This window comes from Nuphar pumila, chromosome 3 (genome assembly GCF_984573655.1).
Source record: "Nuphar pumila chromosome 3, dmNupPumi1.hap1.1, whole genome shotgun sequence".
Taxonomy (NCBI): domain Eukaryota; kingdom Viridiplantae; phylum Streptophyta; class Magnoliopsida; order Nymphaeales; family Nymphaeaceae; genus Nuphar; species Nuphar pumila.
Window position 1 is genome coordinate 145,770,319 of NC_143251.1, and position 71,358 is coordinate 145,841,676.

General features: G+C 38.5%; 5 protein-coding genes, 1 non-coding gene and 1 pseudogene across 12 annotated transcripts in view; 3 read left to right on the forward strand and 4 right to left on the reverse strand.

The window, feature by feature from the left end:
- Positions 1-3,716: 3,716 nt before the first annotated feature.
- LOC149844294 (uncharacterized) lies at positions 3,717-4,996 on the forward strand. The gene is made up of 3 exons (XM_090001070.1): positions 3,717-3,837; positions 3,931-4,006; positions 4,116-4,996. Exons 1-3 carry the CDS (start codon positions 3,799-3,801, stop codon positions 4,994-4,996), a joined length of 996 nt encoding a protein of 331 aa, XP_089857196.1. The 5' UTR covers positions 3,717-3,798.
- Positions 4,997-29,277: 24,281 nt separating this feature from the next.
- Positions 29,278-32,953, reverse strand: LOC149844295 (ferritin-like catalase Nec2 pseudogene; annotated as a pseudogene).
- A 15,943-nt stretch (positions 32,954-48,896) lies between these two features.
- On the reverse strand, positions 48,897-48,971 carry TRNAN-GUU (transfer RNA asparagine (anticodon GUU)). The gene has a single exon. It is a non-coding gene; the product is annotated as a tRNA-Asn (tRNA).
- A 570-nt stretch (positions 48,972-49,541) lies between these two features.
- LOC149844297 (prohibitin-1, mitochondrial) lies at positions 49,542-55,900 on the forward strand. 5 transcript variants are annotated; one of them, XM_090002130.1, is made up of 7 exons: positions 49,554-49,689; positions 51,138-51,319; positions 53,108-53,224; positions 54,529-54,699; positions 54,915-55,127; positions 55,311-55,510; positions 55,596-55,900. In XM_090002130.1, exons 2-6 carry the CDS (start codon positions 51,143-51,145, stop codon positions 55,503-55,505), a joined length of 873 nt encoding a protein of 290 aa, XP_089858256.1. In that variant the 5' UTR covers positions 49,554-49,689; positions 51,138-51,142; the 3' UTR covers positions 55,506-55,510; positions 55,596-55,900. The 5 variants fall into 5 exon arrangements, with proteins under 5 accessions (XP_089858255.1, XP_089858256.1, XP_089858257.1 ...); XM_090002131.1 differs by having other exon boundaries at positions 55,601-55,900; XM_090002129.1 differs by having other exon boundaries at positions 49,542-49,659; positions 55,311-55,900.
- Positions 55,901-58,807: 2,907 nt separating this feature from the next.
- Positions 58,808-64,412, reverse strand: LPA1 (tetratricopeptide repeat (TPR)-containing protein). Its single transcript, XM_090002132.1, has 9 exons — positions 64,138-64,412; positions 63,967-64,070; positions 62,842-62,977; positions 62,351-62,582; positions 61,737-61,894; positions 61,454-61,642; positions 60,613-60,713; positions 60,286-60,382; positions 58,808-59,504 (listed from the first exon to the last, which is right to left on the reverse strand). The coding sequence occupies exons 1-9, from the start codon at positions 64,315-64,317 to the stop codon at positions 59,430-59,432; spliced, it is 1,272 nt and encodes a 423-aa protein (XP_089858258.1). The 5' UTR covers positions 64,318-64,412; the 3' UTR covers positions 58,808-59,429.
- A 939-nt stretch (positions 64,413-65,351) lies between these two features.
- LOC149844299 (small ribosomal subunit protein eS21y-like) lies at positions 65,352-69,511 on the forward strand. 3 transcript variants are annotated; one of them, XM_090000475.1, is made up of 5 exons: positions 66,011-66,112; positions 66,343-66,415; positions 67,632-67,721; positions 67,924-68,056; positions 69,268-69,511. In XM_090000475.1, exons 3-5 carry the CDS (start codon positions 67,672-67,674, stop codon positions 69,325-69,327), a joined length of 243 nt encoding a protein of 80 aa, XP_089856601.1. In that variant the 5' UTR covers positions 66,011-66,112; positions 66,343-66,415; positions 67,632-67,671; the 3' UTR covers positions 69,328-69,511. The 3 variants fall into 3 exon arrangements, with proteins under 3 accessions (XP_089856600.1, XP_089856601.1, XP_089856602.1); XM_090000476.1 differs by having other exon boundaries at positions 66,071-66,086; XM_090000474.1 differs by lacking the exons at positions 66,011-66,112; positions 66,343-66,415 and adding an exon at positions 65,352-65,414.
- A 1,038-nt stretch (positions 69,512-70,549) lies between these two features.
- Positions 70,550-71,358, reverse strand: part of LOC149844300 (ATP-citrate synthase beta chain protein 1) — an 8,219-nt gene continuing 7,410 nt past the window's right edge. The window contains exon 17 of the mRNA XM_090000478.1: positions 70,550-70,840. Coding sequence (XP_089856604.1) covers positions 70,765-70,840 — 76 coding nt within the window. The 3' untranslated portion in view covers positions 70,550-70,764. The remainder of the gene's footprint in view (positions 70,841-71,358) is intronic.

Consider the following 71,358-nt stretch of genomic DNA (forward strand, 5'->3'; position numbering starts at 1 on the left):
TTTGGTACATTCTTGTTGGAGATAAGATGACGTGAATTTTGCATGTCTGAGCCTGTCATGCAAAGGTCAGGCAGTCTAACCCCAGCTTGTGTGGCAGGAGCAGTTAGTGCACGTCACCTTGTGTTGGGACGTTGCAAGTTCCAGTCTGCCTAACCCCAACTTTCTCTGATGAAAAAAGCCCTCTTATTTTATTTTATTTTTCCATAACATAACTAGGGGTGGCAATAGTGTCGGGTTGGCGGGTCGACCCGATGGGTTGGTGGATCAGCATACCTCAACCCGACCCGACCCGTTTATTAAACGGGTCGGCTGTGGCAAACACGAACCCGGCCCATTTAATAAACGGGTAACCCGACACGACCCACCAACCCATTTAATAAATGGGTTGGGTCGGGTAAATGGGTTCTCAGGTTCGCGGGTCAGGTTGGAGGGTTGACCCACCTTCCTAACCCGTTTATTAAACGGGTCAGCCGGGTTGGCGGGTTGGCATACCCCTAACACGAACCCGACCCGTTTAATAAACGGGTTAGGCGGGTCGACCCATTTATTAAACGGGTTTGTTTTTTCCAAACCCGAACCTGCCTAAGAGGCGGGTTGGCGGGTCAGGTTGGCGGGTGGTGTCAGGTTTTGCCACCCCTAAACATAACTGGGGGAATTAGGGCTCTCTCTTTTTACAAACAGTCTATAGCCAACCCAGTCAGACCAGAGGCTTGTTCATAATAGCAGACAGTTATTCAACTACTCATACCAGTAGGATTCGAACTTGCATTGTCCCATCACATGGTGACTTGCACAAACTGCTCCTACCAGATGGCCGGAGCCCGTGTTGGTAGGTAAACCTCTTATTATTAGTCGACAGTTGAGTGATATACACATTTAGGATCTTCTGAGATGTGATCAATTTCATGAATCCCCAGTGTAGAGAAGATTGATGTTCATGAATTCGGTCAAGTTTCAGGTGACACAAAAAATGCTTCAATCTTTTCTTCTTTTTTCATTTAACTTCCAGAGCTGTCAATGTGATGCCCTCTCAAATGGATGGATCAAGCACTAGAGATGTTGAGGAATGCCTTTAACCAAAATGGGCTTTGTTTCATGCATCTCAATCAAGATACGAGCTCTTCTTTTCCTCCATGGTGTTCCTTTTCACATTTTATCTTTTGTTTGATATGAGTTTTTTTGAACACTATTAAAGTACCTGGTGCAAGTTTTGAATAAGTATCATGATTAGAATCCATGAAAGGGATTAAGTTTCATCATATGGTAATCAAATGATTTAATTCTGTCCTTTGGAGTCTCTGGGTCATTACTTCGTAGCAGAATAAGCAGCAGAAGACACTAAATGATTAACTAGAAGCTAGCTTTAAAATGGTAGAAAAAGACTACCAATTTGTGCATGACAGGAGACAGTAAGACTAAGAGGACAGTAAGCGGTTCTTTGCAAATAGCAAGCTGCATATACATGGGAAGGGGATGTTAAAAGGAAATTGGAGGGAATTTGCTGCTCCTAGGAATTTAGCAATGGACGAAAAAAAGGGATATCATGTTAAAAAATGAAGATGCACAAAGAAAATGGTCGCTTAATAATTAATTAAGTAGTCGATGCTTATAGAATCTAAATCATCATGCACTAGGAAAAAAATTGTGGCAACACTATGTACACTGTACACACCTTTGGCATGGCCTACCATTCGAAAAATGTGCCCCTCCATGATCAAAGATTTCCCTTGGTTCCCCACAATCAATGGTAATATGAACGCACATGAACAAAGGCTAGGAAGTCAGTACATCAAAGGTCCATTATGAAACAGTCTCACACATGAAGACACACTGAAAATGAGTCTCAATCGCAAAAGTTGGATCCTGCCAGATGTTCAATAAATCTCTCTCTCTGACACTGGGTTTAAGAATGCGAAGCCCCCAAAGATGTTTTGTTTAGTTAAATTGTACAATACACTTTAGTGAACAATTAATCAATTATATAACCAACAAGCAAAGATATTGTGTAGATTATCAAAGAGCACATCATTGTCATCACCTAGTAAAATAAAAGGCTACTCTTATACGGACCTAAATTATATGCCCCGCCTAGAAACCCAAGAAAATATGGAAGATTACAAACAAGGAATGTCAAGTATGTAAGAAAAAAAAAGGTGGTGTGTGTAAGGGAGGGGGGAGGAATTAACTAGGGGTGGCAATCGGGTCGGGTCGACGGGTCAGAATACCTTAACCCGAACACGACCCGTTTATTCAGATGTGGCAAACACGAACACGACCGTTTATTAAACCGGTAACCCGACCTGACACAGTTAACCCATTTAATAAACGGGTCGGGTCGACACGACCCGATTACGACACGACAACCCGTTTATTAAACGGGTCGACCCGATAACATAGACCCTAAACACCGCGATCCGTTTATCTCAATGGATTCCAACCTTTAAAACCCTAAAGCCATTTTTTCTCCTTTTTTTTTTTTTGCTTTTGCTTTTCTTTCTTTTTACTTTTCCTTTCTTTCTCACCCTCTTTCGTAAATCTCTTTTACGAATGGGTAAAAAAACCAGAAGATGAAGTGGGGTGGTTGCCGTCACCTTCATCACGGGTTCTGACAGACCCCGCCCGTCCGATGAAAGGGATTCCACCACCGGCTGCCTCTGCCGCTCCCACCTTCGAAAATCACCACCATCGCCCCTGAAGTCGCCTCCATTGACGCCACCAACAACTATCCCATAGAGACCTTGACTCCGACACTTATGATTGCGCACTCCAGCAAAAACCTTTGTAGAAGCAGAATGTTGGGTTTTGTAACTGTCTGGCGTCCACCACCACCTCCTTCTCAGTGGTGATGCAATAGCAAGCCAATGATCTTCTGGCTGAAGAGGCGCCTCAACTCCTTTTCAAATGAGATGGTCCCAGGTACGATGTCGAGGCAGAGCAACAACCACATCAGCTCCTCGTTCAGGCAGAGCTGCTCTCTCAGCTGGCTTCGAACCTTGTCCATTGTCTCCTGCGTTTGGAGCTCGCTCTCGAGCCGGTTCGCCTCCCTCTTCATCTTGCCCACAGCCCATACCAGGGTTCATGTAAACGGGTTGACCCATCCCCCTAACCTGTTTATTACCCGGGTCAACGGGTTGGCATACTCCTAACACGAACCTGTCCCGTTTAATAAACGGGTTAGGCGGGTCGACCCGTTTACGACACGACGTTTAAGCCAAACCCTAACCCGGCTAAGAAGGGGGTTGGCGGGTCGGGTCAGATTTTGCCAGCCCTATAATTAACCCAATATCTTCCGTCTCAATTAATTTTTGGCTGGGTCAATTCTATATTCTTTGTTTATTGTAATTTTTAGTGATATCAAGTATGTATTTTGCATTTTGTCTATCTTTTCAAGTCCCTGTCTGACTATCTCAATCTTCTCTAATTCTTTCTCAATCGCTTCCCAGTAACTCACGTGCGAACAACATGAAAAATCACAAGCTCTCCTCTACCACCATGCTATGTTTATAATATAATAAAAATTAACATAAATATCAGTAATACTGATAGAATAATAAAAATCGATAATTTCTTAATGAAAAATAAAAATCGATAATTTTCCCTCTTTTTCGTTTTTTTGCTCCTCTGGAGAATCTCCGTGGTACTTAAAGGAGTTTGGTATTTATGACTCCCACATCCTCTCTCTTTCCCTCCCAACTACATCCCTCCGCATTCCCTCTCCAAAACCCTGCCCAAAACCCCTCTCTCTCTCTCTCTCTCTGAAAGACCCCCTCTTCTTCTTCTTCGTCGCCTTTCTTTACCATGGAAGCTGGTGAATCCTCTAAACCCCTCAAATACAAGGTACCCATTTCATCTCTCTCTCTCTCTCTCTCTCGATTTCTGTAATTGCTCACACCCTTTTTAACTCTGTATCTTTTTTGTCTTTGTTTGCAGACGTGGGTATTGAAGGTGTACATCCACTGCGAGGGCTGCAAGAAGAAAGTGAAGAAAGTGTTGCAGAGCATAGATGGTCGGAAATCTCCCTTTCTGAAACCGCAGTTGGTTTCCGAGTGGTGTTTTTTTGCATGGTGGTTTCTGACGTCATTTCTTTTTTCTGTCTTGGTGGTTTTCCGGTGCAGGGGTCTTCACGACGACCGTGGACTCTGTACAGCAGAAGGTCACGGTCACCGGAGACATCGACGCCGTTACGCTCATCAAGAAGCTCCAGAAGAGCGGAAAGCACGCCGAATTATGCCCGGAGAAGGAGGACAAATCAGGGAAGAAGGCCGGCGGAAAGGCCGGCGATGCGGGCGGAAAGGCCGGCGATGCGGGCGGCAAGAACGAGAAGGATCCCGCCGAAAAAACCAACGAGAATGCCGGAAAGAAGCCCGGCGGATGCGAAGAAATAAAGGATGGAGCAGCCAAGGATGCTGCCGGTGCGAAATCCGGAGATGGGGATGTGAAGAAAGATGGCACGGACGGAAAACCTGCCGGGGAGGTTCCGTTGCAGAATGGTGGTAAGGCCAGCGAAGGTGGCAATGGAGGCGGCGGCGGCGGCGGCGGTGATGGTAAGAAGAAAGGTAAGAAGGGTAAGGGAAACGGTGGTGGTGGTGGTGGGGGTGGGAATTCTCTCGATGGTGCTGCTGGAAATGCCAGCTGTGGCGGTGGTGGTGGTCAGACTCCAGCATCGGTGGGGGCTCCGGAGGCGGCCACGCAGGCTGGTGGCGCGATCATTGTTCCGGCGCCCCACCCGCAGCTTCTCCAACAATACCCACCACTTGTTCCACCGGTTTCCGCCGGATGGGACCAGTGGACGCCGGCTGTGAATTACAGCACGGCCACCCCCGTTCTGAGCTACGGCGGGTCGTACGCACCTCCTCCCTACGTCGACGCCTCCTTCATGGTGCCGTACAGCTCCGGCGGGGTCGTCCGGTACGTCCCGCTGGGATCTTACCCCCAGAGGTATGAGGACTACGATACGTTCGACGACGAGAACGCCAGCGGGTGTTCGGTGATGTGATGAAATCGCCTGAAAATTCGCTGGAAAATCTCCTCCGGCGAAGGTTAGCAGCGCTACGTAACCTTTTTGTACATTTTTTTTTGGGCATGCGCCCTTTTGTCCCTCTTTTTTTTTTTTGTTTTTAACTTTTCTTTAATAATAATTTTGCTAGTGTGTAGTAAAGGAAAAAAACTGAGAAACTTAGCTTAATTGGATGTTGTGGAAGTAGTTTTGTTTTTTGTATGTGCATATAATATTTACAGGTGAATTTTCGCTTGTTTCAGGTTTCAGGTGCTTTAGAAAGCAAATTTTTCTCTGAAAAAATGGGTTAATCCAAAATTACATTTTTAATTGATGTGTATAAGATGGTGCGGAATTAGTTTTGTTTTTTGTATGTGCATATAATATTTGCAGGCGAAAATTTTTGCTTGTTTCAGGTGCTTTATGAAAGCAAATTTTTCTCTGAAAAAATGGGTAAATCCAAAATTACCATTTTAAATTGATGTGTATAAGATGGTGCGGAATTAGTTTTGTTTTTTGTATGTGCATATAATATTTGCAGGCGAATTTTTTCGCTTGTTTCAGGTTTCAGGTGCTTTATGAAAGCAATTTTTTCTCTGAAAAAATGGGTAAATCCAAAATTACCATTTTTAATGGATGTGTATAAGATGGTGCTGAATTAGGTTTCAGGCGCTTTATGAAAGCAAAACCTTCATGGGGTGGAAAACCATTGGCATCAGTTAATCACTTTAACTGGGCCATGGTGGCCTTGTGGGTAATGGCACTGAAACGCTTATTATTTTAATTGCATAATTTTGTTGTAGGATTGGTTGGTTTGTGTCTCGGGAATTTGTCATTTCTAGTTGGTGGCTTATCTTTTGGAGTGTGGAGGGCTAGTAGATTCCCACTTGATCACTAGTAAATTAATCTGTGGATTTGGGGTCATCTCCCTTATCCTTTTGTCTCAAAAATCAAGGGTGTCTCGGGGAAAGCTGATACACACCCAAGTAGTTGCCCTTAGCTGGCCATGATAAGCTTTTGTCTCGTTTTATTTTTATCTTTTAACTGGATGTAGAACTTTGGACTAACAGGCTGTTTTCTTTTCTTATCGTTGTTTTTGGTGCTAACAAATGATTGTGATGACCAAAGTCTGTCCATAAAAATTACTTTTTACTTTTCCTATTCCGAACATGGTATATATAGAGAGAGAGAGAGATCCCAGTACGTTAGCATTTAGCATGGGATAATCATTATTCAAGATTGGCTTTGATGGCCATGGGTTCTCTTCTTTTCTTGCTTAGATCTTATAATAACTTGCTATGGAAAGATAAGTCAGCTGGATTGGTTACTCTCTAAGGTGATCTTTTTATCATTTTTATTTTTAATATAAAATCGAGGTAACTCACAGTTTTCTTGTTTAAGAAAAAGAAGAAAGTAATCAGGATATTTGGTGGAGCCCCCAAGGTATTCCAATACTTCACGAAGATCAAATGAAACAGTGGAGGTGTTAAAGGATATTGTAAGGACCAAGGAAGCCACAGTGAGAGTGTTCCAATTCCAAAGGCTTGGCCATCTGATCCCTTTTTGTAATCGATTGTAGCATGATGCCGTATTCCTTCGCTTTCATTTTATTACTTCAACGTTGGTCTTCAAGCATTACTCCTAAGATCCAGGGGTCTAGTGCATCTTTTAAAACGCCTTCATACTGAGACTTGGTCTTCAAGCATTACTCCTAAGATCCAAGGGAGTCTCTTTAGGCCTTCACCTAAGCACGTAGCTGAATGATTTTTTTTTTTGGATAATCCAAGTGAGTTTTTTGCGTTTTGGTCATTTTTATCAATTGAACCTGTGAAAAGTTAATATAAAATGTTTATATATATATGGGTGCTTCTATAGTCGTACACACTTTATTTACATAAATCTGAGCCCCAAATGCAAAATCTAATCTTTGAATCATGTTTAACATGTTTTATTTATTATTTTCATGTGTTAAAGTTGTCTGAAATATGATTTGTACCATTTTTAGACCACCCTTGTTTTCATGAATTGTGAGTCATTGATTTTCACTATCTCAAAAATATGATCTTAACATAGTAAATAAATCATGTTGAAGACATCTATACAGTTAGATCTGCCATTTGGTGGCTAGATCTATAAAAACAAAAGTGTGTATCACTGCATGGTATCATGATAAATAACCAACTTATATATATATATATATATATATATATATATATATATATATAGTGCTAAATGAGTTTTTCAAGTTTTTTATTTATTTATTTTCAAATTCTGAATGTATAGATGTGATCTATGTACTTGGTTTTATAAGGATCAGCACTTAAAGTGTTCAGTTCTTATACATGGGTAACGTTCAAAAAATCAATGGTCCAAAATTTTGTAAATTTTTGAGACTCTAAATATCATTTTTTTATCAAAAACACATAATCCATGTGTGAATTCCTCGTAAATAGACCATGCCAACACATTTATGGGGTAGGAACTGAGAAAAAAACACTGGAAGAGCAGAAAACCCCATTTACCACATTTCATTTAGTACTGACCCATTTTATATATATATATATATATATATATAGAGAGAGAGAGAGAGAGAGAGAGAGAGAGAGAGAGAGAGAATCAACATTACGACTCATGAATATCAACAAAATGTTGAACCCATGAACCGAACAGTATAGAAAACAAAACAAAAAATAACTAAAGAAAAAGAAACCACAGACAGATAACAACCGACAACAAAGCCAAGCTCAACCAGGATCCATTGGATTAGAAGAAACCACCGATGAGTGAACGTTGTTAAGAGGGAATGAGAGGTCTCTAAGATGCATACGTAGAATTGCATATACATCAACCAAGATTTTATGGACAAGATTATTAATGACGACCGGAATTTGAGAGAGAGAGAGAGAGAGAGAGAGAGAGAGAGAGAGAGAGAGAGAGCCGAATGAAGATCAACATTAATACTCATGAAGATCAACAAAAATGTTGAACCCATGAACCGAACAAGTAGAAAACAAAACTAAAATATAGAAAAAACAAAGCTAAAGAAAAAGAAACTACAGACAACAAGCAACAAAGCCAACTCAACCAAAATTCGTAGGATTAGAAGAAACCACTGCTGAGTGAACGTCGTTCATATGAGAGGAGAGGTCTCTAAGATGCATACGTAATATTGCATACACATCAACCAGGATTTTATGGACAAGATGATTAAAGATGACTGGAATTTGACGGAAAGTAGCATCATTGCGTGCCATCCAAACAAACCACCAAGTAGTAAGCAACCATGTCTTCCAGATCAGTCTCCACCGCTTGCATCGTCTAATTTCAATAGGGCCCAGGAGAAGATCAAGCGCAAAAGACTCCTCTTTGACAATTACGTTCGGAGATTTCCACGTCCTATTAAATAGGGCCACAAAGATTGGGTAGGACCAAAATAAATGAAAAGTAGTTTCTTCAGCAGCTTGACACAACACGCACCAACTTGGAAATTGAAAGCCCAACTTCTTTAAATAACTGAGTCTGAACCCTATCATGCAAAATTAACCAAGCCAAGAACCGAGATCTTGGAGAAGGGCCCTTACCCCATAACGCACACTCAGGGAACCAATCTGCCCCTGGAGGAGCAACGATCTATACACTTTGTGGGTGTGGAACGCTCCATTTGGCGTAATCGCCCATTGCAACCACTGATAATAATTTTCGGCATCCCTAGTTTGATATCTGAAGGACGATAAGGCTCTCAGCCACATGCTTCGCAAGTGCGAGATCGCCAGACCCCGGGTTCCATGGTGAAAATGAGATAAATCAGGAGCACCATATTTAACATAAAGCAAGCGAGCACATGGAGAGCCTGGTTGATGAGCCATCCAACATTGCTTGGCTACGAGAGCAATACTCCTCTGTCTTGGAGCAAAAACACTTAAGCCAGCCATACACCTAGGTAACACCACCGTTCGCCAACCAACCAAATGACGCTTACTCTTAAGTTGACACTCAGACCAAAGAAAATCCAACATTAAACGACAAATTTGCTTCTTCACGCCCACAGGCATCACGAACATTGACATGAAGAATTCAGGGATAGAAGAAAGAACATGTCGGATTAAAGTCAGAGGGCCAGCAATGGAGAGAGAGAGAGAGAGAGAGAGAGAGTATTGACATCCCGAATCCCATTAAGTGAAACTGACTCATGAGTTGTCAAGCAGGGATTATACTCTTTTGATCTCTCTAGAATTTCTTGATCTACAAGGAGGGGAATGTCAAGGGGATTCAGAAGTAAATGGGAGAGGGGAGAGTCCAGATCGGGTGCAATATGATTGCTGCATTAAGCACCTGATTGCCCCACCTGATCTTTTCACGGGGCGAGGAGCCTTGCTCCGGCCTGAGATTGATGGTGGTATGTATTTTTTTTTTTAATGATGAGGAACCCTCACCAAGAACCGAGTCACTTAATGTGCCCACCCTTGCAAGGTAAATCCCAGGTGGGGTCACCGACACCCAAGCCCTTACGGAGCCCACCTGTTAAGGCATCCTCACAGATTGATGTTGTTTCTTGGCGATCCTTAATTTATGGAGGTTTCGGGCCAAATAAGTATGAGATTAGAGTTGAAAGATCTGCTCTCAAGCAAGAAACTCAAAAATGGATAATTGGTGGGGAATTTGGAATCTGAATGGGGTATTGTATGCTGCCAATGCACAATTTTCTGCAGGCAAGCACCCCTGAACCAAGACGCACCCCTGTGCAGTGTACAGTTGCAAGTAAACCAATGCCCTACAATGAAATGAACGTCCACATTATGTGATCTATCACTTTACCGAATCTCACAACATCCTCTGTCTCTGTCTTCAAGATAACTCCTCTCAAGACAATATCCTACAAATTCTGTTTCTGCAAATGATAATCGGTTCCATAAAGGAAAATATCTTCTTGGCAAAATAATGGCTTTCGTTATAAAGGTTATTGAGCTTTGTGTAAATGATAAAGAATTTTAAAGATTGGGAATCTAAGACCATATCCCAAATTCCAAGTATAGTCAAGTACCGCATGGCCCTTTTGAATATGTTCCTTGAGGGTTTGGCTTAATTCTCAACATAGTCTAATATTAAGGAATGGAACAGAAGTTTGCTTTGGCCATCATTGCGTAATGGAGGAAGGTGGTGTGGAGAGAATAAAGTTATGCCCTACCCTAGTGAGGTTGTTCATGTTGCTTTTTTGATAGGAGAGCAGAAACCCACTTGTTTTTATACAGATTCCTCAACATGTGGTGGTGGAGGGCTCCCTTTATTAATGGTGTCATTGGAGTTTATACAAAAGAAACGGTTTAGAAGAAACACGCTTAGAGAGCTAAATTGGAATTTAGAAACTCCAAAAACGCTAAGGTTCAGTTTGTTTATCTCGGAAAGTGGGGCTTTTCCGTAGAAATGCATCGACGGGCATGCATTTCTGCTGGCCCCACCATGACCAAACAAACTGCGGACTCCTTTTCTTCAAGGAAGAGGAGCCCAAAATACATGGGACCCCGCCCAAAATACATGGGACTCCAAAAACTTCAAGGAAGTTAAAGAGAATCAATTTGGAAAATGGAGAAGTGGACTTCCTATTAAAATGAATCGAGTTCCCCATATTTTAGAAGCGGATTTCCCAAAGCTTTCTCTTCCTTCTCAGAAAGAGAGCTTCTGAGAAAAAGAGTTTTTCCATGTAACAAGAAAATTTGGCCAAGTATGGTTTTTGGCAATTTAACATTGTTTGTGGCAGTTGGTGTGATAGAATTATACTTTACATTATTCCTATGAGGAATAGTAGCTTGAAAATGAAATCGAATTTTGTGCCTTTGGATGGGAACGAAGCACTTAGCATTCATTGCCTGCCTCTAAGTGAGTTTCAACGCCTAATCAACCCGACAACCACTAGGAACAAAACCAACAAAAAAACCACATACTCTCTCTCTCTCTCTCTCTCTCTCTCTCTCTATATATATATATATATATATATATATATATATATATATATATATATATATATATATATATATATAGTCACTGGAACATGAGAACTGAAAATATAAAACTACCATGTGAACTGTGATTTTCATTAATTTTTTGTTCTTTTCTCTTAAATCTAACCATACGGATGTAATCTACATGCTTAGTTTTATAGGGACCAGCTCTTAAATTATCATATTATGATTAATAAACAAGTTTTTTTTTAAGGCTCTAAAATAAATGGCTTATAATCTTCATAAATATTTAAGCATTCAAAAATCACATTTTTCATCGAAAATACACATCCAACAATTGATTCCTGGCAAATTTACCATGCCGAACACATCTACCTGGTTGGATTTGAAAAAAAAACATTGAAAATGCCTATAGTTTTAGTTCTCATATTCTAGTGACTAAATATATAATGATGCAAACATACTAAATGAGATTTTTTAGTTTATTTTATTTTATTTTTAAAATTTCAACTGTACAAAACACATCTTTGGGGTCAGAATCACGAAAAAGACAACAGAAAAACTGAAAAGCATATTTAGCATGTTTGCATTGCTTCTTAGCCGGGTTCGGGTTTGGCTTAAACGGGTTTGTGTCGTAAACGGGTTGACCCGCCTAACCTGTTTATTAAATGGGTCAGGTCCGTGTTAGGGGTATGCCAACCCGCCAACCCGTTTGACCCGTTTAATAAATGGGTTAGGCGAGCGAGTCAACCCGTTTACACGAACCCTGGTGTGGGCTGTGGGCAAGGTGAAGAGGGAGGCGGACCGGCTCGAGAGCGAGCTCCAAACGCAGGAGACAGTGGTCAGGGTTCAGAGCCAACCGAGAGAGCATCTTCGCCTAAAAAGAGGAGCTGATGTGGCTGCTGCTCTGCCTCAACATCGTATCGGGGACCGTCCCATTTGAAAAGGAACTGAGGCGCCTCCTCAGCCAGAAGATCGTTGGCTTGCTATTGCATCACCACTGAGAAGGAGGTGGCAGTGGACGTCGGATGGTCACGAAACCCAACATTCTGCTTCTATAGAGGTTTTCGCTGGAGTGTGCAAGCATCAGTGCTGGAGTCAAGGTCTCTATGGGATAGTTGTTGTCGACGTCAATGGAAGCGGCTTCAGGGGCGATGGTGGTGGTTTTCGAATGTGGGAGTGGCAGAGGCAGTCGGTGGTGGAATACCCTCCACCAGACGGGCGAGCCTGTCAGAACCCGTGACGAAGGTGACAGCAGTCACCCCACTTCTTCTTCTTCTAGTTTTTTACCCATTCGTAAAAGGGATTTACAGAAGAGGGTGAGAAAGAAAGGAAAAGAAAAAAGAAAGAAAAGGAAAAGCAAAAAAAAAAAAGGAGAAAAAGGGGCTTTAAGGTTCTAAAGGTTGGAATCCATTGAGATAAACGGGTCGCCGTATTTAGGGTCTATGTTATCGGGTCGACCCATTTAATAAATGGGTCATCGTGTCGTATAATCGGGTCGTGCCGACCCATTTATTAAATATGTTAACCGTTTAATAAATGGGTCGTGTTTGTGTTTGCCACATTTGACCTGTTTAATAAACGGGTCGTGTTCGGGTTGAGGTATTCTGACCCGCCGACCCGACCTGATTGCCACCCCTATATATATATATATATATATATATATATATATATATATATATATATATATAGAGAGAGAGAGAGAGAGAGAGAGAGAGAGAGAGAGAGAGTTGGGCAAGCATTATGTGATGGAATGGTTTAGCAGGGACCGCAAATCTTGCTTACATAGATCAAGACCGATGGGTGTAATGGTCAGGTTCCATGCACTAACCCAAGTTGTTTTTTCGATTGCGCACTATCTCAAGTCAAACGCCAAAAAACCAACAATATGGCAGAATTTATCATAAACATCCATAGTGCTTGACCTAAATTATGCTAGTGTTAAAGATGGATCATGACTGATCATGTAGACCTGCCAAACTTTTTACATGGTAGTTGTTTCATTTACTAGAGACCGGAGCATGCCACACGATGGCATACCTACGGGTGGCCATCGGGCCGGGCTGCCTGTCGGGCTTCGGGTACCTGGCCCAAATTGGCTTCGGCTCAGGCTGCACTTTGCAGCCCAGGCCTGAATAAAATCAGGACAGGGCCCGACAAGCTCAACCCATTAACTGGTTCGGGCATAAAGGGCCCGGGCCTGAGCCCAATTATAACTGAGTCAGGCCGGTCTCGAGCCTCAATATAGTTGGGGCTGGCCTAGCCCGGCCTGATGTCCACCCCTAGGCATACCCAAGAATGCCAAAGTGTTACATGGGTTATGAACCGCATACTCGATTGTATGAACATATTATATATTCTCTAGTAAATGCTACCAATTCTGCAGCACACATGTAAATCCTATTTCCAGAATAATGCTCTGGATAATAGAACAAAACATCAATCACATTTACCATCACAAACTATGAGGATCAATGCTTCTAGGCATCTTTATTTGCAAGCTCTCTCTCTCTCTCTCTAAACCTGCCCACACGGCCACCACGCACACAGATACACAGCCATGCACGTACACACACACGTGCCTGCTTCTAGACCCACAGGAAAGCAAAATCTGTACCTTTTTGGCAGAAAGGTCGCCAGACAATGCCTATGCTATAACCCAATACCCCTTTAGTAGAACAGCTCTGACAAGATTTTCTTTTGCTTCTCACTCGCTGAATTGTATGAGATTCGAGTGCTACTTGAGCAAACTTTTAGTTGGGATGCAGCTTTGGTTCAGATGAACATTTTGCAAAAGCCACTTCGAACGCCTTCAAAGATTCAGTTAGAGAGAGAGAGAGAGAGTAGCATACAACTAGAGTGCAATTATGCAACAAAGAACACTTTTGACCTATGGGCTCCTTACCATACCTTTTATTAGAAATAAACATTTGCAATCACTTATATTATATCAGGAAACTTCCACGATGGTTCCCTCCATCATCTGCCCACTTTCGACTTTCCAAAAATCAACCAAATTGAAGAATTAGAAAAGAAATTCATGAACAAGGTTAACATGGTTGAAAATGTTTGTAGATATCATATCTACATCTAACTGAAAATGTCAGCCTCCTGCTCGTTCAGATATCGGCTAACCCAGCAGGTAGAAGAAAAGAATATGTAAAAATTCAACCAAATGATGGTTTTAATCTTAATAGTAAGCTTCTCAATATTCAGTGGAAAAGGAAATCACAGGAAAGAAACAGGAAATGTGACATGACAAGAAGAAATTAATAGGCCACACTGTAAAGCTTCCAATGATTTCAAGTTCGGGCCCCCACCTTAAAGCTACTATTAGATAGAAAAGATATAACAGAGCCATATTTGCATGTGAAATGGAGAACCGCTTTATTGGTCGATGTGATGGAAGTAGATCTGTAGGTCAATGCAGATATGCCTTAGCATATTATGCTAAGAAACATATGTAATGCCAACATAAAATGGAGACACAATTGCTTAAAAGTAATGACAGTTTTACCAAATTGCACGTTCTTAAGGAAATGATGCACTATTACTATCCCCACCATAGTACATGAATTCATCTGGTGGCCACATCAGATTACATGAAATAAGCTGCTAGGTTATCAAACATTATCATCTCCACAATTAGGTAATTAAGGTCTGCCACTCTGTAACTTCACCAAATGCCATCTTTATTAGGGTACATTCAGTGATGCAGTAAATATATGAATCTAGACTGAAACCATAGTGCCTCAGTTTGAGTTTGTTTAGTTGCATAAAAGCTTATCACAGGTTTTCATGTGAGACAAAATGCGACCAAGTTCATGACCACCTGCATTTCCAACACTAGAAGAAAAGCTGGATTTGTAAGTTGGACACGTTCCACGTGACCGTAAAAATGCCACTGCTGTATACATGCAGAGCTACTCTAATCCTGAAATGCAGGGTTCAAGATCCACCCAAACAGAACACTCAGCTGCTCTTTTTAATTTGCATCCAGTCTTAAACCATGCAAAAGCACTACAGTGTCTTTAGTGGGATCTTTCCATTTTCATAATCCCTGAATGATCTCAAGGCAAGTGCTAAGAAACTTGAGAGCTTTGAGCTTCAGTTATTGGCCAAAACAAATCCTAATGATGTATAAATGGCATGTACCATGACTAACCTCTCAGATAACTTATGGCTGATGGAACCATGGTGCAAAAAGCTTTAGCAGCGCTGTTGGATATTCCTTAAAGCTTGGTGAAGTCTGTTACATGGCTAAGACTCAGAAGATTTTACTGGTAAGATCCAACGCTTGTCAATTGCTAGTCTTCACTCATCACCAATAAATCATGAGGCGTGCCAATTTCTTGGTCATGGCTCACAGTTTGTAGCGATTTATGAGTTGACCCATGTAGCGATTTACATGGTGTGGCTATTGAGATTATTGCGATTTGTAGACAAGGCAGGATCACAATTTACAAGTAACATCGTGTAACGATTTACACGGTGTGGCCGCTGGGATGATCACAATTTGTCACAATAGAGAATTAACATGGTTCGGCTATACAACCTACATCCACAGTGAAAGGCAACTCAGAGGCTCACTTTTCTATATATTTTTTCACTGTTTACATGAGATATTTATACAGGAGAAGAGGATAATACGATAAGGAAAGCGAAAAAAAATAGTAATTGCCTTAACAAGAATTGCTAAGAATCAGCTCTAACAAGTCCGCAAGATTCTCTCCTAATTTTCAGAAGTCAAGCTTATCGTGAAACACGGGTTGCCTTATAGAGATATTTTCATCACTCCCCCTCAAGTGGGGCATATATGTTAAATCATCCCCACTTGCTTACGAGATCATAGAAAAGTTTATGTGAGACTTCTTTTATGAAGCCATCGGCCAATTGATCTGTGCTTTGAATGTATGGTGTACAAAGTACCCCATACCCCATTATGAACCTTTTTTCTGACATAGTGGCAATCAATTTTGATATGCTTGGTTCTCTCATGAAAGACTGAGTTAGCTGCAATATGAATAACTGCTTGATTGTCACAATACATTGATATGGGTTTCTCAACCTTGAGACCAATGTCTTCTAGAAGAGATTTCACCCATGTTAATTCGCTAGCCGTTGTTGCCATAGCCCAATATTATGCTTCTACACTAGATCTAGCGACAAGACTTTGCTTTTTACTTCTCCACGAAACTAGGTTTCCTCCGACGAATGCACAATATCCAGTGGTGAATTTTTGGCCCAAACTTCCTGCCCAGTTTGCATCTGAGTAGCCTTTGATGTCGGTATTTTCATTTCGTTTATACCACATGCCTTGTCCAGGAGATCTTTTTAGATATCTAAGGATCTTATCAACAACTCTCATATGGACTGGTTTAGGTGCATGCATGTGTTGACTAACCAAACTCGCATCATAAGTAAGATCAGGTCGGGTAATAGTCAAATAAATGAGCCTTCCCATAAGTCTTTGATATCCTTAACATCAACAATCACTTCTTTCGTAGAACCATCAAGTTTCTCATGAATTTCAATAGGAGTAGCTGCAGGCTTGGATCCTATCTTCCCAGTTTCAGTAAGGAGGTCAATGGCATACTTTCTATAGCAAAAAAATAGGCCATTTTTTAAATGAGTTATTTTTATGCCTAAGAAATATCGTAATCGCCCAAGATCTTCGACATCAAATCAATTCTGTACAAAACTTTTTTGAGTGTCAATGCTTCTCTGATCATTTTCAGTAATAATTATGTTGTCGACATAAATGAGTATAATAACAAATTTTTCACCATTTGTTTTTATAAACAAGGAGCTATTGGCATAGCTTCTTGCAAAACCTTCTTTCTCAAGTACTTGATTGAGCTTGTAATGCCAAGCTCAAGGAGACTGTTTTAACCCATAAATTGATTTTCTAAGCTTGCAAACGATATTTGAATCTCCTTCTCGAAGATGTCCAGGCAGTAATTTCATATAGACCTCCTCATTAAGATCACCTTGCAGAAAGGCATTTTTGACGTCTAACTGAAATAGGGGCCATTCAAAATTGCAAGCAATACTAAGAAGAATCCTGACAGTATTCATCTTCGCCACTGGGGCAAAGGTTTTTTCATAGTCAAGCCCTTGAGTTTGAGTATAACCCTTAGCCACTAATCGGACCTTATGTCTCTCTATAGTTTCGTCACTTCTGTATTTGATTTTGTATACCCATCGACAACCCACCACTTGCTTTCCCTTAGGGAAAGGGACAATTTCCCAGATTTTGTTTTTATGTAAAGCATCAAGTTCCTTTTGCATAGCTCTAGTTTACTGTGGTTGAGTTTTAGCCTCTTGAAATGAGGTAGACTCTTTTTGGGCTTCAATGTGACTAAGAAAAACAACTAATTTTTTAGAAACATGATTATACGACAAACATTTTTCAATAGGGTGAGCAATGACAACATAGGTAACAAAATCGTTACCTTCAAAATATAAACTAGGCAGAAGAGTTCTTAACGTGTGACTGGAGGGGTAACCTAGTCTCATATGCCAAAGCTGACTTTTATTTTTGTGTTGAGCCATCAAAGTCGTCTCCTTCTTATCTAGGATGTAAAGTCCTTTAGACATCCTTCCTTCACCAATCATCTTCTGAGTCACCAGGTCCTGAAACATTACATTAGTTGAAGTAAAAATGGCTTTGCAATTTAGTTCTTGAGTAATCCTGGATATTGACAAAAGGTTAGTGGCAAGCTACGGCACATACAAAACTTTTTTATTTTTTGGATTTTCTGTGAAACAGGTTTCACCAATTCTGTTTACCCTTATGGATGATCCATTAGTGGTGATGACTTCCTTTTTATAATCCAAGTCCTTGTAATTAATCATATCATCTTGTGTATTGGTCATATGCTCACTTGCCCCAGAATCGATAACCCAAAAATCGGATTTTGAGTAAGGCAGAGTCTTACCTGGAATACATAAAGTGTTGGCTGATGCAGCAACAACGTTATCCTTGCAATTGTAGCTTTAGATTAACTTAAGTTTGTCAATAAGAGAGTGTGTTTCAGACGAACTGGCCTGAGCGATTTTGGCAGAGACTTCTTCCTTTGATTTTTCATACCTTGGTATACTCGGTTTGCTGTGCAGAAACGAGCATTGTTCTTTGGTGTGTCCCTCCTTTTTGTAGTGTGAGCAAAATCTTTTGATCCTGCTTTTCACAAGATTTTGCTCATTACCTTTTGACATAAAGTTTGAGGCAGCAAAAAAAGCAACTTTGTCATTTTGTTCACCGTCTTTCATAAGGTTCATCACCCTTTTTCGAGTTTCTTCTCTCATGATAATGGAGCAAATTTTATTCAGAGGAGGGAGTTCGACAGACTACACAAATTCTTATATTCATAATCGAGACCAGCAAGGAGTTGAAATATTTTTTCTTACTCTTTTACCTTTTGAAAGAATATAGAGTCTATGACAGTATGGGTGTAAGAGTCCAATTCATCCCACATCCCTCACATTTTACCAAGATACTCATAGAAGGGTTGATTCTTCATTTTTTTATTTCCTTAAATGCTTTGAGAGAGTTGATACATATGGGCTATATCATAGTGCTCGCTATATAACTCTTGCGCACTTTTCCATATTTGCTAGGCGGTTTCAAGAAAAAGAAACTCCTCAACAATTTTTGGCTCCATCGAATTGTGCAGCCAAGACATGACTAAGTCATTGTTAGATTTCCACTCTTTGTACTTAGGATCACCAGGATTCAGTTTAGATTGGTCACCTGTAACGTATTCGAGTTTTAATTTCCCGCTTACACTACAAGAAAACCATGGATTAGCGACAAACGCTATCCATCACTATATTATCGCTAATCTATCGCTAAACTATTTAGCGATGGATAGTGTCCATCACAAATTTATGGTCGCTAATTAGCGACAAAACTGTTATGTTGCTACTTTCATCCCTAATTTGTGATAGATTAGCGACATACATAATCCATCATGAACCCGTTGCTAAATAAGCACAGACTTGGTTTTGTGACGGACATGATTCGTCGCTATTTTAGTGACGAGTTAGCAATGAATAATATTTGTCGCTCATTTAGTGATGGATTAGCGACGAATAATATCCATCGCTAATCCGTCGCTAAATAAAAAAAAAAAAAAAAATTTGCCCCTGTCGGAAGGTATTCTGGCAGCAACATGCCGAACTTGTACCGCACCCCATAGGCGTTGCACAGGGTCTTAGACCAGAGCGGCCTGACCCGCCATTGCGGGGTCTTCTATACAAGGCAGTGGTTGCACCTTCGAACCAATGCGCTCTTCGGTGCACTCTCTGGTGCCCTCCCGACCTGGTTCCCTCGCTTGTCTGGTTCCCTCTCTTGTTTGTCGACCTGAAACCAAAACCCCCAACAGAATCGTTAGGCTGAAAAAATAGAGGTCGGGAATGGAAAGCCACGCTTAGAAAAGAAAACCACTTACCAGGTCAGAAAGCTCGCTGACGTTAAGAACATTGACGAAACTAGCAAAAGAAGAGCCGTTCAAAATCGGAGAGGTCAGGCCAGCCTGGTCCTCCAGCGCCGACGACTCTGACTCCTCTTCTTCCTCGCGTTCCTCTGCCATAAAGTCATCCTTGTTCGAATGTCCTGCTAAAAATCGGTTTAAATCAAACGACTTTTGGGTCGGTTTAAATTTCGCATGGGGAGAGAGGGAAAATTTCGTGCCCTAGATGGGTCAGTTTAAATCGAAAAGTAGCGACAAAATTTTTCCGTCGCTAATTAGCGATGAAATATTTTCGTGGCTATGATCACGATTTGTCATAATAGAGAATTAACGTGGTTCGGCTATACAACCTACATCCTTGGTGGAAGGCAGCTCAGAGGCTCACTTTTCTATATATCTCTTCACTGTTTACATGAGATATTTATACAGGAGAAGAGGATAATACGATAAGGAAAGAAAAAAAATATAATAACTGCCTTAACAAGAATTGCTAAGAATCAACTCTAACAAATCTGTAGGATTCTCTCCTAATTTCCAGAAGTCAAGCTTATCGTGAAACACTGGCTGCCTTATGAAGATATTTCCATCACAGTTCCATTGATTAAAGGCAAAACCATCTCACAGTAATATTAGAAAATCTTTAGCTTGTCTGTGAATCAGAAACCTTTCCATAAGGTCTTTCTGATTGGGAATCGAGCAAATGAAAGGTTACCAGGTCATTGTATCGAGAACATGCAATCACCCAATGGTCAGAGCCAATGTTGTATATTTCTTGCCATGATTCCCTTCTTGGTCCTTATTTGAAAAGCCTACGCATAAGAAATAAAGATAAAATTAAACCAGAACCAAATAAAACATCAAGAATGCTAAAGCAACTGAAAACCACGTCATGAATAACCAACCAACCCATAAGGAATCCTCTAAGTGGGAGTGTCACATACCACAATGTATGCTTCGGGAACCAAAGGTTCTAGAAAACTATACATCGATGATTTAGAAAAGAGCTCGTCACTACTAAGCATCCACCATGCCGTTGGGATAAGTAATAGCGAGCCCAACAACACATTCATGAGTGCAGTCCATTGAAGTCACTAAAAGAATATGGGTCAATAGCAGCGAGTCGTTAACGGCGACACAAAAAGTCACCACTATTGATGGAGTTGAATTGTCGCAATAATGACAACTTTATATATCATCATTATAAATATATCTATAATGATGACTTTATATATCGTCATGAACGATGTCTCTAACGATGATTAATAAATGTCATCGTTATAGATTGTCTTTAACGACGGCAAATGTGGTTAAATATTGCTCGATCATTAAATGTTGTCATTATTGATCAATAACAACGACATTACGACATGGTTTTACTCTATAACGTCGACCTTGTATGTTGTCGTTAATGATGTGTTATTAACGATGACATGCGTGGTCATTAAATATATATACAAGGATTAAGGTCAATAGCAAAGGCATACATTATTCTATAACAGTGACATAAATGGCCGTTAAATATTCTTGTCAACTATCCATTAACGACAACATAAATGGCTACAAAGAACTGTGTTTTTAAACTATGACTCTTTAACGACACAAAACAAGTCACCGTTAAAAAAAAGCAATAACAGCGTTACAAACATCACCATTATAGACTCAGAGTCTATAACAACGATCTTAAATATCGTCGACCATTGAGTGTGGCCATCATAAATCAATAACGGTGACACCAGAATGTTGTCATTAATAAGATCAAATATTTTGCACTAAATCATATGTTGTAGCATAGTACCTTTTTCATTCTTACGTCATCACAAATACATGAATTAAACAAAAAATAAGTTAAAGCTAAAACAAATGTGAAAGCATAGCGTGTCGATCCGCATCACGAAAGAGTGGACCAATCGTAAAGAAGCATAAAGAGGACGGATTATATGCTTCTTTGGCAGTCTCAAAACCGCCTTCCTTCCTCCACCACAACACGTGGGTATAAATAGCGTCTGGCTCCGGTTTTTTTGGTTTTTCTTCAGTCCTTGTTATTCATGGCTACGGTCTCCCTCTCTCCGCCTAGTTCATCTCCTGGTTAGTTTCTTTTCAGGTTGGGAGGAACCAATGGCGTAGCTAGGATTGATGTGAGGGGTGGGCAAACAGGGCTGTAGCAAAAAAAAAATGGTGTGATATTGGGGGGTTCGGGGGCAGTGCCACCGAAAAAAAAAATTGAGATAAAATAAAAAATGGCTACAATTATTAATAAAAAACTATTTTATATGGACAAATCAAACTATTTTCGGCAGTCAGGGCTGAGATGGGCTAGGACTGGGCTTTAAAAAAAAAAAAATAACTGTTTTGCCCCCGCCCCCCAGCTCCGCCTCTGACCACCAAGATTGGTCTTAGAACCCAGAAAAAGCTTTAAGCTAAAAAATGAATACATTTTTTATGACACCGATGATGACCAACATGCACCATATGCAGAATTCAAGCAAAAAGAGTATAAAAATGCCTGTTAGACAAAAAATACAGACGCCCAATTATTAAAATCTGTCAATGGGCCACAGTTACTCACTACAAGAATCCTAGACAATCGAGAACAAAAAATTCACTCACACCAACTATCTGGTAGATAAAGATACACTATCTGTTGCCTTCGTTACATTGATAGACATCCATACCTTGTTTTAGCAGCAGGCACAAAAAGAGAGTCCTATGCACGCACGATGACCAAGAAAGGATCGCAAGATTGACTCTTCCAATGAGGTTGCGCCCAAAAAGGAGGAAAGAAACTAGACCCACGTTCAGTTGTGCCCCAAAAAGAAAAGACCAAGAACCAAATTGAAGGGTTGGCCTGTATTGCTCCTGTAGAATGGATAACTGGATACTGTATCACCAAATCCACTGAACATGAACAAAACCCACCCTCAAATTTAGGAGACAAGAGGGTCTTCTTCAAACTGCTAGCGGTGGTCGTCGGAGATTGGCGAAGGTCCGACTGACTGCAACACCGATGCCTCGCGTTGCCGGAGATTGCAATAGAGAGAGAGAAGCTCGGAGGGGGGCACCGCCACCGCGGGTTCACCGAAGGGAGGCCGGCGGCACTGCAGAGCACAGGGGTTGCCGACGAATGGGGTTGCCGCCTTGCCTGTGACAGAAGGAGAACGCCGGAACGGAGGGGCAGAGCTTTAGAAAACTGGCAAGGGTTTTACCCCTCGCCCCTTTTGGCAGGCTCTAGACTCATCGAGAGCCCGGGTCTCGGTCGACTCGGTTTCACGAGTCTCGATTCGACTCGGTTTCCCGAGTCATAAGTCAACTCGGTTTTAAATTTTAGGGTGGGCGGCCGCCCACCCCTGGCTCCGCAACTGGGAGGAACCCTAACCCTACCCGTAATCTCTCTCTCTCTCTCTCAGTGTTTGTGTGTGAGGTTTATGATAAGAGCTATCCTTGTTGTCTTTATTTTTTCTGTGGAATTGATGTTGAATGCTTTCATTTTTTTTCCTTTTTACAACCGTTGGTAATCTTTTTCTTCTTTTTTTATCGAGTAGATTGGTTTTTTCTGTATTCTTTTGGCTTGATACCATTTTTAAATACATAGTTTTTGTGAGTTTTTGGTATGTCAAATGCTATTATATTGTTGAAGCAATTGACAGGCAGCGAGGAAGTCTGCCCCAACAACTGGTGGAATCAAGAAGCCCCATCGTTATCATCCAGGAGCTATTCTCTCTTCGGTATGTACTCGTGCAAAACTCTCTCTCTCTCTCTCTCTGTGTATGTTTGTCTCTTGACCTTATTATGTTTTGTATTCTCAAATAAACTCGTAAGTATCAGAAGAGTACTGAGTTGCTGATCCGAAAGCTTCCTTTCCAGAGGCCTGTGTGTGAGATTGCTCAAGATTTCTAGGTATGTATGCATCCTGAAAGACGGTTTGGTCATTATGCTCTGCGTTTCTCGGCGCAACTACTTGTCTATTGAGCAATTTAAAATTATTGAAGCTCTGATTTTCTTCCCTCCCTTGTGTTAATATAGATGGAGAGGGTGGTGTATGTTCGCCCTCGATGATTCACTGAATCCCACGTCTGTGTTCGGGGCTTTGAATGAGCACCACGTATACAAGCACATGGGGCTCGTATTCCTGTGTATGTTGACATAACTTTGCATCAGACTCTGGTGTTGTTGCAAAGACTTAAGTACCCTTTCTTGCTATTCTTCTCATAAAGTGATGGTTTGAGAAAATGACAAAAATGCCCTTCATTCAAAAAAGAAAAAACAAACAGTTCAAAAAAAGGACAAACATGTCCTTCATCCAGAAAGTCGAGGATGATGTTGACTCTTCAAAGTCTTCTTCTTTTTCTGTTCAAAAAAAGGACAAACATGTCTTCTTCTTCTTTCTCCGTAAAACACTGTAAAACCCTCTCTCTCTCTAGAGAAGAAATCAAGGGAAACAAAGAGTTCTTCCTGGAGAAGGCCATGAACATCAACCCTCTCACACTCTCTCTCTTCTCTCTCTACTTCTGTGCACATCCAACAGGCGATCCTACATTGCTCCATCGTCATCTTCTTCTTCTTCCTTCTTCGTAAAACACTGTAAAACCCTCTCTCTCTCTAAAGAAGAAATCAAGGGAGGTAAAGGGTTCCTCCCGGAGAAGGCCATGAACACCAACCCTCTCACTCTCTCTCCCTTCTCTCTCTACTTATATGCCTGATTTAGAGTTTTTGCCCTTACAGGAGGGGGGTCCGGGGGTTCATCCCAGCGTGGGTAGCATCATTCAACTAAATGAGTTGTAGATCCTGATTCAGAGTTTTTACCCTTATAGGAGAAGGGTCTGGGGGCTCCTCCCAACGTGGGTAGCATCATTCAACTTGAAGAGTTGTGGAGTCTGATTCAAAGTTTTTACCCATTCATATTTTAAGGCATTAGATCTCATGTTTGAACATCCACGCATGTGCAGTTTGCTTTCATCATGTTCAGTTGCTTTCTAGATTATACTTTGAATTCTTATGCATTTTAGATCTATCGATTTGTATGTAACCAGAGCTCATTTTAATCTAAAATTTTTACTACAACTTTATGCATATGTCTTCATGCTCTCCACCAAAAATCAGATCATTCTGAGTTTGTTTGACCCACTTTAAAAATCAAGATTCAAAACCTGTTAATTTGCACCGTCAGGATTTTAGCAGAATCAGGACCAACTTGCGGAAGTGATTTCTCCCTAACCAGAGATGATCTTTCCAATCCGTAAAAAGGGTTGTTTTCTAAATTGAATCTAGTTTGTTCATACCAAATTTCAGCGATTTCTATGGTGTTTTCGTACCAGTTTCGGGTCAAAAACCATAACCCTGTCACCCTGTGTCATTTTAATGGCTCAGATTTTGATCCATTTTGTTTGAATTTTATTTTCCTAATGGAAGATCATTTTTCTATTCTGTAAAACGGGTTCTCTTCTTTTATGTGTCTAGTTCATCTCTGTAAATTTTAAAAAAATTTCATGGTCAATTACTATTTTATTTTGATTAAATACCAGAACCTTGTATCCAGATTTTATAAATGTTCTGATTTTGGCCCCCATATCATGACTGTTGTAGCACTTCTTCAACAAATCGTTATTTGATTGACAATATTCTTCAGCAAATTATTGTTATGATTTTTTGAGTCTCTACTATGATTTGTAGTATTTTTGGGTCTCCAACGAGCCTCACAATGATTTATAGTGTTGTTCAATCTTTTAACTATGATTTATAGTGCTTTGGGGTCTCCAACGAGTCCCACAACGATTTGTAGTGTTTTTCGGTCTTTTAACTATGATTTATAGTGTTTTTGGGTCTCTAACGAGACCCACAGCGATTTATAGTGTTGTTGGACCTCGCTATAGCGATTTTTAGTGTTTCTCGCTAAACACTACAGCGATTTGTGATACAAATCGCTATCCGAATCAGGACCAACTTGTCAGGGTCATATCTCCCTAACCAGAGATTGGATTTCAAATCCGTAAAAAGTGGTGTCTTCGTTATGAAGTCTAGTTTATTCTTGTAAATTTTCAATGATTTCTATGGTCATTTAATACCCCATTTGAATATAAAACCAGACTCCTATCAGTCTGCCTTATTTGAGTGACATAGGTTTTTATTTCATTTTGTAAGAGTCATATCTCCCTAACGGAAGATCATTTTTCAAATCCGTAAAAAGCGTTTTCTTCCTCTATGTGTCTAGTTTATATCTGAAAAGTTTTATAACTTTTTATGCTCATTTGATATTTTGAACCTGTTAAAAACCGAGACATGTTATAAAATGTTATAAAACTTAAAAAGTTTGAAACTTCCTCTATGTGTCTCAATTTTTAGCGAGAAACACTACAAATCGCTAAACACTACAGCGAGGAAGTTTCAAACTTTTTAAGTTTTATAACATTTTATAACATGTCTCGATTTTTAACAGGTTCGAAATATCAAATGAGCATAAAAAGTTATAAAACTTTCCAGATATAAACTAGACACATAGAGAAAGAAAACCCTTTTTACGGATTTGAAAAATGATCTTCCGTTAGGGAGATATGACTCTTACAAAATGAAATAAAAACCTATGTCACTCAAATAAGGCAGACTGATAGGAGTCTGGTTTTATATTCAAATGGGGTATTAAATGACCATAGAAATCGCTGAAAATTTACAGGAATAAACTAGACTTCATAACGAAGACACCACTTTTTACGGATTTGAAATCCGATCTCTGGTTAGGAAGATATGACCCTGACAAGTTGGTCCTGATTCGGATAGCGATTTGTATCACAAATCGCTGTAGTGTTTAGCGATAAACACTACAAATCGCTATAGCGAGGTCCAACAACACTATAAATCGCTGTGGGTCTCGTTAGAGACCCGAAAATACTATAAATCATAGTTAAAAGACCGAAAAACACTACAAATCATTGTGGGGCTCGTTGGAGACCCCAAAACACTATAAATCATAGTTAAAAGATTGAACAACACTATAAATCATTGTGAGGCTCGTTGGAGACCCAAAAATACTACAAATCATAGTAGAGACTCATTAGAGACTCAAAAAAATCATAACAATAATTTGCTGAAGAATATTGTCAATCAAATAACGATTTGTTGAAGAAGTGCTACAACAGTCATGATATGGGGGCCAAAATGAGAACATTTATAAAATCTGGATACAAGGTTCTAGTATTTAATCAAAATAAAATAGTAATTGACCATGAAAAATTCTGAAAATTTACAGGGATGAACTAGACACATAAACAAAGAAAACCCGTTTTACAGAATTGAAAAATGATCTTCCATTAGAAAAATAAAATTCAAACAATATGGATCAAAATCTGAGCCGTTAAAATGACATAGGGTGACAGGGTTATGGTTTTTGACCCGAAACTGGTACAAAAACACCATAGAAATCGCTGAAATTTGGTATGAATAAACTAGATTCAATTTAGAAAACAACCCTTTTTACGGATCGGAAAGATCATCTCTGGTTAGGGAGAAATCACTTCCGCAAGTTGGTCCTGATTCTGCTAAAATCCTGACGGTGCAAAATAACAGGTTTTGAATCTCGATTTTTAAAGTGAGTCAAACAAACTCAGAATGATCTGATTTTTGGTGGAAAGCATGAAGACATATGCATGAAGTTGCAGTAAAAAATTCAAGTTAAAATAAGCTCTGGTTACATACAAATTGATAGATCTAAAATGCACAAGAATTCAAAGTATAATCTAGAAAGCAACTGAACATGATGAAAGCAAACTGCACATGCGTGGATGTTCAAAAATGAGATCTAATGCCTTAAAATATGAATGGATAAAAACTTTGAATCAGACTCCACAACTCTTCAATTTGAATGATGCTACCCACGCTGGGAGGAGCCCCCAAACCCCCCTCCTGTAAGGGCAAAAACTCTAAATCAGGTTCTACAACTCATCAAGTTGAACGATGCTACAGTTAGTGTGCAGGTCAGTCGGTGTTTGATGAAGAAATGTTGGATCGTTTGTTGGATGTGCACAGAAGTAGAGAGAGAAGGGAGAGAGAGTGAGATGAGGTTTTACCCCTCTCTTGTAAGGGTAAAAACTCTGAATCAGGATCTACAACTCATTTAGTTGAATGATGATACCCACGCTGGGAGGAGCCCCCAAACCCTCCTCCTGTAAGGGTAAAAACTCTGAATCAAGCTTCACAAGAGTCAATGTATAGGTCAGTCGGTGCTTGATGGAGCAATGTATGATCTTCTAATGGATGTGCACAGAAGCAGAAATAGAAGGGAGAGAGAGTGAGAGGGTTGATGTTCATGGCCTCCTCTAGGGGAGATTTCTTTCTCGGATAATCTTGCAGTGCAGAGACTGGGTCTTAAATAATCATCTTGGGGGCACTTAAGTCTTTACAACCACTCATTTTCAAGAACCGTCATTTTTTTTTGCACCAATGGAGGAGAGGGTACTTAAGTCTTTGCAATCTTATCAAACTCCAACGCTAATTAATGCTGACAAACATGGGGATACGAGACACACATGCTTACATACGTGGTGCTCTTTGAGACCCCCGATCATGAGATGTAGCTAACTGCCCTGTTCGGGGGGGGAACATATTACCTGCTTTGATATAGATGGATTTGTGTTTCCAAAGTCATGTTGTTCTCGCTCTTCAAGAAGCCGCTGAGTCGCATTTATTGTAATATATTGTTAGTGCTAGGATTTAGGTGCGGAGCAAGCAAATTTTTTTTCCGCAGCTTTAGGCCAATAATGGCAACAAAAATGTTGCGCTATAGATAAATAATGGCGACTTAATTGTCGATGTTATAGGAAAGTCACTGTTACAGGAAAGTCGCCGTTATAGGATAAGTTGCCGCTATTGGGTGTACCCTTTAACAGTAACATATAAATTTCGTCGTTATTACTCAACAAAGGCCAAAACTAGATGGCCACTTTTTGTTGCCGTTAAGACCTATAACGGCAACAAAGAGAGCAATAGCGACAACTTTTATCGCGTATTGACAATGATTCTTGTAGTGAGTAAAACCATGTCTGATGGTAGCACAGTTGTGATGTCTATATTAATCTTGAATGGTAGCACGCACCAAAAATGTGTGACAGTTGGCTATTTCAGATGTTGTTTAACCTCACTACATCAATTTTTCCACTTGCAAGGATTCTATTTCTTCTCTCATATCCGTAGCTGAGCAAAAGCCATGGCCTTTCCCGAAATTACTTCATCTTACAAATCTGCAATGCAGTGAAAAGAGTAGGACCAAAGACTTTATGCTGCATACAATACATTAATTAGGCTGAAGTTGCTTTAGTTGGTGCTATCTGTGCAAACTGCAAGTACCCACAAGAAATGAATGTTGATGGTTGATACCTTGACTATGAAAAACATTGTATAAGCCATATATAAAGCAGAAATATGTGGTTCTGCTTCGTTTAAAGTGCTATAGATTATGCCATCAGAAAATGTCGAGAAGAATTTTGCAAGAGATTTATAGCATATACCTAGATCAAATCTTTAGAGAAAGAGAGAGATTACAAGGTGGGAACTTGTTTATGCAACAGTTTAGATAAGAAAACCCATTTATTTTCGTCATAGAATTTTCATTTTCCTTTTTGACACGGTAGAGGCGATGACATGATAAGCTATGATATAAAACAAAAAAAAAATCTTTCAAAAGATAAGCTATGATATAATAAACTAGTCTACCTTCTCCCCACCCCCCAGCCCGCTCTCTCTCTCTCTCTCTCTTTCCACCCCCCCCCGCATACACAGAAACACCATGTTCACAGCTAGAACCACGACAACCAACAATTATTCATCAGTTATACTAGAATAGACGGATGCAGGCAATGATGACAATCTAATGGTACTCCAGATAGGACCGTGCTATCTCGCCGTTGCCACCTTTAGGGAAGAATCCACCGGGCACATGCTCGCTGCCCGTCCCATACACGATCCTCAGGATTTCTGCAGGAGTCCTTGCGTAGGAGAGCGAGTTCACGTCAGCAGATAGGACGTTGCCGTGAGTCCTGCCCTCTGCACCAAGATCAAGTGGAACAACAAGGCCCTCATCTTTGATGCCGCACCCGCCGATCCGGTCCCTCAGGATGGAGATCCGGTCGGTGAACTCCGCCACTGTGATGTTGTAGGGCTTAACAAGCTCATGCTTCCTCTCGTATAGCAAGCCTCGATCCACAGCGTCCTGTCCAGACTCTACACCTAAGAGCCCTGCCACTAACTGTGACAAGGTTTAACAGATAGGCCATAAGAGAAGAGTTAGAAATCTTTTTTAGAAGAGTAATTGCTAGATCCCTTTTTTTTTTAAGGAAGAGTAATTGCTAGGTCCTAACCAGTTGTAATTATCTCTTAACCATTCTAAACGATTTCTTTTTTTCTTTTAGAATAAATTCAAAACGATTTCAAAAAGCATACTTGTAGCTGTTCGCTTAATCTCAACTTATAGATGTATTCCCTATAGCTTGCTTAATTAGTAGAAAACATGTTCAGATGTGTTTTCAGAGCGTTAAAAAATCAAAGACTGATATCACATTAAAAAATTTATAATGAAAATTTGTTCAATGATTTTAAGTGAATAAATAATGATAAGCACATCTATTGGTTCAATTTAAAAGCAAAAATTACCTGCAAATATGCTTTTCTGAAGTTTTGATGGTTACGAGATAAAAGTGGTTAAGACCCACGAACCACTCATTCAAAAATTGTAAATATAATTGTAGATAACAAATGCAAAAGAAGCTAAAGACAAGCTAAAAAATAACACAACTGAGTTTTTTTTATATATACACGAAGAAACCACCCACATGATCAGTGACCTAGCCGCGCTGGCTTTGCTGCCGTACTTAGAGTCGCTGTCCTGGCAGCATAAAACTCTGTGGGCTATCCCACGGAATCACCATGCTGACACCCATGAGATTTGAACCTAGGCCACCTGCCTAGCAGCCTAGGTCTCAACCCACTACGCCAAAACCCTTCGGAGCAGAATACAAACTCAGTTAAAAAGAGGTTTTCCATGATGCTTAATCTCTTTAGTCGGTAATTGCACCCTTCACGTAATGTATTTGAACCGTGTGGTTCAAAAAAGCTAGAGGCAAAACGACCCCATGCCCCAGGTTACAACCGACCCTTGCCCCTCCACAAACTATTCTAGAATTGCACTTTATAGGGGAGGGGGCTCATCAAAATGCCAAACATAGGCACTAAATTGCCCAAGAAGTATAAAAAAAACAAAACAAAACTGGAACTGAATGGATCAGAAGTAGAGCAGTGCTGTAAACCATAACATGAGGAGTCAAAATTAAGTACGTCATGGTCATGCATGTCATGTCAATTATGCTAATGATCTCTCTCTCTCTCTCTCTCTCTCTCTCTCTCGTTTAGTATTTACCCTTTTGGAGTAGTAGCCCTTGAGGTTGGAATTTATACCCACGTAACCGGTTAGCCCCACGTAGGGTATGGCATAAACGGCCAAGAGGAAATTGATGCTATTGACATAAGGATCAAATGGAGGCATCAGTTCACGCCCCAATGCCTGGTTCATTATTTGTGCAAAGTTCTTGGCACTCAAATCCAACAGTGGCCTAGGAAACTCACCAACCGTTGCCTTAATTGCCCTGAAAAATCAAGACAAAAAGTGTGTGTGAGAGAGAGTATTCAAATTCAAATACAATAGGCTATATAAGCTCACAAAATCTGCTTACGAATCAGGAGGAAATATCAAAGCTCAAGGAAGAAATATCGATGCAAAAATTTTGTTTTAGGCTTTGCATTATCATTTGTATAGCTATTGTTCATTATCTTGTACAAAAAAGTCGGCTTAAACAAATCCCGCAATTGGTTCTCAAAATTATCATGTTATTTGATCCAATTGGGATTTATCCAGTCCTGCAAAAGAGGTGCTTCACATATTCTGGTCTTATATATATATATATATATATATATATATATATATATATATATATATATATATATATATATATATATATATATATATATATATATATGTGTGTGTGTGTGTGTGTGTTGATGACATTATCTTAGCCGACAATGATCTCAACTACATTCAGGTGCTCAAGGCTGCTATTAATAGTCATTTTCAACTTAAAGATCTTGGAGTGCTCAAATATTTCCTTGGCATTGAAGTAACACAGTCACAAAAAGGGATATTTTTATCTCAACACAAATATACCCTTGATATTATTGATCAAGTTGGATATCTGGGTGCTCGACCATCTTCTGTTCCCATGGATCCTCTCCACAAACTCACTAATGATATTGGGGATCAACTTCAAGATGGTAGTACTTATAGAAGGCTCATTGGAAAGCTTATTTATCTCACAATAACGAGACCTGATATAATGTATGCAGTTTACACTCTCAACCAATTCATGGGCACACCGCAACAACCACACATGGACGCAGCTCTTTGTCTCGTTAGATATCTCAAGAATACTCCAGGTCAAGGCATCCTTATGTCCTGCACAAGTTCTTTACAACTCGTTGGTTATTGTGATTCAGATTGGGATGTGTGCCCAATGACACGTCGGATCACAATTGGATTTTGTACTATGCTCGGCACAAGTCTTTTGTCTTGGCGAACCAAGAAACAGACCACGGTATCCCAATTTTCAGCTGAAGCTGAACATCGGTCCATGGCTACCACCAGTTGTGGGCTTACTTGGTTGAAATATCTTCTTTCAGATCTTGGTGTCAATCACAATCAGCCGATACAATTATATTGTGATAATCAAGCGGCCCTACATATTACTGATAATTCCGTCTTTCACGAATGAACAAAGCACATCGAGTTTGATTGTCGTCTTATTCGTGACAAGATTCAAAATGGCTCCATCCAGTTACATCCCAACTTCATCTCAACTAGCTGATATATTCACCAAGGCACTAAAAACACGTGTTCTCTACACTCAAAACCAAGTTGGGTGTGTTTGATCCACACGCCCAACTTGAGGGGGAGTATTCAAATTCAAATACAATAGGCTGTATCAGCTCACAAAATCTGGCTACAAATCAGGAGGGAATATCAAAGCTCAAGAAAGAAATATCGATGCACAATCAAATATAACAACACTTAGCAAGCTGCGTATCAGCATTTTGTTTATGTCATTATCTTCTCGTTTTTTTTTTTAGAGAGAGAGAGAGAGAGAGAGAGAGAGAGACCTCAAGTGGCCAACTTCTTGATAGGCAAACTGTTCTATGAGGTCCCTGATGAGAGGGTTGAGGTTGGCCTTCTTTGCTCCGATGGGAGGGGGTCCCCCCATGACCAACTCGGGTGCTATCTCATCCAGGCCGTACCCGAGAGCACCCCACAGGAAGAAGTCTGCTTCAAGGTGCTCCAGGTTAAGTGGGAATTGCAGCCATGGAAAATCGCTAGGAAACACGGGCAGCTCCATTAAGGGCGGTGCTGGCGTGCAACTAGAATGCAGAGAGCCTGACAGAGGCAGCACAAGAGGGAAAAGGATGGAGACTTCGACAAGGAAAAATAATGAAATAGTGGCCATTGTACAAGGAATGGTGACGAGAATGTGGAAGCGAGACCTCACGACTCGAATTTATAGTAAGAGGACACCCACACCTACCAAGCGATGATTAATTGCGTTGCAAGTTTTTGGTGCAGCTGATTTACTCTAATTGATAAAGTCTTGTGTTAAACTAACTAGCCTTTCTGCGGGAAATGAAAGCCTCCCCAATGGAAAACCCTCCCAAACCTCCTCAATAGCCGTTTTAATAGATTTTTGGTATTCTTTTCAAAATTATGACCGCACAGGTATGATCTATATGCTTGTTTTTTATAAGAATGGGTTCTTGAAGCATTTGATTCTGATGCATGGATAAGTTTTTATAAGTTTCAAAATCAACGGCATTCGATTTAAAAGGTTTGGAAGGGTTTTGTATTGGAGAGGTTTTCATTCCTCTCTTTCGGATATATCACTAGCAATGAAATGAGAGTCAACCATCTCATCAAGTGCTTGTGCCTCTAGTGTTTGACACGTGTCATGTGATGTAATTATATAACACCTTGATTGTATACTTAGGGGCCCCGAGATGTTGCGTGCTTGGGCCACTTTGATTGTATATATGAATTAGGTTGATCTTGCTTTATGCTCACAGAGATTCTTTTGTTTCCTTTAGTCATTTGCCGTGATTGATTAGGAATTCTGTATGCGTACCTGAAACTTTTTTATCTGTAGTGTTTCCATATGAAAAGAACTGAGGCAACCTCTTTGCCATAGATGGCTAAGACCATATAGAGATGAACAAGCAATAGTTGGTCACAGTTCCATCGCATTTGAGCAGTTGGTAAACGAGACAGTGGCAGCACTTGTGCCACTCGTATACGATTCCTGTTCTAAGCTGATCATAGAGCAGCTGCGACATTAATTTGGCCCTTTCTTGCCGTGGGAAACTTCTCTTTCTCTTTATATATATATGAAAATAAAAACCTACAAAATAGGAACGGTGCTAAATGAAACATTTTCAGTATTTTTTAAGAAATTCTAACCCATAGATGAGTTCAGCTTGATTGATTTAATAGAAATGAACACTTGGATCATGCATTTTGAATGAAAAACATGGTATTTGGAGCCCTAAAAATTTATGAAAATTGTAAGCTGTTGATTTTTAAAACCTTATATAAAGCTATTCATGCATTGAAATCAAACACTCCAAGAAGTGATTTCTATAAAAACAAACATATAGATCACATGGTCAGAATTTTGAAAAAGAATATCTAAAATTCATTAGCATGTTTCATTTAGCACTATGCCCATTTTGTAAGGTTTCATTTTCTATATATACACACTTGATTTACATAGATAGAAGCACCAAATGTGAAATCTAACTGTTGAATCATGTTTAACATGTTTTATTTACTATTTTCATTATTTGTGAGCCGTTGATTTTTCACTATCTCAAAAATAAAATCTTAAGAAAACCTTCTAACATAGTAAATAAATCATACTAAACACATCTATATGATTAGATCAACCATTTTCTAGCTAGATCCATACAAATAAGAGTGCTACCACCTTATGGTATCATGGTACATAACTACCTTATATTTTCCTATATATATATATAATTTATTTTAAGATAATGTTTGCTGCTCTCACGGTAAAGAACCTCTAAATGATTTTTTTTTTAATATGTGATCTAAATGTTTGGTTTAGTAGAAACCAACCTTTAAATCATCATCAAAAATTTGTATTTATGCTTTGAAAACAATATGTTCTATGAGTCAATTCCTACTATTTTGACCATGGTGAACACATTTGTAGGGCCATAGGGTCAGATTTAGTCAATACAACTATGAGTTCTATAATTTAAGAATATAGCAAATAATATACTGAAACTGGAATATGTAAACCAGCAAAATATGTAAACTAATATGAACCAAGATTTTCATAAGGTTTTTTTTTTGCAAATCTAACTTTGCAGATGCATTCAGAGAGAGAGAGAGAGAGAGAGAGAGAGAGAGAGAGAGAGAGAGAGAGAGAGAGAGAGGTTCCTCCTGAGACAACATTCTCCGTGGTACAGTAAAAAATTATGGAATAATGCAAGCTTTAATATCAATATCAGCATGTTCCCCTTGTCACCGTTAAATTTGGATTAACCCAAAGCAATAACAAAAATACCGCCCAATTGGCGTCTTTTTAAACGGATATTTGACACTGCCAATCTCATCTAGCCAACAGGAGTAGGCACTAGGCCGGATTTAGTTCTGGTACCCCACCTGACTCGAACCTGGACACGCAGGCATGGGCATAAAAAATGCCAAACCTTAATGTAAACTTTCGGGTCGACTGAATGGGACCCGAGTAACATGGTGCTCAGGTTTGGGTTGTGGATTTCACCAGATATCCAACCCAAACAACCAGCTTGACCCAAGCATTCTCTTAGACAATTTTATGTTAAAAATAGATTCTAAGTACTCTCTAAATTATGTGGGTCGGGTTTGGGGTCGATTTCAGACATATATAACTTGACCTGAGTTCTTGTTATTGGGGTGGATTTTGGTGGGTCGGATACCCGACCTATTGACAGCCCAAGATAGAAATAATTAAATGGGCAATGCTGAGTACACTTCAAGCTCGAAGTGGTGCTTGGCAAAAGGGGTGAGCCACAGTGTTCCACCAGCTATATACAACAAGCTAGACAACAAGATCAGTTTCCTTGTCTCATATTAACAGGGAAACGTGGGGCCTAGACATGCTGTCACCAAACACTGCCCTCAAATGGATGTTGGTTGGAACTTGGAAGTATTAGAAGGTAAAGGGCACATGCTAGCATTATTTCAATCCGTCATATAGACTATGAAGCTAAACATATTTTACTTAACATGAGCATTTTCATCATTTTTACTGGCGTTTTTTTTAGGATAATTGGAGAAAAATCACCTTGCTCTCCAAGTTCATTGGGGTAAAACCCAGGTTCCCTTGCACACTAGGGAGTACACCAAGCTTCAGCCTTACAGCAAAGGATGTGCACTTGCAGGTTTTGAACTTGTGACGTTCTGTCAACTTGGTGACCTTCATCAGTGGCCGCGAGCAAATGAGTGAAGCGGCCAATTTTAATTTTTACTGGCTGTTTGTGAAACTATAATGGTTCTTTTCAAGTTTTCACTACGTCATAAGTTTGTTTCCTCTGCATAACATAGCCAAATTTAGAGGAAACTTCCACTTTCCCCTTGATTAAAAGTAAAAAGAACATGCTACAGTCCCATTGTAGTAGCTATACTGAAGTTGTTGGCGTGCAATTTCTCAATACTCTTTTTATAGGACTCCCACTTCACTACAAAGTGTCCAAAAAAGCAAGTTTTTTTTCTTTTTCTTACCTTTTCTTATGGTGGTTGAGGAAGTATTAAAAGCAAAAAAAAATGCATTTGTATAGGGAAATGCATCAATCACGTCGGCCACTACCGAACTCGGATCCACCGTCCACACTTAGCTTGGGCCAACTACCAAGGTGAGAGACATGAGAGAGCCTAGGAATACAACCCTGTTGACTCTAACCACTTTGAGCACAGAAATGCCCAGAAAGCGACTACTCCAGGCTATAAAGTGACAACATGCCTTTTCTGTTAGGAAAACACAAGCAAGAAACAACCGAAAGAAACAATAAACAAGAACGATCAATCTAAACACAACAAAGACACAAAGATTTACGTGGAAAAACATCTCCTCAAATCCAAAAGAGAGAGTAAAAAACTACGGCTGCCCAAAGAAAAACCTTTATTGCACTTTTTCGACTATTACAAGAGAGAAAGAAAAGAAAGAATTTATAAGGCAAGGGCGACAACCCTAAACCTAAACAAGTCGGGTTTGATCCAAAAAGAAACTGGGTCCCAAACATAAGCCCCAAAACAAAAAAATTTTGAAAGGCGCTGCCCCCTACGGCCCCCCTGACCCCCGCCTGCTGACCGCGCAGCGGGACCTGTGCCAAGGGGAGCCCCCGAACCCCCCTACTGCAAGGGCAAAAAACTCTGAATCAGGCTCCACAACTCATCCTTTTCTTCTTTTATCTCTTAATGCATGTGGTTGGAATTAGGACAAAAGGTTTAAGCATAGATCTGTGTTCCTTCTTTTTCTTTTTTTTATTGGGAAAAAAAGTGAATCAAACTTTTTTCAAGATCGGATTTCTTCAATTATTCGTATTTGTTGGAAACATTTACAAGAAAAGGGATCTATAAAGACCCTAAAAATGCATTTGACCTCTACAATAATTTGTTTAGCTATCAATTGATTGTTTGTTAGCAGTTTTATCATCTGAAAATAGTCGTATTTTACTCCAAGTGAACTAAAATACAAAGTGCATTCACCCAAGGTAGCGGGATTTTGGACACAAATTATATGATCGAAGGTAAGCATAATGAGTTAATTTTTTCTTTCTTTTTTTTTTGTCAACCCCAGAGGTGCACGTTTGGCTTTCCTTCTTCCGGTTGTCCCTTGGTGCAAAACTAGCTCGGTACTTCTCCTTCTTGCCCATCAGATCAGGTGCAATGTGGTTCGGGTCTAAAAGTTAGACCCAAACCCGAATCAATCTAATTTGGGTCTGAGTCCAAGTTTGGGTATCTGAAAATTGTGGACCCATGTGGGTTAATAAGTTTCGGTATGGATCTTTAATAGACCTGTTTTTTAATCGGTATAAAAATTAGATCCATACCCAAACCATTTTGATTCGGTCTGGGTTTAGATCTGAGTAGGTATGAATTATGTAGACTCGTATGCGTTAATAGGTTAGGGTATGATAAGTTCGGGTGTTAACAGGTTTGGGTTCCAACTCGAGTCTTGATATGATTGGTATTCTAGACCTAGTTACCCACCAATCAATAAATATGTAAAGTAATGGAATCATCTATTCATTAAGATGATGTTAACAAATGAGAAGATTATTAACTATTCTAGACACTAGTGGGTCGGGTTTCAACGGGTTCAGTTCACATATAAAATGGGTTTGGGTGCATAATCAGTTCAGGCTTAGGCTGGTTTATACACGAAGCACGTCGGTTTGGTTCGATTGAATTATAAAAAGGGTTCGGGTATATTGATTTGGGTTTGGGTCCAAATGGGTTCAGACCTTAATTTATAATACCCATGGCTTGACCCGTTTTTGTTAGGGCCTATATTTTGGACCTGACTTGAAGCCATGGATTTAATTAAACTAAGTCAGATCATACCCAGCCCAGTTACATCCCTAGTGTTGTTGCACTGCATCACCACCATTTGTTGTTGGGCCCCCACACTTGATAGGATGTATCCCAAAGATGGTGGGAGTGTGCGACAGTACACTAAGGACACATTTGATTTCGTAGGATGTAGTGTCTACAGGATGCCCGCTGAGTGGAGTTGACACTCGCTTGTATGCACATGCAAATGCTGGATGCATGGATGAGAGGGACAACATGTCCTCTGAGTCCCCATGAGATGCTTTTTCCTAAACCATGTGGTTCCACCCTCCCCACTGAAATAGCATGGACAGGACAACGTGAACACTTGATAAAAAAAAAGGTTTTCAGTTCATACATCTTGGGATGTCCACAAATAGGACAAAGCAAGACACACCATCCTTGTAACACCCCAAAATTTTAACATAAAATACAAAAAAAATATTTTTATACAAGTCATTATCTATGACATTGCTTCAACTAGACTTAACACTAAGGAGCTCACTTGTGCGCAAGCGCTAGTATATATTAGCCAACTAAAATTAAGTTCAAGAAAGAAACAACAAAAAACATGAACTCTTTATCAAGAAAACAAAAAGATAGTGAAAAACATTTATTTTAGGTTTGGTTAGAATTTTGGGCGGGTTACAAATATTTCAATTCAACAGGAAGGACCAAATCCAAATCTCATATTGGACTTGGGTCTAGGTCCAACTCGTAATTCGGTTTCAACTTTGAAATTTGAATATGAAACATAAAGGATACATATAGTTTATGAATCAATTTAAAACCATTCAATAATTAAATAAATTATTTTAAAACAGTGGTTAAATAGATTAATGAGTCTTTTAATTTAAGATTAATTTCATATCTAAGCATTTGGTTCTTGGCATCACCCGCAATATTCTATAATCGCTTAAACTTCCTATTTATTACCTGAATATGGGTAATATAGGGGTCATACTCATCAAATCTCAGTAGGAACACAATAACAATGCATATGTATACAGAACCAAGCATACATAAATACATACATTCTTTAGAACATGTGCAATGCAACATTATATCATAATGCATTTCAATGAAATTATATTCATGCATTCAAATGGACATGTATAACAATCAAATTCATGCAACATATTTCAAAACATGACATATCTATGATTATGCGTATGAACTATTATGGCATATTTTCAATATAAGTTTTCATGGAATAAATGTGCTCAAGTATAAGGCTTATGTTTTTGTTTCTTACCCTCTTGCGGGTAATCGCAAGACACTGTCATTGAGTCAGATGTGATAACTCAGAGTTTATTATGCTATATATTTTTAATAACACGAATGACTACTTAAAACAAATCTAAAAGGGACGGTCTGTGACCGAGGAAAAACCCCCAGAGGTCACTGATTCTGATGATGCATCCTAAACTTCTACAGAAGACATAAACATACCGCCTATGACACATTGGTAGTCTAGCCCCTAACTCCATGGACTGAGTACCAAATGAAATGCCTTGCTTTAAAAAAATACATAGTGATCCAATGGAGTCTTTTACCACCTACCCTCTCCAAGGTAAACCTGAGTTTAAATGAGTTATAGGGTATCTTTATTAAAGTAAGGGTTCAATGCATTTTTATCACATGTGTTTATGCATTACTTCATGGCTCAATAGCTCAAGTACCCCTTCAGAGTAACTTTTCACATTACCCTTCAGACATGAGCATCATACCACCCATTCATGGTAGTTACACAATTTTATTTGTCCAGCCATGTTGATAACTCATTTTGTATGTTTTTGTACCTTTAAACCAGTCAATCATCTTACATATGAAGGTGATAACCAGATTATTATGTGCGCATATATTTTTTATAACTTGATACACTTTTAGCACTCCATGGTTCTTTTTCAATCTCTTACTCGTTAATAAGCAATCATGTGTGCATGCATGTTTTTCGTGCCTTACAACACAATATGATCATATGTCACATATATATTTGTGCACTTATGACACCATATTGATTCTTTTAAAGCACAAGCTCATTCATGAGCATTCACATATGCATCCATGATTTTCATGTCTTAAAATATATCATGTTGCATATCAACGTATCATATTACATATTAACACATCATGTTGTACATTCATACATCATGCAATCCATTATAACCTTATGATAGAAAATTATAGCATATCATTAAAAAAAAATGTTTACAAGTGATGGCACAATTACTGAGCCTCAATAGGCCCACTTATTATACCTCAGCAAGTCACGTGTTCATCTAGTTTACCTCTAAAACCAAACTATATTCATCTTGTTTACTTTTAAAATCATAACATGCTTTCAAACAGAAGCTCTCAATTCAGAACTATTTGGTCATAATTTCTCAGTCGTTATAAGTTCTGCCATAAATCATACAAAATGATTTTGGCTCTGAGTTTTTTATTGCAGATTCATACACATTAATTGCATAGCTAAACTTATTTCAAATCAAGAATTAAAAATTTTATAAGCACATTTTTTTTGTTCACGTACTAGTCTTGCTCAATTCAGTCTTTTCAATGTAAAATCAACCAAAACTCATACAAAATGAATTAAATGCAGCGATTTTTACTATAGATGGCTTGATATGTTTGACACAAGTCCCAAAAAATTTAGTCTTAATTTTGTTTACAGTTGAGAATTAAAAATCCTATAATACAGGATATTTCTATTCTTTGACAGACTGTGTTATAAAAATTATAAGTTCTAGACTGAACTTTTATGATTTTTAATTTTAAAACCATAAGGGATCAACCTTCAAGATTTTTATCGCTTGTTCTCCCATATATAAACTAACAAACATAAAAACTTCAGCCATAAATCTTGAATATTTTAGAAGATATGATTTTTACAAAGTTTTTTTATCTTCATAGGATCACTGTGAGGATGAGATTCCTATGTCGACTTGTAAAGGTCATAACTCTCAAACCATGACTCATTTGAGTTCAAGATTTGAACTAAGATTACTTTCATATGTATGAAATATCCTTAAAAATTTATAGAATTTATGGGTTCATTGTTTTGGATAACCATATTTATTTCTACTATTGGTCAGAATAACATATGCAGAACAACATGAAGTTTTCAAGAAACAAACAAGAACTTCATGCTTTTCATAAAGAAACACATCCAATAATTTTGATTCGTAAAAAAAGTCATATTCATTCATATACACATTTAATCATGGTATAATCACAGAAACATAATACATACTCATAATCTAGATCCGAAATCAAACATTATCTCATAGAGAATATATTTTTCTCAAAAATAATTTTTGAAAAAAGGATTTTGGTTTATTAAAAAAAAAACCATGCTCAAAACCATATCAGTACCTAGGTGAATATAGGCTGATATGCATGCTGATACATATTTGATAATCATCCTCATCATATTCATGTACTTAACCTCATACACACGCAAGATTATAGTGTACCTACCTCAAAATCAAAAAATCTATCAGAAAAAACTTTCTCGCAAACATACTCAACAATTGATCTTCTTCTACGTATGCACCACCAAGATGCAAGCCTCCACAACAAGCTCCTCCAAGGTGGGTTGTGTGGAAGGAAGAAGGAAGAGAGAGAAAAAGAAAGAGAAAGATAAGAGGTAGAGAGAGCTAGGGAATGTCAAGTGAGAGAGTGAATTCTAGGAGGATGTGTGGAAGGAAAGAAGAAGGAAAGCCTCTTTTATAACTTTTCCTTTGGTTTTTCATTAAATTAAGGAAACTTCCATAATCCTCATCTTATTTAAATTTTAATTTTGTTACACGTAAATTTTTTAAATTCTAGGCTAATTAATACTCCTACATGTTATGGAAAATATTAAACCCATTAGCTAATTAGGTTTCTTAAGAAATATGAAAGCTAATTTGCTAGTTTGACTTTAAACTAATTAGAAATTAAATTAATTATATTAAATCTTTCACATATGGACTCTATAATCTAGTAGGGGCCACATAGCCGGGGGAGGGGCATCCCACCCTATGGGTTAAGCATTCTTAATTAATTCAAATTAATTCCATATTTCATCCTAATAAATTTTCAAATCCAACTTAAATTCTAAATTAAATTCAAATCAAAATTAGAATTCAAACCCAAATTGAAATTAAAATTAAATTTCAAATTAAAATTAAACTCTGAATTAAAATTAAATCTCAAATGAAATTCAACCCATATTTAATACATAAATTTTATTTTTATTTATCAAATAATTATGAAAAAATAATAGGTATTACAGTCCTTGCCCTCCCCCTGTCCGTGATGCAAGATCCTCCCTCGAAATGTCATACCATCATTTTGGTACTATGACATGATCGCCATCTGCCCCTATAAATACTCAATGTCTTTTAACTTCAATGCCTTAAGTCAACCCACTTAGCCAGGTGTGTGGAAGCCTTGTGGGCTAATCCCTTTCATCTATAGTGGTTGTAGTGACAAATCTCATGAGATTTATGAAAAATCTCGCAAAAAATTGCTCGAAAGTTAAAAATGGTGATTTCTCATGAGTTTTTCATCAAAAACATAAATATCACATTTTAAACACAATATTTATGCTTTTATCGACTATTTATCATGAAAAAATGTGTGGATTTTATTTTTAAATATTTTTTATGTATATTTCCGTATAAAAATTGTTTTTTATTGTCGCGATTTTGCCCAAATGCGAGATTTTAAAAACAATCAAATTTTTGTGAGTTTTTGGTTGCCGATATTTTGCCATTTTTAACTTTTGTCACTATGGTAGTGGCTTGCAAGCATTCTTCTCGCTTTGTCCACCCCATGATGATGTTAAATTATGTATATATATATATATATACATATACTTATATATATATATATACATTAGTATATATATATAAGTATATATACGTATATATGTATATATACATAATTATATTTTCTTTTTCTGTTTTGTATAAACCAAAAACCCGATAGGGGTATTTTGGTAATTCCCAATTGTACCTTTTTACTTTTTTCTTTTTTCTCTTTTTCCCTTTTTTCTTTTTCCTTTTTTATTTCTTCTTTTTGCTTTTTGGAATGATAAATGGGCCCCACCCATCTAGTCGTTGGGGCCCCAACAGTCATATTTATGAACGTTGGGGCTCCCAACGACTAGAAGGGAGCCCCCTTTATGGGTCCTCTTTAGTGCTTCCCTCCTCTATTTAAAGAGGAGGTTCCCCCTTGTAAATGTATGGGTTTTTACACCCTTCTCTTCCTTTCTTCAATAAATCCAACTTATGACTTTAAGTCATTTCCTATATTTGTGAGTTTTGTGTGTGCACATTTGGTGTTTGTGTTCTTGGCTCTTGTAGTCACTCTTAAGGAGTGACTTTTGCTCTATTTGTGCTTCCGCCTCTTTTCATTACATGGTATTAGAGCTCGGTTGGTGATTGGGCTTCTCTTTTGACATCTTGGAAAGCGTGCCTCTCAAAGTTTTGAAGAAAGGAAGTATATTTGGTGCCAATGAAATGTGACTCTAAAGTGGAGCTCTCTTTCAAGCTAAATGGGTCCAACTATCTCATGTGGGCCTCCGCTATGGAAAATCATCTAAGAGGTAAGAAACTTTGGGGTTTTGTTATGGGGACTACTCCCGAACCCTCTCTTGTTCTTACCAAAATTGAAAATGAAGTTGAAAAGGCTTTAGATGGCGATGAGCGCATCAAAGCCATTAATGAACATCAATCCAAAATCGAGGATTGGGAAAGTAACCATGCCAAAATCTTGGCATGGTTTATGAACAACGTAGATCTTAAAAATTGTGCCAATATTGCCAAGTTTAGAAGAGCCAATGAGGCTTGGTTTTTTCTTAAGGGTATGTATACCCAAAAGGATCTTGCTCGGCAATTCTTTTGCCAAGAAAAAATTCGTTCCACCAAACAAATGGATATGAGTGTTCGGGACTATTTTAGCTCTCTAACTCCTCTTTGGGATGAGCTTGCCCTTCTTGAGCCCAAATGGGTTGCTCCACAAGACATTGAACTAAGAAGAGAACAAATTGAAAAGGAACACTTTTTTCAATTCCTTCATGGACTTCGCCCGGAATTTGAACAAGTGAGGGCATCTCTTCTCCATAGAAGCAAAGCCCTACCTATTGAAGATGCTCTTGCCGAGGTATGTCAAGAAGAAACTCGACTTGGCTTGAGCATTAGGAATGATGAGGTTTTGGCCGTTAATAGGCCCGGTTCTAATGTTAAAGCATATAGACCTCCCCACTTTAACAAAAATATCAATGGGCCTAGAAAGGGAATCATATGTCACTATTGTAATGAACCGGGGCATATTAGATCGGTTTGTCCTAAGCTTAAAGGAAAGGTTGCCGCGGTTGGAGAAAATTCTCCAAAGAAGGAAGAAAGTACCAAAGAAGGAGATATCAAAGAAACTCTTAATCATATCTCCGAAGTTCTCCAACACCTTCTCAAGTCTTCTCCTTCAACATCCGGAGCCGCCATCGCCTACTCTTCATCACCTCCAGGTATGTGGATACTAGACTCTTGTGCTTCTTTCCATATGACATCTCATAAAAACTCCCTTTCCAATGTTTTTTCCAAACTTATGTCCTCCTATGTCTCAACGGCCGATAGAACGTCTTTAAAAATTGAAAGTATTGGAACACTTGACTTCAAAAATTCTCAAAATTTCTTTGTTCCTAAAGTAAGAGTTGTTCCAAAAATTAATTTAAATCTTTTTTCCGTTTCCCAAATCACCGACCATGGATGCCAAGTCTCTTTCTCACCTAAAGATTGCATCGTGCAGGATCTCCAGTCAGGGAAGCTGATTGGGCAAGGCCATAGAAGGGGTGATCTCTATTTTATGGACTTTTTGACGCTTCCATCTAAGTCATCTTGCAATCTTGTTAAAGATAAAAGTATTGGCATTTGGCATGAGAGACTTGGTCATCCAAATTTTGTAAAAATGTCTCTTTTTCCTTTTTTGAACAATACTTGTAAAGACAATCACATGACTTGTAAAGATTGCATTTTTGGGAAATCTAAAGCTATTCCGTTTTCTCAAAGAAGTTATTTTGCCACTCGGCCATTTGAACTTGTTCATTCCGATGTGTGGGGACCTTTCCCTATTTTATCTAAAGGAGGTTTTTCGTATTATGTGGTATTTATTGATGACTTCACTAGATTTACATGGATATACTTCTTAAGTCGCAAATCTGAAGTCTTCTCGTTCTTTAAAGAATTTCATGCTATGGTTAAAAATCAATTTTTGGGAAATCTATCTATTCTTAGGTCCGATTCGGGAGGTGAATATATGTCTAATGATTTTCAAACTTACTTAAAAGAAAATGGAATTTGTCATCAACGTTCTTGTCCCAACACTCCGCAACAAAATGGTCTTGCGGAAAGAAAGCATAGGCACATAATAGAAACTACAAGAACATTATTGATTTCAAAAAATATCCCAAAATCCTTTTGGGCCGAAGCGGTTCTAACTTCAACATATCTCATCAATAGAATCCCTTCATCCTCTTTGAAAAATCTTTCTCCATTTGAAAAACTTTACAATATGTCTCCCGATTATAAAAGATTAAGAATTTTTGGATGTAAATGCTTTGTTTTAACTCGAAAGAATGATAAACTTTCTCCTAGAGCTATTGAATGTATTTTTTTGGGATATGGCGAAAAACAAAAAGGATATCGATGTTTTGACATCCTTAATAATAAACTTTATATCTCAAAAGATGTCACATTCCTCGAAGAAGAAAATGGTTTTTCGCATCAACCAAATGAAAATATTGACTATTCCTTTTTATTTGACTTGTTACCTCAAGAAAACATCATAGATAATCATATTGATCTTAATGAACCTCTTGAAGATCTTGTTGAACATCCAAATAATGATCAAAACTTAGAAGAGAATGCTTCAAAACAAATACAAGTCTACTCTAGAAGGAATGAAAGAAATCCTCCATGTGCCCTTGAAAGATTTTTTCAAAATGAGTCGATAGAAGAAACCTCTCAAAGAAGATCAAATCGCATTCCTAAGATTCCAAATAGATTTGTTTCTTATGACTCTTTTTCTCCTAATTATCGAGCATGTCTTCTTGCTCTTCACTCATTTCATGAACCATCACATTACAATGATGCTAAACAATATGATCATTGGAATGGAGCTATGGCGCTTGAACTTAATGCTCTTAAAAAGGCACAAACTTGGGAAGTCATTGATCCTCCCAATGGCAAGAAACCCATTGGATGTAGATGGTGTTTAAAGTAAAAACTAAGAGTGATGGTTCATTGGAAAGATATAAGGCTAGGTTGGTAGCCAAAGGTTATGCCCAAGAGTATGGGGTAGACTATGATGAAACTTTTGCCCCGGTTGCTCGAATGACTAGTGTTCGAGCCCTTATTGCTATAGCTTCTGTCAAAAAATGGCCCATCTTTCAACTTGATGTTAAAAATGCTTTCTTGAATGATAATTTAAATGAAGAAGTTTATATGGAACCACCTCCAGGTATGAATTTAAATGGAAAAATTTTAAAATTAAAAAAGGCTTTATATGGACTTAAGCAAGCTCCTAAAGCTTGGTATGACAGGTTTAGTACTGTATTAATCAATTTAGGTTTTTCTTCTTGTTATACTGACACTGCTCTTTTTGTCAAAAGAACAAGTGACTCCATTATTATGCTTCTACTGTATGTTGATGATATGATCATCAGTGGGAATGACAAAAAGGGAGTAAATGATGTTAAGTCTATATTAAAAGATACTTTTGATATGTCTGACCTTGGTTATTTGAGATATTTTTTAGGAATTGAAGTGGCCTATTCAGCACGAGGGTACATCTTATCTCAAATGAAGTTAGTTGCCGAAATTTGTACCAAGTCAGGAATATCTGATGAAAAGAAAGTGGAGACCCCTGAAGTTATCAATGCGAAACTAAGACTTGAAGATGATGTTCCTCTTGAAGATCCAACCCCTTACCGCCAATTAATTGGATCCCTCACCTATCTATCCATCACACGTTCAGATATAGCTCATGCGGTTCATGCAGCGAGCCAATTTCAGCACGCTCCTACTACGGTTCATATGGCGGCCGTAATGAGAATTGTGCGATATATCAAAAATACCATCTCCAAGGGACTCTTCTTATCCTCTTCCTCATCTCTTGAATTAACTGCTTTTACTGATGCTGACTGGGGAGGAAATCCCAATGATCGGATCTCAATTACGGGTCTTTGCATTTTTTTAGGTGAATCTCTCATCTCGTGGAGATGCAAGAAGCAGCAGAAGGTCTCCTTATCATCTACTGAAGCTGAATATCGAGCTATGGCAATGACAACTATGGAGATTGTGTGGCTCAGAAGTCTTCTTAGTGACATGGGCGTTAACATTTCCACTCCCACCAAGCTCTGTTGTGATAACAAGAGTGCGATATACATTGCCAGCAATCACACTTTTCATGAGCGGACCAAGCATATCGAAATGGATTGTCATTATGTTCGAGACGAATATCTCAAAGGAACCATCACATTGCCATATGTCACTTCAGAGTATCAACTAGCTGACTTCTTCACCAAGGCGCACCCAACTTCACGATTCATGTTTCTTCTTGGCAAACTTTCGGTCTTCTCCCCGTAAAGTTTGAGGGGGCGTGTTAAATTATGTATATATATATATACATATACTTATATATATATATACATTAGTATATATATATAAGTATATATACGTATATATGCATATATACATAATTATATTTTCTTTTTCTGTTTTGTATAAACCAAAAACCCGATAGGGGTATTTTGGTAATTCCCAAATGTACCTTTTTACTTTTTACTTTTTCCTTTTTTCTCTTTTTCCCTTTTTTCTTTTTCCTTTTTTATTTCTTCTTTTTGCTTTTTGGAATGATAAAGGGGCCCCACCCATCTAGTCGTTGGGGCCCCAACAGTCATATTTATGACCGTTGGGGCTCCCAACGACTAGAAGGGAGCCCCCTTTATGGGTCCTCTTTAGTGCTTCCCTCCTCTATTTAAAGAGGAGGTTCCCCCTTGTAAATGTATGGGTTTTTACACCCTTCTCTTCCTTTCTTCAATAAATCCAACTTATGACTTTAAGTCATTTCCTATATTTGTGAGTTTTGTGTGTGCACATTTGGTGTTTGTGTTCTTGGCTCTTGTAGTCACTCTTAAGGAGTGACTTTTGCTCTATTTGTGCTTCCGCCTCTTTTCATTACAGATGAATCCCACCTTCTTTTTTATAGTAAAAGTTTTTTTTCCATGATACATAGACCTATGCAAACAATATTGCCGATATCTTGGAATATTGAAACTATCGTGATATTTTCAGACACCGACACCATCCTGAATATATCATGATATTTTTAAACCATTGAATCTTTTGAAAGCAGAGCAATATTAATTAACCCAATGAAACCACTGTTTTTTTTATTTTCTTGATATTTATCTTTTAATATTTTACATGCTTCCATATTTTCCCAAGTTTTCCCTAAAAACAATACATTTTTTGTCACTAGATTTTCCATCATGGAGTGAGATCGACTTGCATAATTCTCCAACTAAGAAAAGGAGCCCATAATTCCTTCAAAAGACAAAAAATAAAAAATGAAATTTCAACATGGCCATCATTATATTAGGAGAAGTAGCAGTTTACAATTTGTATTTTGAACTAGGGTGGTCGGAAGGGTTCCTAAAATGGCTCACATAATAAAGCAGATAAAAAATTTCTCTTATAAAAAGAACGGAATGAGCCATACGGTATAGAAATCGCTAAGAGGAAGGGCTTGAACCTTCGACCTTATGGTTAACAGCCATACGCTCTAACCAACTGAGCTACTCCAGCTGTATATTGAGTATGGTCTTAACTAACTAAATGAACGATTCTGCGATTTGGCAATTAAATGGAAAACGGATACCAACTTACCGTTGTTGAAAGTACACATCTCTATGATTTCTTTTACGACCCACGATTTGTAGGTTGGAGCCGTATGGAATGAAGACAGTGAAAGGCTGTAAGGAATTAAATGATTAAGGCTAAATATGGGTTTAAAGTTCAAGCTTAAACTAATATAAAAAGAATAGCAATCTAAGCAAACAATTATTTGGAACTTATTAATGCAGTGATTACCAAGATGCTTGTGCAATTAGAAATCAAATGATTAGTTATCATGTGCAAGTTCAGAAAGAAATGTTTGTTAGGCACATTCTCTAGATAAATTAGTTTCATAGATATTATGGACTTTCAGGTGCAAGTTCAGAAAGAGATGCTCGTAGGCAGGGGCGGAGCTGACCCGGATCCGAAACACAGTCCTGCCTCAGAATCCGGGTCGGACCCGGGTCTGACCTGACCCGGAGCCGAAACCCGGTAGGGTTTTAAAACAGGGCCCCTGTTACGTATTGTATTCTCTTTCTCCCCCCATCTCTCTCTCCCTGCTTGCAACAGTCGACGACGCCGGCGGAATCCAGATACGGTCGCCGCCGCTAGTGATTCTTTTGTTCCCTTTCGGTGTTGGCTTCAGTGTCCGCTTCCGGTGAGTTGCAGAGTTCCTCAGCAAGCCTCGGTCAGTGATCTTCGAATCGAACTCTCTCTCTCTCTCTCTAGGTTGATTCTCATCGTCTTTCTTCATTAGTTGAAAACGAAAATCTGTCTTCATCAATTCATTTGACAAAAAGTAATCTTGGAAAAGAGGTTCTTTTAATGTGGGTCATATGAAATAGAGGAACAAATTGATTGGGTCTTTGTTTCGATTTGCCCAGAATCTGTACTAATTATTTTTGGAGAATCGGAAATACGGCTTCGCTCATCAAAGTCATTTGTGTAAAACCTAAGGCCACTCAGATTGACCCTCGCATCAAAGGATGCATACTTATAAGTTTCGAACTTGATAAGCAGAGCCTTCATGAGTGCAGAATTTGAGTTCTTTACTAACTTACCGCTCTTTAAGTCAATAATCAAACTTGGTCATGCAATTCGTCAATCTGAGATGAATAATGACTCTTGGATGGTGAAGGAGGATCAAGTGCAATGTGATTGCACACTTTTTATATGCTGCTGCACTTGATCAAGACACTACCTGTCAGCTATGGGGCTTAACAGCAGATGTTAGGTGATCAGGTAAAATGTGATTGCCCCCTGTACTTATCAGATGGTGACCATCTGCTGCTGGGCCCGGCAGCTGACAGGATTCATTCCAAAGATGGTGGCTGATTAGGTGCAGCAGCACACTGAAAGTGTGCAATCACATTACACCTTATCTCAATTCCTTGGATGGCTAATGCTTGGCTGCAAAACCACTCTCACCAAGGTTGATTGGAAAAAATTATGTCAAAAGTTATGCTGTCGGGAAAATCTTGCGCTGGATTTTGAGATGTACATGAGACTTTTTTCTCAGTTTTTTTTAAGGAATAATCAAACACAATTTCTTTATTGTGCATGAATCAGACTTCACAATCAAATAAAACAATAACCTTTATTCTTTTCTTTTCATTTAAGGAAACCAACATTCTTTTAGAAGTACATTACCATGGACGACGGTTTTCTTGCTGACTGTATGACATTGTACATCGAACGAGAATATACTATGACTTTAGTTATAGATTCTCTTATAGATGAATTTTATGCTGGGAGTAACCGTCGGGGCCCATTTTAGTTGGTACTTTCTTATTTTGATTTATTTTGTCATAAAAAAAATTTATGCATTGTTATGAACTTCAAATTATCGCACTAGTGTTATATATTGCCATTAGATAATGTTTAAGAACTTTATGTTGAGATTGAAAAAGACTGCAGCAGATAGTTTGATTTGTCCATATGAAATAGTTTTTTATTAATAATTATAGCCATTTTTTATTTTATCTCAAATTTTTTTTTCCCGATTTGATATTGGTTTCTCTGCAGATCTCCAGAGTTGATGATTTTTACTTCATACACATAGGTATACACACAGACAGATAATGGTAGTGTGCTATAACATTGATGTGGGTTGTTTTGTTTTGTTTTTTTCTCTAGCGAAGATGAACTTCAACAATGTTCGGGTCCCAAATGTACCAGGGGGAGGTGCGGCGTCGGCATTGGTGAAGGTGGCACTTCTGGGTGGGCTTGGATTGTATGTGGCAACGCACAGCCTCTATAATGTTGAAGGTGGTCATCGCGCCATCGTCTTTAACAGAATTGTTGGTGTTAAGGACAAGGTTTGTTCTCTTATATATGTTTCGCCAATTCCCTTTAGTGCATCCAATAATGGAAACTTGGTTCATACTTGTCTTTCTATATAAGAATTCGAGTATAGTGGTATTAGTTTTGTATTTGTTGAACCGGTGGAAAATTTTCTTAAAGTAAGCGTAGATGGCTCTGTATTCGCACATTGTTATCAGACATTGTTCTTTGAACAATGAAAACCACATATTCTTAGCGGGAATATATGAATCCTAATTGGGTTTCCATGCACACACGTAAGACTGCAAAGGTGGTTTAATTCTATTCTTACAAGTTTTGACACCTTGAGAAGGAGAAGAAAGCTACCATCTACGTGAAAGTTAGAATATGTTACGGTTTTATTTGGACACTTGATCAATGAATAACTACGAAAATGTAGACTTGCACTCTGCGGCCTCTTTCCCCTGTGTAAGAATCTGTAGTTGATACTTAGTAAGGGTACAGACAAGTAGGTGAGGCAGTATGTACTAATTGGTTAAAAAAAATGTCTCAGATATTGTTGATTACAGAGGGCAGATTTTTGTGTACAGGCTGAATATTGACACCGTATTAGTTGATTTTCTTGTTAAGAAACTACAACTAATAAAAAAATCTGTGATGCTTTTGTATCATGTATTCAATAAAGCAGTGAGTGACGTCATTATTCTTGTCAAGGGTGTCATCCTATATTATACTCTCTAAGTTGCAACCTTTAATTATTTCCCCTTTGCTGTTTGGAAATTATTTGTATCCACTGCTCTCCATTTGCAGTATTTTTTTTTTCTTATTTACAAAGATGCACCAATCATGTGTAGAACCTAAATAATCATTTAATACCATAATTTCCATAGCTGCTAGGTATTATAGCTACAAAAAAGTCTTAAAATCATGCACATTCAATATTCAAGTGTTGATAAATTTGGTGTCGGTGGCTTTACCATTATTATTATTATTATTCGTCAAGCAATTTGTGGCGGTAGATGGGTGTTGTTGGTATAGTTGCCTTTGCTGGCTGGGTTGTTCCCTGGTTGTGTGTGAACCCCATTTTTCATTATAAAATCTGGTTTGCAATTGTCTGCCACTAGCCTGTTACATATGTCATATCTTTTCATGAATTCTGAGAACTCTTAATCTTATTTGTGAATTAATCTTGGGTAATGCATACACAATCCTTACCAGCATTGTTCACACAAACAAATGAATTAATATATTTTATATATCTATATGTGTGTTTGTGTGGATGTTGTCACTTCACTTAGCATGCACCTCTTGTGTTGATATCACATGACACTATATGGAGGTCGGACACACTAGAACACTTCATGCACAGTGAAACCTAATTAGACATGGTCAAAATGTCTTGACTTTCTTTTTGTTTCTATGTTCTTCATCCTTTATTTTGTATTTTCCTTTAATTGTCATTGATTATGTTAAGTTTCAACTTTCAACTTGGATTTATCATATTAATATTTATTCATCATGATGGCTTAGAATTCTTCAAGATTTGCACTTTAAAGATGACATTCATGGTGCCAAAGTCCACCATTTTAGACCTTTTTGTCCACTCTTTTCTATTTCTCTTAATTCTTTGATAATTGTGCCTGATTTTGATGATTGGAAGTTGCATTCTGAGAGGAGTCGCTTTGTTTGGTGACCTTAAATTTCTGTGACTATTTGCTTATTAGTAGTTGCACATATGTAATATATTCTAATTATTTGTCTCAACTTTCAAACTTTTTGGTGAAAGGTGGTTTCTTTGTCTCTTGATATGCTTTTATTGGTAGGTTTATCCTGAAGGAACACACCTCATGATACCTTGGTTTGATAGACCTGTTATTTATGATGTTCGTGCACGACCTCATCTTGTGGAGAGCACTTCTGGAAGTCGTGATTTGCAAATGGTGAGTGCCATGTAGATCATAAATTATTTTTTTTTAACTTATTGATGCAGCATTCGCAAGAATGCCCCTACACATACATATATATTCAAATCTGTTACAGTTCTTTACTTCTAGATAAGTAAACTAGAATCTGGTATTCTATAATCAATTATATGATGGGGAAGTTTAGATGGTAAAGTTGCTTATCTTAGTAGGTTTTCCACCAACATGACCATGTAAAAAGGTGGCATTGAAAACTCCAAAGGTTTCTAATGGAAACCTTTGCTTCTAGTCTTTTCCTTATGAGAAAAACATTTTTTCCTTCATGCATCCACCACATATATATTGTGTGTGTGTACATTTTTGCCAACAAGGTGGCTATGATGATAATGTTTGTCATGCACCACTCTGATTAACTTGTGGGTGATGATGATCATTGAGTTTACCCTCTAATCTGGTCCTCCTTTTCTTTTCTTCTATCTGTAGCCATGGGATAAGGTTTTTCTTTCTGATTCTTTTATTTGTCTTCTGTGATCTGCCCTTTTGGGAAGGGGGAGGGGGAGTGTGATTTTCACAAGTTCTTTTATTTTTGAGTTTTGTTTTAATATGTAATCTGTGGCTAGCCCATGTTATTTGAACCTGAGATCCCTTGGTTGTGATACTGTGATTTTACCATCCACCAATCTCATTTGACCCCATGAGTTATATGATTGTTATCTATTTATTATTATATTTTTTTACACTGGCTTTGTTAATTTGTTTAAATGTGGAATTTTGATAATGTAAGAAATGAAAACAAAACCAATGAATGTATTTGCATGATCCAGATCCAGATCCAGACAACGGGGTCTTGTTTACAGACCATGATGTGGACTAATAGTGCTTTCTTGATAAAACTGGCAATTCTGATGGCTGCCTCTTATATGTACACAAGTGTGCCCCTCGTTCTACCAATGTGGTTCAAAAGTTGTCAGACAGTTGCTGTCTCTAGTGTGGGAATCATTGTCTGGGCTGTTTTCCGGCTGGTCTGTGACCCGTAAGGGCTTATCATTTGGTTTTTTCTTCCAACCATTTTCCGGCCTCTCAATAACTGGAAAATGTTTAGAATGGTACCACCCATGTTGAATGACAGCCAAAAAAGAGTTAAAAAAATCTTTGAACTATGTTTTGATAGACGTGGGTTTACCAAAAGTTGGGTTAGTGGAAACCCACATTTTGGTATGTTGTATCCAAATGCTGCCTAAATGTTCCAAAGTGCATGTAGCTTCTTTTCTTGTTCTGTGTGTTCAAATTGTTGAATGAGATGACATCATACATTCATGCAGGTCAAAATCGGCCTTCGGGTTCTTACTCGACCTGTACCAGATCAATTACCAACAGTCTACCGAACACTTGGTGAGAATTACAATGAGAGGGTCCTGCCTTCAATCATTCATGAAACTCTGAAAGCAGTTGTTGCACAATACAATGCCAGCCAGCTGATCACTCAGAGAGAGGTAGGGGCCTGCAACTTTCTAGAATAATGATAGTAACCGTCATCATGGTCACAATTTATGATTTACTGCTCTGCGAATCTCTTATAACTCTACCGTTTGGGTGTCCAGTCAAGTATTCATTTCAAAACTAAACTTCGTGATTTAGTTTACACATATTTGAAGATGTTGATCACAAGACACTTGTAATTTAAATATCAGATGTGTCTATTTTGCAGGCTGTTAGTAGGGAGATTAGGAAAATATTGACTGATAGAGCAACAAATTTCAACATAGCCCTAGACGATGTGTCCATCACAAGTCTTACTTTTGGAAAGGAGTTCACTGCTGCAATTGAAGCCAAGCAGGTTGCTGCACAAGAGGCAGAGCGTGCCAAGTTTGTTGTAGAGAAGGCAGAGCAAGACAAGAAGAGTGCTGTAATCAGAGCACAGGTAAAAATGCCCTTTGATTTCATCCTAATAGTCATCTTTTTGTTGCTGCACAGTGCATATTTATAGTTTTTGAAGTCTACTCGACTAGGTCATCTTGCTTTCATGCTGAAATGACTTCCAAACACACATGTAACCTTACTGCATCTACTCTGCATAAACCGTTTCATTTGTGTTTGCGTCCAGGGTGAGGCCAAGAGTGCTCAGCTGATTGGTCAGGCTATTGCCAACAATCCTGCATTCATTACATTAAGAAAGATTGAAGCTGCTAGAGAGATAGCCCATACGATCTCAAATTCTGCAAACAGAGTGTTTTTGAGCTCAGATGATCTGTTGCTGAACCTCCAAGAGATGAATTTGGATGTCCCAGCAAAGAATTGAAAGAGGTGCTACTTCCAGCCTTATGTTCTTATTGCGTAGACATTTGTATTGAGCATATGTTCAACAGTTCAAGCTCTACTTTTGTTGCAGAACAGAAATGGAAGGGTCCCGGACAAGGTTTTAAAACCCGTGACTCGGGACTCGACTCGTTCTTTATTGACTCGTGACTCGGCGGGTCAACTCGGTGACTCGGACCGGGTTTTGTTAACTTTTGATTTTAAAAGAAAAACAATTTATAATTTGTCTCAAACCATGTTTTTCAGTAAACAAGAGATCCTTGGGTTGTGTAAAGGCATGTATTCACTGAAACTGGGAGAGAGATGTGACTCTTTCTTAGGTTGCTTTTGAACTGATAACAATTGGCATCAACTAAATTAGCTTGGTTTTTGCTTGTATTACTTCTTGGGTTTGTCATTTTCTAGTTAAACCATTCATAGAGAGCAGTAGCATTGAAAAATGCATAGGCTGATCTCTCCCAGACTATCTCACGGGAATATTCCCAACTTACCAGTTACCCTTGTGTCATGCCTCCTTATACAGTATTCTTAATGAAAAATTGAATGGCATGCCATGTGTCCTTTTTGTTGTCCATGTGACCATATATAAATGTACATCCTTGACAAATGAACAAAAGTCATTAAAAGCAACTAATGTTGTAGCAAAAAACTCTAGGATATCCTGCAAAATAGCCTTCAAATTTCTTTTTTAGACAAAGGACTACGGAGTAAGTTGAAGAATAGCTATGGTGTCAGTTGAAAAATATGAAATTAAGTGGCATGACAAAAATTCTCGAAAGAGATGCAGCATATAAAATCCTGGTTGTTCACTCCCAAACAGAGCTAAAACTCTTTTCCCTATGAACACTGGCTCCTAATGTTGTTTCTTATGAATTAGCAGGATTTTGTATTTTGATGGTTCTGTGCATTGTCAAGCAATCAAGAACTTATGTGAAGCTCTGTTGACATTTGTCTTATTGGTAGAAATTTATGAAAACGTTATGAATCCTCTCTTGAGTGACTTCTAGCTACTGGCTACCACAAGGCCAATTACCAGTTTTCACCATATACTTAGTTCCTTAATTTTATGCTTCTGATAATACATGATGAATATTATAGTTGATTATGCTATGATAGTGATACTTAGTACCTGTTACGAAGTTAACACACACACAGGGAAGATCCAAGAGCACACATATCACAAATCCAATGAGCACATCAGTCCACCAAATCAGCCAACACAAGGACCACTAAGGACACACTCACAAGAGACACTAAGGGTCTGTCTAATTGCTTGTCCAAGATTGGACAGACCCTTAGAACATAACAGACAAAACATATGTTCTGTCTGTAACAACCGTACTTCATCCCATGTTTGTTTAACTCAAATAAAAAATCAAATTTCAAACATCCCAGAATTCAGAGCCTTAGAACATAACAAACAAAACATATGTTTTGTCTGTAACAACCGTACTTCGTCCCATGTTTGTTTAACTCAAATAAAAAATCAAATTTCAAACATCCCAGAACTCACCCGAGTCAGGCCGAGTGAGGCCCGAGTCAAGGCCGAGTTTGCCTTGCCGGGTTGACTCGTTGGAGGGCCGAGCCGAGCCGAGTCAACGAGTTGACTCGGCGAGTTTTAAAACCATGGTCCCGGATGAATAATTTTTATTTACGTGCAAAGACTGTCAATTATGTTGATTCAGAAAACCCCAACATTTGCCTTCCAAACATCGTTATGCTCTCTCTCAAATGTGACTGTACAACAAAGCAGCGAAGAGAATGAGCTGGGGAACTCAGGACCCAGTGTTGAGAGGAACAGGGAATTATGAATTAGCTGGTGGCCTAGCGCCGGTGTTTGTGTTTCAAAATTGGATGTTTTGTGCAAACTCAGTAATATGGTCTATGCTTTTAGCAAAAACCTAGTGGCTTCACCTGCATTTGCTTGGAGTGCTAGATTGAGATCGAGATGCCCCATAGATTTATCAGCATGGACTTTCAAGCTTGAAGTTTCTGGGGAACAAGGATGGCATATGCTTGGAAAGGGTACTTGCCTTGTAGTATTCGAGGTACCTAGGAGTCTTAGGGCACATTTGCTTTGCCCTGCCAGAAATGATTCCAGAAAGTTTTTGGTGACAAACACACGAGATATCAGAAGCGAGAATGCAAACATGAGTAATGACAAATCTTGTGAAAAAACATAATTGCCTGTCAGTTCCAAGGTTTCTGCATTCAGTCAAATCTACCTAGAGTAAATTGATCCCTAAGGAACCCACTTGAAAGGGCTGTCCGATGGGTTGATGGGTACACCAAAGTGCCGAAATTGCTTTATCTGTGAAACCATGCTTGTCATGTGGAGCGAATTGGATGATCAGGCTGAGGGTAGCCCCCTCTTCTCCATGTTCTCCTTAATATGAATTCGAGTCATCAAAGCCTCCTCCCCATACTCCTTTCTTAATATGAACTCGAGTCATCAAAGTTTTTTTTTGACTCGGACGTGCCAGCGCTTGTCTAAAAGATCGTTGTAGTTTGGAATCAAGTGATTCATAATCGCTTTGGCACAGATGAGAAAGGGACACATTTGCCACCGAAAATGAGTCGTTCTCTGATGCTCCATCCCTCATGGGTTTTTTTATGAAACATCCCTCGTGTTTTCTTTGATGTGAGAGATTGGAGCCGATGAGAATCTCTCATTTGAGTCAGAATGATTCTTACCGGATTTATGCAAACGACCCTTTAATCATCTGACTTAATTTTCAGATCTTTGTTCTGATTTTTCTCTAATAAATGCCTGTGATACTGATACCATGCAACATTCCAAATAAAACAAGCCAGACTTGAAAAAGGCTCTTGACTAAGGCAAGCCCGTCCACATAGCTGCTTGATCTCAAGCTTATAATTTGTCTTAAGATCAAACTTTCCCTCTATTGCCAGGTCGTGTCATCTCAAATGCATCCTAGTTCTGAATCTATCTCCCACTGGACAATTTAAGTATCCTCAGAACAAGATCGAACAGTGGATCCTGTGTAGCGCATACCCAAGTCTCATTTAATGGTGGGGATTCCAATTTAGATTTCTCGGATGAAGTCTGAAGCAATTGGCATTACAACATAATTGGGATCTGGTATTCAGATAAGACCTGGTTTCTCTTCCTTCGAGAATGCAAGAAAAAAAAAAGTAATGCTGTAAAACAGCCAAGTGTATGTGCATAAGAATGTTGGCCCATGCCTGTGGTCACATGAGCCTAGATACAAATGTCCAGATAGGCTGCAAACAGGAGTCAAATGAAGTTTGAGGTTCAAGGTGTTTTTTTGCTGTCAAAACTAATTATCTGGGAAAACCACAGATAAGAACTCCCATTTTTTGCTGGTTCTGATACAACAAGCTGCCTGCGCAAATTACGCACAAGCATATGCCCCGATATGGGACATCATTACCAATAATTACAATGCGTCTCCTTCTTAATGTGCAATGCTGCATACTTCAAGTGCTGGGCTCAAACATTGTACGCAAGCATGAATATAATCATATATACACGATATGTGTGTGTGTGTGAGCGACTATGTGTGCATGCACGTGTATGAGAGAGTGACAGATAGAGGTCTGACAAAAATAAAAGGAAAATTCTTTTCATGTAACAAAAAGTTAGAAGCGATACATAAATGTAAAAATCAATTCCATAGTACTATCTGTTGCAAAATGAATACAAGAATGATAAAAAGACAATTTACAAAGGAAACACAGGCTTAACCTTATCAAATTATGGAACAAACCTTAAGGAAAATAAAAATATAAAATTGAAAAAAAATCAAATTGACAAAGAAGAAATTATCAACAAATGAGCGCAGAGAATGTTTATTACCATAAGATTCAACCCATACATAGTACTTGAAAGAATTGATACTCCATTCTGTTTTAGCAACCCACGTTATCTTTCTAGCTTGCTCAGCAATGCCTCCATGGGAGGCAATTCCTTGACAATCTGTTGCCAGTCGGGCATGCCCTATAGAAGCACAAAAAATTCACTAACTGAAGGTGAAATGGAGGAGCTGGAGAGCAATGAATCACATGCCACTTTATACAGACTACAATTAGTTATAGATATGACAAAAGACAAAGCAGCATGCTGGAAGCATATGAACAGGCCAATAGATGATAAACATATTGAAAGGAAGAATAGCCCTATTTCACAGATTTTTTTTTATAAAATAAAAACTAATTCCAAGGAGTCTCCTCTTAGTACCCAATTAGTTATCTCTAATTCCAAAAGTTATTCAACAGAAATATTCACAATGTATTTTCAACAAAGACACACTCACTCTCTCTTGGATGTTCTCTGGCTCCAAACCAAGCATAATATCAAAGCATAGGACCATTTTAACCATAGATGATAATTGCAATTTGCAAGATCATTCGTGCAAGATAGTTAAGCAAATATGACATGGAAAATACATATACCTATCTTCTCATAAAAATGCTATAAATCAAATATAATGCCCAAGGAACATGTTACATTCAAGATATTCTCCTAACTGGCTTGGCTACACTCCAACTTTGCAATTGATGATCATTTTGATGCAAAAAGTATAAGAATCATTTCAAGTTTTCCTATCTGGTTTTGCATTTTAAAATACAAGGGGCACACCCTCATGCAATTTGAAATGAAATTAGTCATTCATTCTATGTTTGATACTTTCACCGAATAAGCTTATAGGTACTATAGTTAAAACTGAATGAATCATACTAGAATGGGATGTATAAAGGAAATCAGTAAAATCACTTACTCTTCCTGATCTTCTAACACGACCATCAAGCCGCAATAATATGTACACATCTTCCCTTGGATTAACACCTTCAGCCTTTTGTTGATCAATTATCCACCTAAAGGTCAAGGACAGTTTCAGAAACCATAAGAGACTACTTTATTGCCATCAACAAGTACAAAGCCAACAGATACATGTACGTAATACCCTATAATTAAACTTTTGTTTGCTTAAGATACACTTTTCAGGTTTCAGTGATGAGACATACATATGTATGTGTGTTTGTGTGTGGACACAAATACATGCATTCAACAATTATGCAAATAAGAGGTGAACTATTTTAACAACCTTTCCCATTCAGTGGGTGAAACAACCTGCGCCCTGAACCGGATCTCTGCTTTCAGACGTGACTTTGCAGTTATAGACTGAGTTCGTTTTTCAAAATCTTCCTAGCATCATACACAAACTGTCAGTTAAAGAGGTACCAAAAAATTGAAGGGACTCTGAACTTGAAATAAAGATGCAACGGATTCTTCTATGAAAATATTAATAAAAAATGACAATTATTTGCAATTAAAGCTCATGAATCTTAGACTAGCGAAAATGTATAGTCTAAAAAACTAAACTGATAAAGTGGATTATAGTCCAAGAAAGACGAATTCCAAGTATATGAAAGATCACAACATGAATAATTGATTGTTGTGAGACCAACACGGAAAACAGACAACTAAATCAAGTAACTGCAGAAGTGGAAAGTGGAAAGGTTTGTCAGATTAATCAGTGAGTTTAGAGCTAAATATTTAGAATGACTAGCATACCCTAGAAGTGAAATAGCAAGATTATCAAGATGCTTAAATTTAGGAGCATTTAATGTAAAGTTCACCAAGTCACTGGGTTGACCTGGGAGAGTTGAGTCACCTGGTTTTCAAAATTCAAATTACGGTTGCAAGAACAGGGCAACCAACCCAAGAAAAGCAAAGATGATATTAATCTGTCATAAAATCAGAAAACACAAAGAAGCATGGAAAAATGGTATATAAGATGTTGGATAGCTCTATGTAACAACTGAATACACACATAATGGTGAAAGAGTAAATCTCACTTTGAGTAAGCAAAAGAGGGATTCTCATTTTGGGTAAGTTTAAATGCCAGAAGAGCCCAGGAACCAATAAGAATCTAACCACCTTACCCCAACAGATGGAAGAGATACAGAGGCATTCCCTGGAACACCAAAACCCTTCTTCCCAACAGGTTCTTTTTTCTCACTACCCCAGATAACGGGAATCAGAAGAACACCACGCCCAAGAAGTTCAGTCCTAAACCTTTCTGCCTTTTCAAGAGCTCTGGCAATGGTCTCTTTGTTCCCAGCCAGAATTACCTTCAAAAAATTAGAATGCAGGGATGAAATATGGAATGCAGATGTTGTCAAGGAAAACCTACGAACTAAAAAAAACATAAATGACAAAACTCACTGGTCTAGCTGTGTCACGCAGCTGAATAAGTTCGACAACCCTATTGGTCGACAGACGCAAGGGCAATCTTGACAGGGTTTCATCCCGTGATATCTGTGCAAGCTGTTCCTCCTCTTTCTTGTTATCCCATATAAACAACGCCACAAGCACAATAATGCCTGCAAAGTGCATATTCAAAATCTCAGTTACTTGGTGGGACAATAGTATACAAGTTGGTTGCTGTATATTGGCGGGATGTATGGTTTGTGAGGAACAAAAGAACGTTTAAAAGCAAACTGAGGATATGAATACTCACAATGCATTTCTATCTAACTAGGAGTTTGTATTAGAAAACGGTCTTTCCTGTAAAAGGGCTTAGTAGATTAGGCTGGTTCATTATCCATATGGAGAAACAGGCTAGAAACAAATTTTCATATATTGTCTGATCATTTGTTATCGTTTTTCTATTTTTAATTTTTCACTAGACCATCATTACCATTTTTGTCCTTTTACTAAAGTCTCCTTTTGCTTGAGTGGAAGGAAAAAGAATAACATACAAAAGAAATCAAATAAATCTCCCAATCTCAATAAGAAAAGAAGTACTGAATCTATAAAAAGCATCCTTTCTCAATCACCTCCAATGTTGATAGCTACATTTTCAGCTGTCTCCCAGATATCAGGAGCACCATCACCACCTTGTAATGAACGTATTAGCCTTGGTATGGTGAAAAAGGTTGAGATTCCAGCAGCAGCAGTGAATGCAACATAAAAGAACCTTCTGACACCTCGAAACGGTGCTTGAACTTCACTAATGAGCTTGAGATCTCTTCTAAAGCTGTATCCAACATCTTCACCACCTAATCTTGCCTGTTAATAGGAACATAAAAACAGAATCAAATATGCTACTCTTAAGTTTTATCAGAAACCAGACATATAAAGGGAAGAAACCCAGATAGTAATTAGTGAAATATAAACCTTGGAACAGCTAAGCTGACATGTACTATCAGTTGACAAATCATATGACCCACTCTATGGAAAGCCCATAAGACATAGGTTAACCAGGACACATTCACGTGGTGCATCAGAGAAAGAACATTCCAATTAAAAAATGTAAAGTGGGGTAGACCTCTTCCTGTAGCTCTTTAAATTCTGGCATAGCTCTGAATGATGCCAAATCTGGATCATTGAGAATGGTGCCGAACTTAAGATTGTAATCACGCAAAGCAGTCCTCAAACAATCAGCAGCTTTCTTTCCTTCACCTCTACCAAGAAATCATTAAGTTAGTCCAACCAAATTGCACCATCAACACAAAAATCACAAAAGAGAACCAGTTTCATCTTTGAGGACTACCCAGTTATCAACATAAAGTACAATAGATGGACAAGTACTGAGTTGAGCGGATGTTCTCCTCCATGGTATCAGAGTACATCCCACGAGGAAAACACTAATCAGTGAAAGCAACAAGCGATCATACAGACGCAACAAAAGATAGAATCAAATCTGCAGTGTACGTATGTAAACCCTGATTACAGGACGCCAAGAAACTCAATCAGCAACTACCCCCTAAATTTGTAATTCAAGGACATCTACATCGTCATTATCACCATCTTCGTCGTCAAGCCTCCAGGAAATAAGGATAATAACAACACCAAATTTAAAGGGTTGATGTTAGTAATACAACTCTAAACTTTTTAATTGCCCCAAGAAATTGATGGCATTGTAGACGACAAGAAGACACTTCATTTGATAATCAAAACATGTTAAAAAACCCACCCATTTCCAAATTGTTAAAATGGCCAACAATGACACTCCTCCAACAACAAAGCATACTAGTAGGATAACAAAGATGTGGGAGGGGTCTCTACATCTCCCCCTTCAAGCAATACGAGATAAGATCACCAATCCTAAAAATTGGCAACGTGAATTGCATCAACAGGCCTCGCAATTCCCCTTTGCGATATAAAACTAATATGCATAGAACGTAGAGTCTAGCTAAATTCACGTTACAACCACACTAGACACAAAAATTTCAATGGAGAAAATTCGTCCGTCACAAATAAATAACCGCGAAACCAAATACAATCAAGCAGTGCCTCCTTCTGGCAAGAATTGGACACTGTGTGAATCAACTCACAACATAATCACCAGGAAAACATCTAGACATCTCGATTCCAAGAAACCCAATTGTTAATTCTCACAAAAAGTTTCGAAGAACAGAAGGCGAAAAAAAGGGACGCAGACGATCTCTACCTGTAGGCATGGCAGCATGCCTTGTTGTAGATAGCAGCTTGGGCCTCTACCGAGTTGGGATCCAACGAGAGAGCAGTCTCGAATTGGTTGAGGGCCTCTTTTACCTGAGCGACCACAATCAGAAGGAACCCAACCAAGATGGAAGGAACGGATTTATAGAGGATTGCTTACTCGTCCTTTGGAGAAGAGAGAGAGGCCCAAGTTCACGCACGTCTCCGCCGTCTGAGTGTTGGCATCGGACGAAGAAGAAGAGGCGCGTAGACGGAGAGTTCGGCGACCGGAGATGAGGCATTGTCTCTGAGAAGAGAAAAGGGTTGGCGGTCTGAGAGGAAGAGGAGAAGTAATCGCCATCCGATTCTTTGGAGAGGACAGATCTTCGCTTCACTGCCGCTTTAGCTTCTCTTCCTTCCAACAGAATTTGGTGAGTCTTTTTTCCTCTTTTTGGCGTTTCGATAAGGCTCATCTTGGTTTGGTGGGAGGGGGGGTGGGGCGGTAAGCTCAGACCGGGCTAGCTTAACAGTGAGTCCGGATCGGGTGCAATCACATGCCACAAAATTTGTTCATTAAGCACCTGATCGCCGTCCCCAAGACGGATGGTGTTCAGGTGCTTAATGCATAAATATTTGTGCAATCCATCTTTTTTCCTTAACAGTTCGCCATATTCGGCACATTTTTCACAACGATTCTATTTTATTAATATAAAATATATAACACCCTCAAATTGTTATATCTGTGAGAAAAGATAGACTTTTATCTAGAGAAAAGATCAGGAGAATCGTAAATATTTTTGCATTAAGCACCTCATCACCCTCCATCTTAGGAGCTCATTGCACAAATTTTGTGTCATGTGATTGTACCTTCAAAGATTGGGTGTCTTGAAGATGAACTCAATTAGATCTTGTCCATCTGTCCCTGAGTCCCGACAGGCACCTAATGTACTGCAGCTCCCCTATTCTTGACCATATTTTGAACACTAAAATTGATGCTTCCTATTTTTTTTTATGATAAATAACCTTCTCCACTTAAATAAGTTTGACTGCCTAAGAGGTAAGGGGTCACCAATACCCATGCCCTTATGGAGTCGGTACCTTTTCCCAGGCCCGCTGCCACACCGGTAAAGCAGGTCGCTGCATACCATTTTTTAAGGGTATACTGCGTATAATGTGCAGTGTACAATATATGGGTTTTATATCATTTTTACATCGTTACATTCAAAGTATGGCTGATATTTAGCACTCAGCTCTGGCCTCTGGGGTTCAGAAATCGGGTCCCGGAGCCCAAATTCAGATCCTAGGATATGGATGTCGACTCGGGTCCAGATCCAAGTCACGGGCATCGGTTCAATTGGAAGTTGGAACTAACAAAACCCTAAATAAAAGAGGGGGGCTTTCTGAGGGTTTTGTCATCTGTGCTACGACATCCCCACGTCGACGCGGAGAGGCTGCCCGGTGATCTCTCTCTCTCTCTCTCTCTCTCTCTCTCTCTCTCTCTCTCTCTCTCTCTCTGAGTTTGTTGTTTGTAAGGAAAATGGGGTTTCTCCTCGGGGTTTTGATTTCCTCCTAATTGTTGGAGGATAGAGCGTTCCAATCCATTTTATACCGCAGAATTCCAGCTCAAAATCGGCGGGAAAACCAATTCCTGCTTCAGTTTCCCGTTGGAAACAACGGTTATCTAGGGTATGCTAGTCATTCTAAATATTTAACTCTAAACTCACTGATTAATCTGACAAACCTTTCCACTTTCCACTTCTGCAGTTACTTGATTTAGTTGTCTGTTTTCCGTGTTGGTCTCACAACAATCAATTATTCATGTTGTGATCTTTCATATACTTGGAATTCGTCTTTCTTGGACTACAATCCACTTTATCAGTTTAGTTTTTTAGACTATACATTTTCGCTAGTCTAAGATTCATGAGCTTTAATTGCAAATAATTGTCATTTTTTATTAATATTTTCATAGAAGAATCCGTTGCATCTTTATTTCAAGTTCAGAGTCCCTTCAGTTTTTTGGTACCTCTTTAACTGACAGTTTGTGTATGATGCTAGGAAGATTTTGAAAAACGAACTCAGTCTATAACTGCAAAGTTACGTCTGAAAGCAGAGATCCGGTTCAGGGCGCAGGTTGTTTCACCCACTGAATGGGAAAGGTTGTTAAAATAGTTCACCTCTTATTTGCATAATTGTTGAATGCATGTATTTGTGTCCACACACAAACACACATACATATGTATGTCTCATCACTGAAACCTGAAAAGTGTATCTTAAGCAAACAAAAGTTTAATTATAGGGTATTACGTACATGTATCTGTTGGCTTTGTACTTGTTGATGGCAATAAAGTAGTCTCTTATGGTTTCTGAAACTGTCCTTGACCTTTAGGGAAGGTGTTAATCCAAGGGAAGATGTGTACATATTATTGCGGCTTGATGGTCCTGTTAGAAGATCAGGAAGAGTAAGTGATTTTACTGATTTCCTTTATACATCCCATTCTAGTATGATTCATCCAGTTTTAACTATTGTACCTATAAGCTTATTCGGTGAAAGTATCGAACATACAATGAATGACTAATTTCATTTCAAATTGCATGCTGCCCCAGATCCATACCCATTTCCCTATCTGTAAATTTTCCGGTTGCTGAGACTCTCTCTCTCTCTCTCTCTCTTTGGGACGAATATGCAATGTTATTTTCTTTCTTTTATCCTACTATTTATCTTGTAATTGTTTTGCTACAATATAAGCCAAAGTAGATGGAATAACCAGATTAACCCATCCGACTGCGTTTTCTTTCTTGTTAATATCGTCGTTACAACCAATCCTTTATTTTGATTTTATGTTGGTGTTGTTTTAAAGTGACATTCAAAAGGAAGGAGATAATAAAAGAGTGGCGATTTCTCGTAACGTATAAGCCTTCACTCTTGTTTCCACTATAAAATCTCCCAACTTATATATTCTACCCTTTGATGCACCTACTTATGTGAAGGACCACAATGCGATGCCCCAGATTATCCTGTTTATTTGAATAGAGATTTCATCCAAATGCACATTAGTATTTGAAGTTCTGCAAGTTATATTGGGGGATATTGGGCTATGGGCATGTTGATCAATTTGTTAGGCTTGTAGATTCTAGTCTCGTACCAAATTTTTTCTCATAAGTATGGTTCTTTCGCCACCGCTAATCAGTTTATTAACTTGGTAATTGCTCCTGGGGCATGCTGTGACAAACCACAACACGAAAGTAATGCAACTGTGGAATTATCCTGGGAAGTGGGCTGGAATTCAATAGTTGTATCAACTGTCTCCTAAGGGGCGTATCAAGTGAATTCATGACAGAAGTTTTCGCGCAACTTGTGTCATGGTTTAGCAATTTAAGGGTATGTTGCATTAACCAATAAAAAAAATTTGAGTTCAGATAACATGTTTACCAATTTGCAGAAACAAAACCAGGCAGTACAACATCTGAATTATGCAAGAAAAAGGATCAAAGCTATCATTTAGTTAGCTAAATTGATAAAACATTTCAGCTCATTAAAACCAAAAGTCCTGTTGCAGCTCTGTTCATGTAGTTTCTGCAATGGGCCAGAAAGCTGATTCGCATAAATGAATGCTTCTGAAATTTAGGGGCATGGCGTCAGGAATATCTAACTTTTATATGTGTATCACATTGCAGGTTGATTTAACTGCTGTAGCATTCTCAAATCTTTGACAAGATGCAGAACGAGGAGGGTCAATACATGGATCTTTACATCCCAAGAAAATGGTAACAAAATTGATCTGAAAATGCAGAAATACTTGTGAACCCTTTTCTATTATTTGGTTATTTTGTATATCTTTTTCCAAGGGATGGTTTTTATGTCAATCTGACTCCTAAATTCCTAAGGGTTTCGGTACTTACATAAAGACGGTTGTAGCTTTTTGTGGATTTCTCTGCCATTTTTTTACTCATGTATCTTGTTGTGCAGTTCTGCAACAAATCGGCTAATTACTTCAAAGGATCATGCCTCTGTTCAGATAAACATTGGACATCTGGATGAGAATGGGATATACACCGGTCAATTCACCACATTTGCACTATGTGGTTTTGTTCGTGCACAGGTATTACTACAGACCTGCATCTTTAGCTCATATTTGTGTGCTTACACTGAAGAAATCCATCCATCCTTTTTACTTTTTGCTTTTCTCCTTTATTTTGAGGGGCAGACTGGTATATGATCAGAAAGTTGGAATCAGTTTGTGCTCCTTTTGGCACTACTGAGATAGATCTTCTTGGACACAAATTGAAATAGTTTTCATTAAAAAAAAAGCTGAAATTACTCGAAGATAAATCAAAATATATTGGGAACATAAAATCAATATTACATTTTTTTTCTGGTTTTCAGTTGAAAGATTTTTACTGCCTAGTCTGTGAAGTTGGTTAAAATTGGTTCATCAGATTTGATGCATATTTTGACTATACGTCCATCAATGATCTGTCTGATGTTTTAATAAATACGATCGACATCAGGAACTAAATCAACTTAGTTTTATTTGGCAGAGGGCTGACTTTTGTGTATGGTCCTCATAACTAGAAACTTAATAACTTCCAGCTAGAAACAGAATAAAGGAAAAGAAACAGTGAAAAAAAAAATAATACATCATTCAAAAGAACACATTACGTAGATGTGCGAATTGATAACAAATCAGCTGAGACATGATTATTTTCAATTTATTGTCAAAGCTTAGTTCTTAATGTAATAACTGCAACTAACAGTATGCTTTAACTGAATATAAATTTGGGAAAAAGATTTGACCGAGTCATTGATTGGAAAGTTCTTGATTGCATCCATTGTCTAAACTGGCTGTGGGTAGGATCAGGCGAAAAATAGTACTTCTTTCTGCTGCAAGCACACAGGCCACTATGTTGTTCCAAGGTTGCATTTTTAACTAGTGATATTTTACATGGAAGATCAATTGACGTTGTTTTAGGTTAAGGAGTTATTTATGAACTGCATCAGTTGATGGGCTAAGAGTTGAACAATTCCTTTGGGATGTGTATCACTGTGAGCATTTCTTTTGTATATTCAAACAGCATCAACTAATATTATTATGGAATGGTGGTTTGAAAAGGGCATTAGTTGCTTGTTTGAATTTTGAGCGTTTGCTGTTGTCCCGTGAAAAGTTGGGTTTTGAGTTATTCTGGGAGAAAAGGGCTCAATGTGCCAGCAAAAGAAATTTATTACAATCTTGTCCTGATAAATTGTGTTACAAAATTGAAGAAATGCGATTGAAAATTTCATTTGGTTCTTACGCTGAGTCTTGTTTTGCAGGGGGATGCAGACAGTGCTATGGACAGGTTGTGGCAAAAGAAGGCAGAAATTCATCAGTAGGAGCCAAAATATTCTCGAGCATGGATTTTATCTTAGCCTCCATTTTAGTCAGTTTAAGACTTTTGTCTGAGTTCTCTTGCCATTTGAACATGGGTTTTGTTTGGTCTTAGTACAACAGTGACTTTGTAAAACATTTAGATTAGCCTGAGTTATGAATTTTGAATGTGGACTTGGTATTTGAAAATGTAGCTTAAGCACTTGGTATTTGAGATAGAGAGGGAGAGAGGCACTTTTCCCTTTGTTGTTCATATGCAAGCACGATCATTCTTTGGAGAAACAAGGCCTGAGCAAGGGAAGTATTAAAAGCCCCCTAACACAATGCTATTATCAGCAATTTGTGGGGGATGCCAAGCAATAGAACAAATACATCAGACTTTCTGCAGCAATCAAAGAATATTGCCCGCAGCTCAAGCTATTGAGGTACCAGTCAGAGGTATGTTGGCGTTCAAGGTTTCCAGGAGCCAAACATGGAACAGGTACACTGGCATTTAACTGACCATAGATCAATAGCACTTTCCGGCATGGCAGGTTTGCCGTATAATAAAAGGAAAAAGCACATTTTTATTCCAGGCATTTATAAATCACGACGGGTTGGGAAACAAGAGTTAGCTCATAAAGAGCTTGTTCAATCTCATAAAATAACCTCAGGAAGTGGAACATGGACAATGGATACTTGCCTCACAACCCGTAGGAACTCATTTCAGTAGTAAAAAATATATTTTAGGTTATTTTTTCCGTCATATAGTACGTGTAGAACACATAATTGAATTATTTGGTTTGCAAAAAATAGGTTTAGTGGTAGAATCTTATTACTTCAGGCACTGAAAATGCATTTTTTATAATCCTATTTCTTCCAGCTCTAAAATAATGTATTTTTTTTTTGTTAACAAGCCAGCTTGTTTAACTCAGGCTCATATTATGAGCTCGAACATGGCTTGACTTGCCACAAGAGTGAGCCAAGCTTGAACACTTCAAGCTCAACCCGTTTACCAGCCCTAATCATGACAACATTAAGGATAGTCTAAGTTTCCTATAAAATCTCTTATGCAAAATTTTCTGTATTCTGCATATAAAGAATCTCTCTCTCTCTCTCTCTCTCTCTCTCTCTCTCTCTCTCTCTCTCTCAAAAGATGAACCTTAAACTCGTGCCACTGGAAATCATTTCCAACCTTGCTACAACATTGCATGACTTATAACAATAAGAAACTCCAATAATAGTAGATAGCTGAATTTAACTTGAATACTTTATCTCAATTTCCAGCAGCAGCAACAGCCTAATATATTAGCGGTTAAAAAAAACTGTTCTTTGCGACAGAAGACCACAACAAAATAAATTTCACATGCAACAGGAAAAACAGAAATCCAAATACAAGAAAAAAACGGTGGGAAAAGTAAACCAACTTTAGCAATAGCATAAAGCCAGCAAAAACTCCGTTGTTACTTTGTGTAAAGAACGTCTTCCCAAGGGTGTCGGTACAGTGGCTGTTTCAATCTCTTCTGGTCGAAATTGTGCCTGATGTTTCCAAAGCATTAATTAGAATAGAAGACAGATTATGGAGAAAATCATACATGCGACTGATTGTGAGAGTTGGATTGGTTTGAATTGCTTTCTTTAATCCGGGGAGTCTTTTGTGGTGGTTGAAAATTGAAAATGGTGAATCCATGTTAAATAGAAGTCATGAATACTAATGATTTCAAATGGTTGCATCAAGATGAAATGCAAACAATGAAAAACTAGTAAGCAGAAAACAGATGGTGCATATGTGAATGCATGCCTGTGTGATTATATGATGTGCGTGTGCATGCTTGCTTGTGCGTGTGTGTGTGTGACTTGAGAAGAATTAGAGCATTCCATGATTCCAAGTGATAAATGGAAAAACTATCATAAGCTAAAGGGGCCAAAAGATGCATCAGTAATTGAGCAATGGCCCTTCCCTAGCAACCCCGAAAACTAAGACGCAAACATTAAGATGTGTGTGCTCATATGGAGAACATCTAACCTAATTCTCCACGAGGAAGTTCAGAAAAACT

Excerpts from the sequence above, each read along its gene's own strand:
- LOC149844294 (XM_090001070.1), top strand. The coding sequence starts at position 3,799 with ATGGAAGCTGGTGAATCCTCTAAACCCCTCAAATACAAG. Across the intron at positions 3,838-3,930 it reads CTAAACCCCTCAAATACAAG|ACGTGGGTATTGAAGGTGTA; the intron begins GTACCCATTTCA and ends CTTTGTTTGCAG. Across the intron at positions 4,007-4,115 it reads AGTGTTGCAGAGCATAGATG|GGGTCTTCACGACGACCGTG; the intron begins GTCGGAAATCTC and ends TTTCCGGTGCAG.
- LOC149844297 (XM_090002129.1), top strand. The coding sequence starts at position 51,143 with ATGAACTTCAACAATGTTCGGGTCCCAAATGTACCAGGGGGAGGTGCG. Across the intron at positions 51,320-53,107 it reads TTGTTGGTGTTAAGGACAAG|GTTTATCCTGAAGGAACACA; the intron begins GTTTGTTCTCTT and ends TTTTATTGGTAG. Across the intron at positions 54,700-54,914 it reads AGCTGATCACTCAGAGAGAG|GCTGTTAGTAGGGAGATTAG; the intron begins GTAGGGGCCTGC and ends TCTATTTTGCAG.
- LPA1 (XM_090002132.1), bottom strand. The coding sequence starts at position 64,317 with ATGGCGATTACTTCTCCTCTTCCTCTCAGACCGCCAACCCTTTTCTCT. Across the intron at positions 62,978-63,966 it reads GCATGCTGCCATGCCTACAG|AGGTGAAGGAAAGAAAGCTG; the intron begins GTAGAGATCGTC and ends ATTTCTTGGTAG. Across the intron at positions 59,505-60,285 it reads GTGTTAGAAGATCAGGAAGA|GGCATGCCCGACTGGCAACA; the intron begins GTAAGTGATTTT and ends GTGCTTCTATAG.
- LOC149844299 (XM_090000474.1), top strand. The coding sequence starts at position 67,672 with ATGCAGAACGAGGAGGGTCAATACATGGATCTTTACATCCCAAGAAAA. Across the intron at positions 67,722-67,923 it reads CTTTACATCCCAAGAAAATG|TTCTGCAACAAATCGGCTAA; the intron begins GTAACAAAATTG and ends CTTGTTGTGCAG. Across the intron at positions 68,057-69,267 it reads GTGGTTTTGTTCGTGCACAG|GGGGATGCAGACAGTGCTAT; the intron begins GTATTACTACAG and ends CTTGTTTTGCAG.